This window comes from Haliotis cracherodii, unplaced genomic scaffold, assembly GCF_022045235.1.
Source record: "Haliotis cracherodii isolate W230 unplaced genomic scaffold, xgHalCrac1.p SCAF_4, whole genome shotgun sequence".
Lineage (NCBI taxonomy): Eukaryota > Metazoa > Mollusca > Gastropoda > Lepetellida > Haliotidae > Haliotis > Haliotis cracherodii.
The window spans coordinates 996,488-1,068,576 of record NW_027266297.1 but is presented as its reverse complement, the minus strand read 5'-3'; the positions used below and the strand labels follow the sequence as shown (position 1 = coordinate 1,068,576).

Here is a 72,089-nt window from a genome sequence, read left to right as displayed (position 1 = left end):
TTGCAAGCAAGAGTCGTATGGTGCTCTTTGAAATCTCCATAGAAAGAACATTCTGTGACTCTGCTGTGACTTCAGTGATGTTGGGACATTTGTTTATGATTAACTTTTAATGGCCCCTCGAAGGAAGGATAGACTTTCAAATCGCCTCCTGTCAAATTCCAAACGGAGATGGCAATTACTATCGAACCCTCCAAGGTTTGCAAACAACATGTTGTCATGAATAAAGTTTTTTTAAACACTATTTTGTAATCTTATATTTTACTAACATTATCGTTTGTTTCAGAGAGGAAATTACCTGTTCGCCTACTAATTTCTCGAGAGACTTTGACACGTGTATTAGAAACCAAGCATATAATATATATCGATTTATCGATATGGTATACACTTTTTATGGGTGATCGATCGGCAGCCATTTTTTATCGATCTCTATATAGGCTATAGATGTATTCATACGCACGGTTTTGTTGTGAATAGGCTTAATATATTTAAAAGATGCTTCTGTTTCAAAAAGGGATCCTCTTTTCAACCAATCTGAATCGAGCATTCTTCAATGTCATGGCGGAATGTGGAATAGAAGGTGGATGTGTATGTTAAGGTTTCCCAAATTAGCATCTCTGTCGCAAGAACAGGACCAGCTAACGAGCCAGTAACAATGTTCATTACCAAAACTTACACTATTGTAGCTGTTGGCAGACGTGACATCACCAGTTAATACATAATAATCAACGCGACACAATTCTTTCGATATTTATAAGAGATCTCTGCCCCAAAAGAGTCGATTGTGCTTTCTGACTATATCTTGAGAATGTGTTTTTTAATGACTTTCAAATAGTGATAATACATGGTGTTCGCGAAAAGGTGAGTTTATCCTGCCCTGCCCGTGGAACGTCACAAACACTTGCAAAGCCAGGTCTTTTGTTCACCCAAAAATACACGGGAAAATTACAAATAAGTTGGATATGAAAATAGGAATGAAAATGTTATTAATTGGCATAGGTGTATCATTAACATAAAACAATATTCTGAGTACACTAAAACCGAATATTATACTGCAAAACGACAAAATAAGTGTTGTACATTTGAGAGCATTATTAAAAACAGGTAACTATTCATAAATGTCTATCGTATATATCCTAAAAGCTTCGAGAATAATGCATTTTCCGTGATTTAGTGAGAAAGACATTACAGCTTGATACAGAAGCAAACAAACATCGAGCACTCATTGGGAGCAAGGTCCACGCGACAGGCTCCCTCCTTGACGCACTCATTGAGAGCAAGGTCCATGCGACAGGCTCCCTCCTTGGGGAGATGACGCAATCATTGGGAGCAAGGTCCACGCGACAGGCTCCCTCCTTGACGCACTCATTGAGAGCAAGGTCCATGCGACAGGCTTCGTCCTTGGGGAGATGGCGCAGTCATTGTGAGCAAGGTCCACGCGACAGGCTCCCTCCTTGGGGAGATGGCGCACTCATTGCGAGCAAGGTCCACGCGACAAGCTCCCTCATTGGGAAGATGACACACTCATTGCGAGCAAGGTCCACGGGACAGGCTTCGTCCTTGGGGAGATGGCGCACTCATTGCGAGCAAGGTCCACACGACAAGCTCCCTTCTTGGGAAGATGACGCACTCATTGCGAGCAAGGTCCACGGGACAGGCTTCGTCCTTGGGGAGATGGCGCACTCATTGCGAGCAAGGTGCATGCGACAAGCTCCCTTCTTGGGAAAATGACGCACTCATTGCGAGCAAGGTCCACGCGACAGGCTTCCTCCTTGGGGAGATGACGCATCCATTGCGAGCAAGGTCCACGCGACAGGCTCCCTCCATGGGGAGATGACGCACTCATTGTGAGCAAGGTCCATGCGACAGGCTCCCTTCTTGGGGAGATGACGCACTCATTGCGAGCAAGGTCCACGCGACAGGCTCCCTCCATGGGGAGATGACGCACCCATTGCGAGCAAGGTCCATGCGACAGGCTCCCTTCTTGGGGATATGGCGCACTCATTGCGAGCAAGGTCCACGCGACAGGCTCCGTCCTTGGGGAGATGACGCACTCATTGGGAGCAAGGTCCACGCGACAGGCTCCGTCCTTGGGGAGATGACGCACTCATTGTGAGCAAGATCCACGCGACAGGCTCCCTCACTTGACGCACTCATTGCGAGCAAGGTCCATGCGACAGGCTCCCTCCTTGACGCACTCATTGTGAGCAAGGTCCACGCGACAGGCTCCCTCCTTGACGCACTCATTGTGAGCAAGGTCCACGCGACAGGCTCCCTTCTTGGGGAGATGACGCACTCATTGGGAGCAAGGTCCACGCGACAGGCTCCCTCCTTGACGCACTCATTGGGAGCAAGGTCCACGGGACAGGCTCCCTCCTTGACGCACTCATTGGGTGCAAGGTCCACGCGACTGGCGAGATGAAACTAACGAACAGAAGCCATAAGAAGCGAAGAGTATGTTGGCATACTAAATATCAAGATGAAGACTGGTGAGAGTTTCTTAAGTGCTCGAATTAATAGAAGAGAAAGACAGTACACATACGTGCATACGTGCCACATGTCATTACTGATGTTTTGTTTTGTTTAATGTTTAACGCCGCGCTCAGCAGTATTCCAGTTATATGACAACGGTCTATAAATAATCGAATCTGGACCAGACAATCCAGTGATCGAATAAGATGTCATGAATCAATCAAGTCCGCGAGCCTCTCCACCCGAACTGATGTAATTCATTATACATTAATAATCATAATAGGTACAAAGATATCACCGCAAGAGTGTTCTTTTCGATTGATAGTTGGTCCATTGGACGCATTTTAAATGTCCACGTTGTTCTAAATTTTTGTTTCACAGACGTTTCACCTCGTATATATGGACAAGAAGCCAAAGAATATATTTACAAAAATGCAAGTAAAATGCAACAAAAATATATCAAATAAAACAATAACAAAAATACAGTATACAATCAACATCGAAATATAAATATATTCACTGATTTTGTGCTCAACAAGATCACGGATGCAAAATGTTGACTTTGACCATATGGATTTGGCACTGCCACAAAAGTACATGGTCTGTATAAGCTTGATGGTTGTAAAAATACTCTGTGAAAAGGAGCGTCGTAGTTTATAGATACATAAGTACAGTGGGATCACTGCAGTGCTGAAATATTTCTGTCAAATCAAAATCCTTGGCATTTAAATATCAAACCTAACATTACAGTGAGAATATAAGCTGTATCTATGTTCTAATGAAGAATGTTACAAAGTTAAAGATGTGACATGGTATACAGTCATTCAAAATGATAGTAACAACATAACATTGTAATATTCTTGACCAATTTTGCTATTAATAGCGCCTACTTAGTGCATGCTTTTTAAATGTACCTATGAATAAAACTCACTTTTCATAACCACTGTTCATTGCATTTGTCATAACATAATCAAAATGATGAGAGTGATATACGAGATATACCACATGGACGGTAATGTTTCTTCATGCATTAAAGGTGAAAAGCACATTATACGATCACAAAGTTAAGGGCTGTAATGTGTGACATTGCATTTCATATCATTCTATTTTGTGTTGATGACTTCATTCTCTTTAAAGGAGATGGTTACAAGATGCCCTTTTGTGTCGATCATGACAAGTCAGCTATAATGATCGAAGGGTATATTGTAAAAATATTGTGTGAGGAGAACTGATTTGTTTCATATGCATTTTGTGTCTCCAGATAGGTAGGGACACGGTCAGTAATATTGATGGACAGATTCAGTGTGGGTACGTGTGTCATACGTTGGGAGTAGAGATGGTCTCTCATGAGATGTTGGCGTAACATTATATGTCTCCAGATAGGCAGAGACTAATAGCATTGATCGACAGGTTCCGTGTGGATAGTGCAGGTTGCCATCACATGTTGGCATAAACACTCTGTGTCTCCAGATAGGCAGAGGCCAGGTCATAACACAGGGAGACGTCAGCCTGGAAGATAAAGCCACGGTGTCATGCATTCATAAGTAAACATGTAGGTATATAGTCATGAGATTATTGTCGGGCCTAATGTATTCAGTTTAGGTAGTCGTCATAGAAGTGCATATTAGAAGTGCATCTTATGGTCTGTTATATACAAGGATATATTTCGCGTCTTTGGATTTGACATTGCATTTACCTATATCTTACACCTACATTTGTTGTGAGTTGGGTTCACTGTAGCCTTGGGCAGTATACAGTGACATCGCGGCGTGTGATGTGATGCAGATATGACGTTTACCACTTTAGTGGCGCCCGCAAGCACATGTTTCTGGCATGCCAAATAGGCGAAATCTTACATAACACAAAAAGTACTTCTAAGATATTAGTGATGTTTACTTTGGTTTAGATCTATACAGATTCCTACCTGTGAGAGATCGTTGTTACACAGATGTCCCAACTTTCGGATGTTGTTGTAGATCTCCACCTCGTTGTCGTGTTTCATGCCCTGCACGATGTTACTCAGGATGCAGAACAACGTGGCTGATCGTCGTTCTTTTTCACTGATAGAGAAACAGTTCAATAAACATCCTCAATGTGCCTATAACATATTTTGTACCCGGTAGCAAATATAGATAATTAATACTTTAGATTTAGATTCACGCTGCATGTTATTAAGGAAACATTTGTTGATGATACATTTTTAAATATATTTGACCTGAATATTACTGTTAATGGATGAGAGTTATTTCCCTCGATGTTGAGGTCAACTTGGTCTAGGAGGTCAAACAGACTGGAATTATCATCTTTCCGGAAGGTCTTCAGGAGATACACGTGTACCAGCTTGGAGGAGGCACTGCCCTGCAAACACAAGAGTTTCCTTGTAAAGTATTTGTCAATTTTCGAAACACTATTTTAAAGTAGATCTCGGGGTCTCATGTTCCTTTCTCTTATAAGTAAAGTATGAGCATCCAAAACGGCCTACCTCCATCTGTCTGTCGACCTTCCTGAGGATGATGTCAGAGTTGAGTAAGGTCTCAGTAGAACAACCAACGATCACAGTACTCAGGTCCAGGCTGTCTCCTGGAAGTGGCATGAAGCTGTCCAGACGCTGAAATATCGACATTTCCACACATATATATTCAATTAATTCAAATAACAGTTTCTAAAACGTTCTAGACCGTGTATGTGGTCTAGTGGTAGAGCGTCCACCAGGAGAGCGGAAGGTCCGGGGTTCGATCACCGTCCGCGTCATACCAAAACACGTTAAAAGAAGGTACTTGTTGTTACCCTGTCTGGCGCTCGGTATTAAGGGGCTAAAACAAGGACTAGTTGGCTCACAGTCAGGACACTTTGTCTGAGTGGGTATCATTCTACCCACCTGATGTGAGTCTGGCAGGACAAGGACAGTGGAAGACTCCTGTTCCTCTGTGAGTTTCCAGAACAGAGACGCCGTGGTGACGGAGGGGGCCTCAGTTAACAGGTAGCCATTCACTGACAGGTGGGACTGAAGAAGACAAATACAAGACTCTGTTCATATGAACAAAAACCATTAACATGTTACATGAAATACAGTGAGTACAAATACAGATAACTCATAAATCAATTCCCTAGAGGTAAGTAAATTGAACATAGTTACCAATTTTGGCAAGCTTATGGAACATATAATGCGCATACTGTACCTATGTGTGGCTAACAGGTGAGTCCCTATACTTACAGGCATCATCACAGCTAGGATGTCTGTCCGTCCGTTCACCCAAACCTGACCTTTGATGCGCCCAGCTATCAAACAGAAAGACATGATTGGACAAAGAACAACGGATGTTAAGAACGACTGATGTGTTGATCAATCAATTGTGAATTTAAATTAAGTATGTTGATGAGTCAGTTAAAGGTTCAGGAGCGGCACAGAAGACTTGGTCGTCCAAGGGACCGCAATTCGCTTTACAGTGTTACGTCGATTAGACGTGCCAGAAACCTCTTTGTGGATCCGAATGCCTGATTCCCCGATTTGATTTCTTGGATTGTCAGAGCAATACCCGTGTCCTTGGGTTTCATCAACTTTTATATAAACGTCCAAATATATAACGTCAACGCCAGGGAATAACCAGTCTCGATTACTCCCAAAACATATTCCACTAGGCATAAAGGGCAAAATAGCGGTGAAAATTATGTGACAACAGATGTTTGTTGGTTTGTTTGTTGTTTTACGCCGCACACAGCAATAGTCCACCTATATGAAGGCGGTCTGTAAGTAATCGAGTCCGGACCAGACAATACAGTGATTGATATCATGTAATCCACGTAATTTGGATCGATGACATGCTTCAACCAAGTCAGCGAGCCTGATCCCCCGATCCCGTAAGTCGCCTCTTATGACAAGCATAGTCGCCTTTTACGGCAAGCATGGGTTGCTGAAGACCTATCCTACCCCGAATCTTCACGGGTGTTCTGGGAACATTTGCATAAACAAGACATGCATCACCGGACTCACTCACTTGGGGCACTTGGGCAATATGATTACCCATTTATTTATCACATGACTACTTGAGGGGAATGCTAAAAACATTCACATAATGCTCCGTTCCAATCCAGGTATCGGTGTTCGGGTACATTGCCTTCGAAGCCCAGGGTTCTTACCAGATTTAAATTCTTCGATGCTGACTTTAACTTTCTGTAAAGAAGACAAATGGCACATATGATGTCTGCGATGTACAATATGTATTGCTGAGGTGGATCAATGTGGTGAGTTAACACACTGTATATACTGTGCGACGGCAGATAATTGGAACGAGAAGCACTGCACCTCAGAACAAGATAGAAAGCGGAACAGAAATGTACATATTAGCTAACATTAATTTTGTTTGATAGTGATTCATAAAGCCATAGTCATAATATACTTGGAATCATACAATGGACACTGGTTTTAGTAGATACTTCTTACAATTTTGCAAATGTCATTGTCACAAGCATATTGTGACATACCCATACACATATCCGTTTATCGTATTCATTACATCACATCTTACAACTGGCGTATTACTGAGGATGACATCTGAAACAAGTATTGTGACATCTAATCCCCAATTATTTTTTAATGCATTCCAGCTACGATCAGGATAAAACGTCAAAGATTCACATTCTTCATTTAACTTTCTATATCAGTGTTGGAAGAGAATCAAAGAAACACGAGAAGCACGAACCTGCATCATCTGAGACTGTGTCGTCGTCCCCATCTTGAACACCTTCTTTGCTCGTCTTTGTGTCCTGAACTCGGGTGAGGTTAAGGTCGTGTCACCCATCATCAATGCCTCGTGTAGAGTCGTGTACACGCATGCGTACTGTTCCTACAATGTACAACCATCACGCTTTATTGCTCGATAGATAATGATGAAATATGGAGATATGTATATGACCGGGCAACATAAATTATGTCGCTTGTCACTTACCTTGGTCTGTATCATATTTCTCCGCTGCTGTCGCATCAGATTCACAAACCCGAACACGTCCACCTTCCGGTCAGTCAGAGCCTGGTCCAGCAGGTAGTCCACAGCGATGTACGTCCCTGTCCGACCGACCCCAGCACTGGAAAGGAAAGGACGTGTATTGTGTGAAACGAGAAACTGAAGGAGCTCTGTAAATATTATACAAATAATGCTGTCATTGAGGTAAACTTCTCTTCAATTCACGAATAAAAATAAACTGTACTAGACTGTATTAGACTTAAATTCACGCATAGGCAAGAATCAAAGATATATACATGATTACCTTGAGGTAAACATGATTCCACATTGAGTGCTATAGCACACTTGGTGTCAAACACAAGCACATACCTGCAGTGCACCATCAAAGGCGTATTTTGAGGGTTTGGTGTCTTTCTTATTCTCCAAAGAAACTCCATCAGTGATGTTTCCTCTGGAGTTCCATGATCTGGCCATTTTGTGTAGTGGAAATGGTGAAACATCCTACTCTCGCCAGTCTGTAGAAATACATGCAATTTACATAACATTGGTTCTTAAGAGTTTGACTAAAATGCGTTTCGCCGATTTCCCCTGTATTTTGCTACGATTGTGATTCACTTAATTTGTGTACCTCTTTCAAAGTTGCCTTGAGTTCTCTGATGACCCAGTGAGCTCTGTGACTGATATTGGTGACGGAGATGGTGCAGACATCCGCAACGAGGTCTGAAGTGTCTGACCAATAGGGGACACACTTCACCTGGACAGTGCAATAATATTAGTGTCATGATATGACATAAGAGTGTCTTACTCTGTACTGTATACGAATAGCTGCTAGTCGTGTGGAACTCATGTGAGATAGTTGAAATATGATGGTTTAGTGATGAGGAGGTTGAAAACGAAGACCCATTGTCTTCTTCATAACGGATGATAGAGATTGTACCACCTCTTCTAAACAGTTTAATTAGCTACCCGTGACAACTGCAGATAATTTCCATCACCACCACTAACTCAATTCTATCTGCTCATACCTTCCCTGTCTCTGTCAGGTTTGTGAGCATGACGATCCTTGTCAAGTTCTTCTCGTAGATCATTCTCCAAAAATCCCCGACAGTTTGTTTGTTTGGTGCTGACGAACACAAACATACGATTCTGATTTGCGATATTGATATGTTCACTGTTCATATTGAATAATACACGAGAATATAGATACGTGTCAGGTCAACACTGTAATAATACTGTACACACAATTCTGAAGGTTTTAATATATTATCTGACCTTGTGCTGCAATATAGGCTTGATCCATTGAGTATCCCTGAAATGTTAAAGACATGTCCACTTAGGACTTTGCAAATATATACAAGTTTGTTCTACAAGTTTGTTTGTTGGTTTGTTGTCTAACGTCGCACTCAGCAGTATTCCAGCTATATGTCGGCGGTCTGTAAATTATCGAGTCTGGACCAGACAATCCAGTGATTGACGACATGATATACGATGACATGCATCAACCAAGCCAGCGAGCCTGACCATCCGATCTCGTTAGTCGCCTCTTAAGACATGCACGGATTTTTGAAGACCTATTCTACCTTCACGGGTCTATCTACAAGTCATGATATATTGCAGCTTTAGGAGGCATGCTAAGACAATAGATCTCCTATGAGCCTATAAGCATACTCCATCATGGCTATATATTTTAGAATTGTTTTTGTTTTTGTTTGTTTGGTTTTTTTTTTGTTCTTTGATTGTTGTCTTGTTTGTTGTTCTTTTTTGTGCCAAAGTTATCAGGAGTTATTTGCCATGTTCTATTATCTATAGCAAGAATAAACTAGATACCAATTAGAAGAGGGTATTTCGTTTTTAGTCAATGCAGTATAATTCTCTGCGTTATTCGAGACCCGGTGGCCAGTGCTTGTAGTTTACAGATGACAGAGGTCACATGGTTCAAACCTAAAAACAACATTCTGCACATGTATCATCCATATTTACACAAATATGATTTTAAAAATTCCCAGTATATGTGATCCAAACAGATTGCCAATCATGGGTTGTAACACAACGGATGGTGTTAAGGTGCATTAATGTGTAAGCTAGAACACGGCCGTCCTGCATTTTACTAGCAGCACCAGTTATTATCAGAATCTTCTGCAACCCACGATTGACTGACGGGATCTCTTATTCGGTTAATGCCTATTATCATATCCAAGTTGTGGAGACCGTTCGCTTGACTGTCTCGTCCACACTTAAGTATTTACAGACCGCCGTCATATACGTAAATAAGGAGGTAAATAACAAACTAAACGTATGGGATATGTAGTACATTTGAGTAATATTGCTTTGGTATTCAATAATACATTAGAGAGTAGGTGGTCAGTTACTATGGACCTTCATGTGAAACTACGTGATCAGTAATATTTTGGAATCTTACATTGATATAGCTGGCGTTGATGTAGTCGGATGATTGATCCCCTGGGCGCTTCTCCAGGACAACTCGGTTGTAGTCATCTGTGTTTGAGAATAAGCAGTGTATCATTCAGTCTGAGAATATACTGACTGACTCCTCGTGATCTCATGCAAACCTTCGTAGCTATATGTTCATTTCAGTAGTCCACAATGCAGTGGTAAGATACTCACATGGATAATACTCTCGGAACCTGTTCTTGCCGTTGTTTTCCTCACGTTGGGAATCTTCATATGGGTGTGTGAACCCAGATATCAAAAGCTAGAAAGAATAATAACATTCCCATATTCAGTTTCTTACAAACAAACTTATCCTAAAAATCAACTTTATGCCACGGGCTTTCATTCCATGTTCATGCGTAAATGAACGACACAAAGCGTCTCTCAACAAGACATGTGACATCCTTAGAGACACACTCATTCACTCTCTACATCAATGACATTCATATTCATGTTGTGTTGTGACATGCAACCTGATAGCCAGACTTGATGTTGATAACATGAGTTCGTGGATATTGGAAAATAAAATGAGGCTCCACCTTGAATTCCTGTTCGAATCCTCCTTCACCAGCCTGCAGTTCTCTGATCCTGTCCCCTAGCTTGTCCACAGCAACTTCCGTCACTATGACTGGAGCCTTGATGTTGTAGTAGGAACTGTCAGTCTCCTCCTTTTCCTCCTCCTCCTCTCTCTTCATTCCCTGGGATGCTGCAGAACAACAGGCATTTACTGCAGGCCTGAACAAGCCAAACTTCGGATACAGGTTTGGTTTTTAAAATAACCTACATGAATAAGAGACAGATACCTTCACCTTCGTGAACACTATTTACCTCGGATCTGGTGTCCTGGTTCCATAGCTGATATGTCTTCGTAGATTGAGTGCCCATTATTGATATTGTTGGGTTTGTTTTTTCTTCTGAAGGCAACGAAAAGAAGAGTTGATATGTGGCAAAATAGACTTAATTGTGTGTTGCTTTTAACCAAGTGTTCAAACAGAGGTCATTTGAAAAACGCGAAACATTAAGGTGTGTGGAAATGCCAACAACATGTGTCTTTGTACATTTTCATAACAGCGCACTTACCTGTAAAACATAAGAGCTATAACAGCCAGTACAACTACGACCACTGCCAACACGCCACCAATGATACCACCAATCATAGCTCCGTCGGACTCGCCGGACTGAGGTGATGAAACAGTCACTGAAACAATAGTGACCGTGAGTGGGTAAGGAGTGTACTTCAGCTGTATCATGGCAGCATCAGCTGAATGCTGGAGGAACAATTATTTGATTGAGATATAAATCAAAGAATTCAGACATCTGCAGTTACAAAATGTGTCACACATCTACCGAAGTGGATGTTTGTTCCCTAAAGTCATCGACACTACGACAAAATTGATGTAAATAGGCAGTTACACGTTGAACATTTATGCAACATCACACACATACCACTCATCACTTACTGTGAATACAATCAATTCCCTCCCATCCTAATTGACACCCATCCTGACACCGCCCTGTATCCTGGGGACAGGTGCCCTGCCCTTCATTACACATCCGGGTACTGCAGTTCCGAATACATCCGGCACCGTACTCCACATTTTGTAAACACCCTGTGGTAATATGAGTTCCAAACATTAACGCCAGAGAGTTATCAACCTCGATTAACTGCGAAACAGATTCTACAGGACGTGAAAGGCAAAAGAGTGATGACTAATGTGAGTCACTCACACAAGTTTAACAAGAAAGTGTTTGTTTGTTGCCTAAGGCCGCACCTAGCCATACGCCTGCCATAAGACAGCAGCATGTAAGCAATCCAGTCTGCATCATGAGCAATGAGTAACGTGGCCTGAGTAATATAGTCATAATAGGTCAAACCGATCACATACACAGAAGAATACAAATTACTGTCCAAAATAAATATATATCACTGACCAAAAGCAACATAGAAGTTATAATATTTTTGCTGTCAAGTAACTGGTGTCTCCGGTGAACGAGTTGGACACATGCATGCAAAGGACAGACTCTCTGTCCATGCGTGAAGGAATTGCTTTGGATTGTTTCAGATTGTGTAAAAGTGTGTATATATGTAAATATAAACCAAAACATTGAAAAAAAATATTTGTTTATTCCAAAAACATTATTCGTGATTTTAAGGGTAAGTAGGTTCTGCACTAAAAGCTTCATGTCCAGTGATTTGATATCTCATTATCACTAGACAAATCATGAGCACCAGTTGGAAAATATGGTGTCCAAATAAGATAATATAACATAATCAGTTCTAACCTGCTGTACAGTCAACACCCTTCCATCCGGGGCTGCACCCGCCTTCACACTCTCCAGTCACGTGATGACATCTTGATGGGGAGGTGTCACTACAGTGTCTGGCAGAGCAACTTCTGCTACAATACTCTCCATATGTACTGAGGCATTCTTCAACAGAAATGTATCATAAGAAAGGTGATTTCATATATATCTATAAATATCTAAACAATGTAGAATTTCCAATGTGTCAAAGTATAATGAACTTTGTCCAATGAAATAGACATTAAATGTCTATTATCATTTGAATTTTCCAATCAAACATTCTGAATTTTGCTGAAAATGCTTTTGGCAAAATATACAAAACGCCAAAGAATCAGTGGGATTCGTGCATAGACATGGCCTTACTTGTAGTGCAGTCTGGCTTTTCATATCCTGCCATACATCCACCTAGACATTCGCCGGTAACATGGTTGCAAGTTAAGTTATTGTCCTTACACAGTCGATCAGTACAGACCTTAGAGCAATTCTTTCCATAGGTCTTTCCGTGACATTCTAAAAATGAAGATATATCTATGAAGGTTATGAATGTACCAACATCATGACCAAACAATGATGACAGGAATGAAATGAAATGTGTGTAGCAGGGCGGTACCTTGTCAGCTTATTGACAAGGTTAGCTATACTTGTCAATAGATCATATAACTCCGTTTCACATACTAGTATTCAAATCAAAGGTCGTTGTGAACCAAAAGTATTACACACATCTGGGCCGATAATAATTTGCGAATTTTCGTGATGGGATGTAAACTATGGACCTTCTGATCCGAGATCGGTTGTCTTGTCTACATGATGCTTATGTAATTGCCATTTATGTTTAAAATACATCATCTGTAGAAGGAGGTTTACTAATTATGTTTAAGTTTAACTAACCTGTGTTACAACTGTAATTTCGCCAGCCAGGCAAACATTCACCACTTGGACAGACGCCGCTCACGTAGTTACACACTTCACCTTCACAGTGGCAGTAGTTCTCACAGTCAGCGCCGAAAGTTCCAGGACCACACACTGTCATACATGTATGAGTATGTGACAGATCTAACACAGGTAGCTGCAACTCGGCTTGTTTTTTCAAGATTTAGACGGAAACTGCGTCTCCACAATAACATGTTGCTTTGTCACAACCTCACAACATAGCCACTTGTACAAAACGTTCTGTAATTACCAGTTTTAGGAGTTTCTAAGCAACATTAGCATTCCCCAACTGACTGACAGTGTTTGGGGGTCAGACATTTAGGCAAGAAGTAGCCATACCCATGGGAACCAGTTGTGTTCACATTCATGAGGATTTGTTTCTTTATGCATATGAATTGGCATTTCTGCTTTGAATGGTAAAGTCAAAACAAGGTAATTTGGCCAAGAAGTTTAACTTAAGCTTCAGGTATATCAGTGGTCCGGTATCGTTCGATAACCACCAAATAGCAATTGAAATGAAGTGGACAAGTGAAACCGGCTTGTCTGTTTTATAATTAAAACTGCATAAAGAATTAGTGTGACAAAAAAATCTCCACGAGACTGTAAGGCAAGAGGGATGACTTCATTTTTCCAAAACCCAACTATCCCTTGATGTCAAGCCTTAGTCGACATTTCACAATTTAGGTACAATCGAACATGCTATATCTACCAAGATTTAAGAGTGTGTCGTACGACTCTTGCTCAATGGTTGTTTGATCACGGTTACAACATTCAAGGCCTCAGTAAAACTTTCAAAACGATTTATGGTAGGACATTTTCAAGTTTGGCGCATCAGTGACAAAATGATGTCCGATGCAATTCCTTGTTTTGACTGGTACCATATGTTCCCGTGTTTTGTTTCAGGTAAACAATTGACTTGCCTTTGAATGTGCTTGTTACAGATTTGAGCGGTGGGGCAGACTATGCTCACGATTTCGTAAACACCTGGTATCATCACTACATGTATTTAATAGTGATTCCAAAAGACATGTTAATATGGTCTGAATCGTACAATCGTGCTTTTAGTACAGATACCTTATGAATATGAAAAGGGTTTTGTCGCTTATATTTACATTCGTAATCGCTTCCAGTAACTAAAATTATCTCCGTTAGTGAGGAAACGCGTGCCGCTAAAATTATGGATGTATTACACATTCATTTACACAGCAAAGCAGGAAATCATCATGTTATCGTCCTTGATAACGGTGTTTGAACCTACACCGAAACGTCGCTCTTAATTGTAATAAAGAAGTTGTTCATCCATAAATTCTTATCCTTACTTAGTACTCCAACTTCTAAATGCCTATCAAAGAAGTTATGAATTGTTTGCATTCCATTGTAAAAGAACGAATACATTTATAGCATTTGGTTAAAACAAATACGAACATCTCAAACGTGCCCGGAAATGCATGTAAATACGACATTTTGATTAGAGTAATTACACATGCGGTACAAAGATCAGCTACCAATCCGAAAATGGGTCACAGGTAGTCATTAATCTAACAAATAGCACTAAAGTTACAGATTAAAATACTTATAGTATTTACCAGTTCAAATTAATGGTTCAAAACACATATACTGAACAACGAAAGTTCCTGTTACATTGAATAAGATTTTATACAAAGTTATGTTTTTTTCCAAATCTGAAACAATTTTGGTTTGCGACAGATAAAAGACTCCTGTAATTGTTCAAATGGTTAAATTTGCCACACTGACTTCAGAAAATGCGTGATTTTAATAAAAAATATGAACATGCCAAAATGTGAATTTACAAATCAATAGCGTGTGTGTCGACGTCTGCTTGCGATGCAAGCAACACATCTTCGTCTCATGGAATGGACCAGGCGTCGCACAAATTAAAGTCCTGTGGGATATCTGTCCATATCTGCTGGAGCATGTTTCGAAGTTCCCTGAGTCTCTGTGGAACACGTGGTTGACGTCGAAGGCGCCGATCCATATCATCCCACATGTGCTCGATTGGTGAGAGATCAGGGGAGCGAGCCGGCGAAGGGATATCGATGACATTCACGTTGTTTCTTTGAAGAGTCTCCTGAATAAGTCGAGCAATATGAGGCCGGGCTTTGTCATGTTGAAGGGTAATGCCTGGGCCATGACGACGAAAAAACGGTAGAACAACAGGGCCGATGATCTCGTCGCGGTAGCGCAGTCCATTGAGATTTCCCTCTACCACTATCAAACGGGTCCTCTGACTTGCTGTAATCCCATCCCATACCATAAGGATGCCGCCCCCGAGCCGATCTTCTTCCATGACACAATGATTGACGTAACGTTCACTTCGACGTCGGTACACTCGAATCCGTGGTGAAATCGAGACTCCTCAGTGTCTCAATTGAACTTGTCCCCACTGCATGACAGTCCAGCGTAGACGCTGTCTGCACCACTGTAGACGTGCTTGACGGTGGTTTCCTGTCAAAATGGGACGTCTGGCGGGTCTTCTGGCGACAATCCCTGCACATCTGAGGCGACGACGTACAGATTGTGAAAATATTCGTCGAAGGTCAGGGATGCTTCTTGCAGTCACTGTTGCTGGCTAGAGTCGATTTCGTAGGTGTGTTGTTCGAATCCAGTTGTCTTGTCGATTATTGGTTACGCGTGGCCTGCCACACCGAGGATGGTCTCTGACTGCATTCGTTTGTTGCCAACGTTGCCATAACCACCAAATTGTGTTTCTGTGGACGTTAAATTGTCTTGCAACATCACGTTGACTCGATCCTGCTTCAAGCATACCAATGGCTCGCAGACGCTCATTTTCGGACAGGCGTGGCATTTCCTAATGTTGAATAATTGCGTAGTTTTGTTGTTTTTCTGAGTGATTGTTGTCAGCACGATGCTAAACAATGCATATGCAATCCCGTTACGTACATGTTTTATACCCATTCTTGGGTAGTGAAATGCATGGGGCTTGCATAAAAGTCAACTTTTGCATGAAATGCATGCTTTTCTGTAGCAGTTGCGTTTTTGTGACTTGATTCCATACATGTTCTACAACATTGGAAACCAAACTTTACTTGTTTTGAAAAATACATTAAAATATTGGGGTCACAGGAACATTTGTTGTTGAATATAGTTTTTCAGAAACAAAGTTGACAAAGTTTTATTTTCATCGAACTTGCGCTGTTTGGACTTATCATTTCTTGTGTGTAAGTCTCATTAATAAGTTTCCAATAACCCACCGCCCCACTCGTATGCGGAAGTGTCCTAAGCTGTGTTCTGTAATTATATTCATCAAATTTGAGAAGCTGTTGTAACCACGTGCCCGTGGTGTGACTCTGCAAAGATGTCGGGACATTTGTTGTTTAGTTTTCCTGGCTTTTGGAAGGGAGCAGTGTTTTCTGTTAGACTTTTAAATCCCCTCCTGTCAAATCCTAACGTTCATGGTTGACTAAGATAGTAATGAATATATATCGCAAATTGATTTGTATACAACCTGTTGTCATAAATAAATATTGACAGCACAATATTGAGTTTTAGTTTTAGTTTCATTATCGTTTGTTTCAATGTGAAATACCTGTTCGCCACCTAACATGTCCCTTAGAGTTTCATAAACGTGTAAATGATTTGTTAAGTTTTGTCATCTAACCATTGAAGCAGTCAGGGCTTTCGGCCTATGACGTTGAAATCATCAATTTCAAAAGTACTGTATTTCCTCTATTAGACGCTCGGTCATTATATTAATTTCGCGAGAAACGTTGACGAGGCGTGTTTATAGAGACCTGAATTGCATTTGAGACCCAGCTTCTAAGAGAATATATATAAAAGTGGTTTCAGTAGGAGAAAGGATACCTCTTTCTAACCAATCAGAATCCAGTATTATTCAATGTCATGGTAGAATTTTGTTAGTCTTAGTCATTTTGACATAAGAACCCAACATATTTGTTATGATGTGGTACTTGCTTACCGTTTACGTCCACTTCACAAAAGTCCATTATTGGTTTATAAATATCTTCATTAGACACTGTCGTGTAGAGGAGGATATAACGCCCGCTACCGGAACAAGGTGCTCGTGTGATGTCATCTATGTCATGTCCGTCTCTTGATCCTGTTACGTTGTAGCAGTTGTCACCACTGGGTGTGTCAGTAGAGTTGGTTATGTACACCTGGATGCCATTCCTTCTTGGTCTATCTGAAGTAATGTTTGCAATGTATTATTTCTTCATTCACTTTAATTAAATGGAATAAAACCACAACATGAATAATTGTAATGGTACATATCTGCACAGAGATAATATTAATCTCAACTATATTAACTGACCAGTCAGGAAGCTATACGTGTCATAATGAGTAATGATTAAAGTTATTTTTAAATGTTCGTTTCTGGTGTTCTCTCCATATCACCTGAAAACAATGATTCTGTAATATACATCAAGTGTATATCGCTCAAAACAAATCACTGATTTAAGAACTGACAGAAACATGTTAAAGACATAGGTGATCGCATTGCTTGCGAGTGATACGTTTTAACAACAATACATGAGTACACCTAAATTAGCTTCAGAGTTTGTCACTCACGATCAGTTCTGAAGTAGATGTTGACCACAAGTATAAAAACAGTCTCTTTGAGATCCACCCTCCACCAGTTGGGGTTGCTTTCAGAAGTTTCTATACAATAGCCAAAGCCGTGTGTCCTGTAGTCTCCATCTGTGGCTCGGGATGAATTGTACACATCTCCACTTGAAGCTGTTATCTTATGTTGAGAAACATTTTCTACAAAAAGCAATTGGAACATTTAAGGTCACAATATAACTAAATGTGTGCAGGCCGTAAATATTTTGGTTTTGCATTTCGAGTGAGTGAGTTGGGTTTAACGCCGCTTTTAACAGTATTACAGTTATATCACGGCGTGTCAGCTTAATGTGGGAGGAAAGACCGAAGTGATGCAGGTCTCAGACGTTTACCACTTCGGTGAAACCCACGAGCACGGGTATGGTTATGACGTCGACAAACCTAGAAACATAATCGGGGCGAACCGGGATTCGAACCCACAATCATAGGTTTCTGGCGTGGCCAAGGGACGCAACTCTGCACAGCGAATCGCGGCGCCTTAGACGACTGGGCCACCCGTGCCCCCTTTTGCATTTCGAAGTTCTAAAGCCAAACATAAAAACACTCATAGTAGCAACAACATGTATAATCACAGATAAGCAGGGCGCGGACCCAATGAGCGATGTACTATCAATATCTCAATAATATTAATTTATGTTTATTCTTTTGAAAATATCATCAAAATATTTAACCTTTAAGATTGAGGATTTTTTGTTGTTGTAAATTAATCATGGTTTTGATTATTTTACCAGAAATGCGCTATGGATAATGGTAACTGTTTGTTAAATAATATATAAGTATTTCATTTCTAAGACTCTCACCATAAATATGTTCATATTCATCAAATAAATAATTGCATTCCATGTCGAAATGCATTGAATTAGTGTTGTACTCATATCTGAATATGAATAATAACGTAATGATAACATACGTCTCTGACATGTCGGCCCTGACCACCCTTCGAAACAGTCAGACGACTGGCAGCCGTAAGTATGGTCACATTTCTTTGGGGGACAGTGACACTCATAACCACATCTGTACCCGTATGTACTGTTAGGACAGCTGCCTGTAACAGAAGTATTATATCAGAGATAGACACTGGTTGCCTACCTGTAAGTGGTAACACTGAATCCTACCTGAAGTAACAACACTGAATTCAACCTGCAATTGACACAAGTAAGTCCTACCAGGAAGTGCTGACACCTACCTAGAAGTGACACAACCGATTCCTACTTGGAAGTTACAACATTGAATCCGACCTGGAATGAACAACAATGTATCCTACCTGGAAATAACAACACTGAATACTATCAGGAAGTAACAACACTGAATCCTACCAGGTAGTAACAACACTGAATCCTACGTGGGAGTAAAAACACTGAATCCTACTTGGAAGTGACAGAACTGAATCATACCTGTGAGTAACAACACTGAAACTTATCTGGAAGTAACAACACCCAATCCTACGAGGAAGTAACAACATTGAATCTTATCTGGAAGTGACAATGCTTATTCCCACCAGGATGTGACACAACTGAATCATACCAGGAAGTAACAACACTGAATCCTACCAGCAAGTAACATAACTGAATCATATCTGGAAGTGACACAGCTGAATCATACTTGGAAGTAACAACACTGAATCCAACCAGGAAGTAACAATACTGAATCCTATCTGGAAGTAGCAACACCCAATCCTATCAGGAAGTAACAACACTGAATCCTACCAGGAAGTAACAACACTGAATCCTATGTGGAAGTAACAACAGCCAGCCTTACCAGGAAGTAACAACACTGAATCATATCTGGAAGTGACACAACTGAATCCTACCAGGAAGTAACAACACTGAATCCTATCTGAAAGTGATAACACTGAATCCTACCACGAAGTAACAACACCAAACACAGCTGCCTGTAACATAAGTATTACGTCAGAGATAGACAGTGACACTGGTTGCCTACCTGGAAGTAACAACACCGATTCCAACCTGGGAGTAACAACACTGAATCTTATCTGGAAGTGACACAACTCAAATCATATCTGGAAGTAAAAACACTGAATCTAATCTGGAAGTAGCAACACTGAAATCTACTTGGAAGTAACAACACCCAACCTTACCAGGAAGTAACAACACTGAATCCTACTTGGAAGTAACAACATCCAGCCTTACCAGGAAGTAACAACACTGAATCATATCTGGAAGTGACACAACTGAATCTTAGCTAGAAGTGACAACACTGAATCCTTTCTGGAAGTAGCAACATCAAATCCTTCCAGGAAGTAACAACACTGAATCCTATCTGAAAGTGATAACACTGAATGCCACCACGAAGTCACAACACTGAATCCTATCCGGAAGTGACACAACTGAATCCTATCTGGAAGTGACACAACTGTATCCTACTTAGAAGTAACAACATCCAATCCTACAAGGACGTAACAACACTGAATCCTATCTAGTAGTGACACAACTGAATCCTACCAGCAAGTAACAATACTAAATCTGACCAGGAAGTACCAACACTGAATCCTGTAACTAATGTTATATTTGGGATAACACTTTCTTAGTAAAGTGAAGACTGAATCCTATTTGGAAGTAACAATACTGAATCCGACCAGGAAGTAACAACACTGAATCCTATCTGGAAGTAACAACAGCCAGCCTTACCAGGAAGTAACAACACTGAATCATATCTGGAAGTGACACAACTGAATCCTACCAGGAAGTAACAACACTGAATCCTATCTGAAAGTGATAACACTGAATCCTACCACGAAGTAACAACACCAAACACAGCTGCCTGTAACATAAGTATTACGTCAGAGATAGACAGTGACACTGGTTGCCTACCTGGAAGTAACAACACCGATTCCAACCTGGGAGTAACAACACTGAATCTTATCTGGAAGTGACACAACTCAAATCATATCTGGAAGTAAAAACACTGAATCTAATCTGGAAGTAGCAACACTGAAATCTACTTGGAAGTAACAACACCCAACCTTACCAGGAAGTAACAACACTGAATCCTACTTGGAAGTAACAACATCCAGCCTTACCAGGAAGTAACAACACTGAATCATATCTGGAAGTGACACAACTGAATCTTAGCTAGAAGTGACAACACTGAATCCTTTCTGGAAGTAGCAACATCAAATCCTTCCAGGAAATAACAACACTGAATCCTATCTGAAAGTGATAACACTGAATGCCACCACGAAGTCACAACACTGAATCCTATCCGGAAGTGACACAACTGAATCCTATCTGGAAGTGACACAACTGTATCCTACTTAGAAGTAACAACATCCAATCCTACAAGGACGTAACAACACTGAATCCTATCTAGTAGTGACACAACTGAATCCTACCAGCAAGTAACAATACTAAATCTGACCAGGAAGTACCAACACTGAATCCTGTAACTAATGTTATATTTGGGATAACACTTTCTTAGTAAAGTGAAGACTGAATCCTATTTGGAAGTAACAATACTGAATCCGACCAGGAAGTAACAACACTGAATCCTATCTGGAAGTAACAACAGCCAGCCTTACCAGGAAGTAACAACACTGAATCATATCTGGAAGTGACACAACTGAATCCTACCAGGAAGTAACAACACTGAATCCTATCTGAAAGTGATAACACTGAATCCTACCACGAAGTAACAACACCAAACACAGCTGCCTGTAACATAAGTATTACGTCAGAGATAGACAGTGACACTGGTTGCCTACCTGGAAGTAACAACACCGATTCCAACCTGGGAGTAACAACACTGAATCTTATCTGGAAGTGACACAACTCAAATCATATCTGGAAGTAAAAACACTGAATCTAATCTGGAAGTAGCAACACTGAAATCTACTTGGAAGTAACAACACCCAACCTTACCAGGAAGTAACAACACTGAATCCTACTTGGAAGTAACAACATCCAGCCTTACCAGGAAGTAACAACACTGAATCATATCTGGAAGTGACACAACTGAATCTTAGCTAGAAGTGACAACACTGAATCCTTTCTGGAAGTAGCAACATCAAATCCTTCCAGGAAATAACAACACTGAATCCTATCTGAAAGTGATAACACTGAATGCCACCACGAAGTCACAACACTGAATCCTATCCGGAAGTGACACAACTGAATCCTATCTGGAAGTGACACAACTGTATCCTACTTAGAAGTAACAACATCCAATCCTACAAGGACGTAACAACACTGAATCCTATCTAGTAGTGACACAACTGAATCCTACCAGCAAGTAACAATACTAAATCTGACCAGGAAGTACCAACACTGAATCCTGTAACTAATGTTATATTTGGGATAACACTTTCTTAGTAAAGTGAAGACTGAATCCTATTTGGAAGTAACAATACTGAATCCGACCAGGAAGTAACAACACTGAATCCTATCTGGAAGTAACAACAGCCAGCCTTACCAGGAAGTAACAACACTGAATCATATCTGGAAGTGACACAACTGAATCCTACCAGGAAGTAACAACACTGAATCCTATCTGAAAGTGATAACACTGAATCCTACCACGAAGTAACAACACCAAACACAGCTGCCTGTAACATAAGTATTACGTCAGAGATAGACAGTGACACTGGTTGCCTACCTGGAAGTAACAACACCGATTCCAACCTGGGAGTAACAACACTGAATCTTATCTGGAAGTGACACAACTCAAATCATATCTGGAAGTAAAAACACTGAATCTAATCTGGAAGTAGCAACACTGAAATCTACTTGGAAGTAACAACACCCAACCTTACCAGGAAGTAACAACACTGAATCCTACTTGGAAGTAACAACATCCAGCCTTACCAGGAAGTAACAACACTGAATCATATCTGGAAGTGACACAACTGAATCTTAGCTAGAAGTGACAACACTGAATCCTTTCTGGAAGTAGCAACATCAAATCCTTCCAGGAAGTAACAACACTGAATCCTATCTGAAAGTGATAACACTGAATGCCACCACGAAGTCACAACACTGAATCCTATCCGGAAGTGACACAACTGAATCCTATCTGGAAGTGACACAACTGTATCCTACTTAGAAGTAACAACATCCAATCCTACAAGGACGTAACAACACTGAATCCTATCTAGTAGTGACACAACTGAATCCTACCAGCAAGTAACAATACTAAATCTGACCAGGAAGTACCAACACTGAATCCTGTAACTAATGTTATATTTGGGATAACACTTTCTTAGTAAAGTGAAGACTGAATCCTATTTGGAAGTAACAATACTGAATCCGACCAGGAAGTAACAACACTGAATCCTATCTGGAAGTAACAACACTGAATCTTCCCTGGGAGTAACAACACTGAATCCTACCTGGAAGTGACACAACTGATTCCTACCTGGAAGTGACACAACTGTATCCTACCTGGAAGTGACACAACTGAATCCTAAAAAAGAAGTCACAGCACTGAAACCAACCATGAAGTGACAACACCCATTCCTACCAGGTAGTGTCAACACTGAGTCCTACAAAAATGCGATAGCACTGAATGCAACCAGGAAGTAACAACACTGAATCCTATCTGGAAGTAGCAACACCCAATCCTATCAGGAAGTAACAACACTGAATCCTACCCGGAAGTAACAACACTGAATCCTATGTGGAAGTAACAACAGCCAGCCTTATCAGGAAGTAACAACACTGAATCATATCTGGAAGTGACACAACTGAATCCTACCAGGAAGTAACAACACTGAATCCTATCTGAAAGTGATAACACTGAATCCTACCACGAAGTAACAACACCAAACACAGCTACCTGTAACATAAGTATTACGTCAGAGATAGACAGTGACACTGGTTGCCTACCTGGAAGTAACAACACCGATTCCAACCTGGGAGTAACAACACTGAATCTTATCTGGAAGTGACACAACTCAAATCATATCTGGAAGTAAAAACACTGAATCTAATCTGGAAGTAGCAACACTGAAATCTACTTGGAAGTAACAACACCCAACCTTACCAGGAAGTAACAACACTGAATCCTACTTGGAAGTAACAACATCCAGCCTTACCAGGAAGTAACAACACTGAATCATATCTGGAAGTGACACAACTGAATCTTAGCTAGAAGTGACAACACTGAATCCTTTCTGGAAGTAGCAACATCAAATCCTACCAGGAAGTAACAACACTGAATCCTATCTGAAAGTGATAACACTGAATGCTACCACGAAGTAACAACACTGAATCCTATCCGGAAGTGACACAACTGAATCCTATCTGGAAGTGACACAACTGTATCCTACTTAGAAGTAACAACATCCAATCCTACAAGGACGTAACAACACTGAATCTTATCTAGTAGTGACACAACTGAATCCTACCAGCAAGTAACAATACTAAATCTGACCAGGAAGTACCAACACTGAATCCTGTAACTAATGTTATATTTGGGATAACACTTTCTTAGTAAAGTACAGACTGAATCCTATTTGGAAGTAACAATACTGAATCCGACCAGGAAGTAACAACACTGAATCCTATCTGGAAGTAACAACACTGAATCCTCCCTGGGAGTAACAACACTGAATCCTACCTGGAAGTGACACAACTGATTCCTACCTGGAAGTGACACAACTGAATCCTACCTGGAAATGACACAACTGAATCCTAAAAAAGAAGTCACAGCACTGAAACCAACCATGAAGTGACAACACCCATTCCTACCAGGTAGTGTCAACACTGAATCCTACAAAAATGCCATAGCACTGAATCCAACCAGGAAGTAACAACACTGAATCCTATCTGGAAGTAGCAACACCCAATCCTATCAGGAAGTAACAACACTGAATCCTACCAGGAAGTAACAACACTGAATCCTACCAGGAAGTAACAACAGCCAGCCTTACCAGGAAGTAACAACACTGAATCATATCTGGAAGTGACACAACTGAATTCTACCAGGAAGTAACAACACTGAATCCTATCTGAAAGTGATAACACTGAATCCTACCACGAAGTAACAACACCAAACACAGCTACCTGTAACATAAGTATTACGTCAGAGATAGACAGTGACACTGGTTGCCTACCTGGAAGTAACAACACTGATTCCAACCTGGGAGTAACAACACTGAATCTTATCTGGAAGTGACACAACTCAAATCATATCTGGAAGTAAAAACACTGAATCTAATCTGGAAGTAGCAACACTGAAATCTACTTGGAAGTAACAACACCCAACCTTACCAGGAAGTAACAACACTGAATCCTACTTGGAAGTAACAACATCCAGCCTTACCAGGAAGTAACAACACTGAATCATATCTGGAAGTGACACAACTGAATCTTAGCTAGAAGTGACAACACTGAATCCTTTCTGGAAGTAGCAACATCAAATCCTACCAGGAAGTAACAACACTGAATCCTATCTGAAAGTGATAACACTGAATGCTACCACGAAGTAACAACACTGAATCCTATCCGGAAGTGACACAACTGAATCCTATCTGGAAGTGACACAACTGTATCCTACTTAGAAGTAACAACATCCAATCCTACAAGGACGTAACAACACTGAATCCTATCTAGTAGTGACACAACTGAATCCTACCAGCAAGTAACAATACTAAATCTGACCAGGAAGTACCAACACTGAATCCTGTAACTAATGTTATATTTGGGATAACACTTTCTTAGTAAAGTACAGACTGAATCCTATTTGGAAGTAACAATACTGAATCCGACCAGGAAGTAAATACACTGAATCCAATCTGAAAGTGATAACACTGAATGCTACCACGAAGTAACAACACTGAATCCTATCCGGAAGTGACACAACTGAATCCTATCTGGAAGTGACACAACTGTATCCTACTTAGAAGTAACAACATCCAATCCTACAAGGACGTAACAACACTGAATCCTATCTAGTAGTGACACAACTGAATCCTACCAGCAAGTAACAATACTAAATCTGACCAGGAAGTACCAACACTGAATCCTGTAACTAATGTTATATTTGGGATAACACTTTCTTAGTAAAGTACAGACTGAATCCTATTTGGAAGTAACAATACTGAATCCGACCAGGAAGTAACAACACTGAATCCTATCTGGAAGTAACAACACTGAATCTTCCCTGGGAGTAACAACACTGAATCCTACCTGGAAGTGACACAACTGATTCCTACCTGGAAGTGACACAACTGTATCCTACCTGGAAGTGACACAACTGAATCCTAAAAAAGAAGTCACAGCACTGAAACCAACCATGAAGTGACAACACCCATTCCTACCAGGTAGTGTCAACACCGAATCCTACAAAAATGCCATAGCACTGAATCCAACCAGGAAGTAACAACACTGAATCCTATCTGGAAGTAGCAACACCCAATCCTATCAGGAAGTAACAACACTGAATCCTACCCGGAAGTAACAACACTGAATCCTATGTGGAAGTAACAACAGCCAGCCTTATCAGGAAGTAACAACACTGAATCATATCTGGAAGTGACACAACTGAATCCTACCAGGAAGTAACAACACTGAATCCTATCTGAAAGTGATAACACTGAATCCTACCACGAAGTAACAACACCAAACACAGCTGCCTATAACATAAGTATTACGTCAGAGATAGACAGTGACACTGGTTGCCTACCTGGAAGTAACAACACCGATTCCAACCTGGGAGTAACAACACTGAATCTTATCTGGAAGTAGCAACACTGAAATCTACTTGGAAGTAACAACACCCAACCTTACCAGGAAGTAACAACACTGAATCCTACTTGGAAGTAACAACATCCAGCCTTACCAGGAAGTAACAACACTGAATCATATCTGGAAGTGACACAACTGAATCTTAGCTAGAAGTGACAACACTGAATCCTTTCTGGAAGTAGCAACATCAAATCCTACCAGGAAGTAACAACACTGAATCCTATCTGAAAGTGATAACACTGAATGCTACCACGAAGTAACAACACTGAATCCTATCCGGAAGTGACACAACTGAATCCTATCTGGAAGTGACACAACTGTATCCTACTTAGAAGTAACAACATCCAATCCTACAAGGACGTAACAACACTGAATCCTATCTAGTAGTGACACAACTGAATCCTACCAGCAAGTAACAATACTAAATCTGACCAGGAAGTACCAACACTGAATCCTGTAACTAATGTTATATTTGGGATAACACTTTCTTAGTAAAGTACAGACTGAATCCTATTTGGATGTAACAATACTGAATCCAACCAGGAAGTAACAACACTGAATCCTATCTGGAAGTAACAACACTGAATCCTCCCTGGGAGTAACAACACTGAATCCTACCTGGAAGTGACACAACTGATTCCTACCTGGAAGTGACACAACTGAATCCTACCTGGAAATGACACAACTGAATCCTAAAAAAGAAGTCACAGCACTGAAACCAACCATGAAGTGACAACACCCATTCCTACCAGGTAGTGTCAACACTGAATCCTACAAAAATGCGATAGCACTGAATCCAACCAGGAAGTAACAACACTGAATCCTATCTGGAAGTAGCAACACCCAATCCTATCAGGAAGTAACAACACTGAATCCTACCAGGAAGTAACAACACTGAATCCTATGTGGAAGTAACAACAGCCAGCCTTACCAGGAAGTAACAACACTGAATCATATCTGGAAGTGACACAACTGAATCCTACCAGGAAGTAACAACACTGAATCCTATCTGAAAGTGATAACACTGAATCCTACCACGAAGTAACAACACCAAACACAGCTGCCTGTAACATATGTATTACGTCAGAGATAGACCGTGACACTGGTTGCCTACCTGGAAGTAACAATACTGAATCCTCCCTGGGAGTAACAACACTGAATCCTACCTGGAAGTGACACAACTGATTCCTACCTGGAAGTGACACAACTGAATCCTACCTGGAAGTGACACAACTGAATCCTAAAAAAGAAGTCACAGCACTGAAACCAACCATGAAGTGACAACACCCATTCCTACCAGGTAGTGTCAACACTGAATCCTACAAAAATGCGATAGCACTGAATCCAACCAGAAAGTGACAACATTGAATCCTATTAGGAAGTTACAAAACTGGATCCTACCAAGAAGTGACATCACTGAATCCTACCAGGAAATGACAACTCCGAATCCTACCAGGAAGTGAAAAAAACCTGAATCCTACCAGGAAGTGACAAAACTAAATACTACCAGGAAGTGACATCATTGAATCTTGCAAAGACGAGAGAACAGAATCCAACCAGAAATCCGTGACACTGAATCGAACCAGGAAGTGACAGTGCTGAATTCTACCAGGAAGTGACAATTCTTAATCCTACAAGGAAGTGACAAAACTGAATCCTATGAGGAAGTAAAGATGCTGAATCTGGTAGTGACAGCACTGAATTCTACAAGGAAGTGACAATTCTTAATTTTGCAAGGAAGTGACAAACCTAAATCCTACCTGGCAGTGTCAATTCCGAATCTCACCAGGAACACTAATGCCTACTAGGAAATGGCAATACTGAATCCCACAAGGATTTGACCGCACTGAATCCAACAAGGAAGTGACAACACTGAATCCTGCAGGGACATGACAACACTGAATTCTGCAGGGACATGACAACACTGAATCCTACAGGGACATGACAACACTGAATTCTGCAGGGACATGACAACACTGAATTCTGCAGGGACATGACAGCACTGAATCCTGCAGGGACATGACAGCACCAGGAAGTGATAAACTGAAACACTGAATCCTGAGGACATTGCTTTAAATCATAACATAAGATTACTTGTTGCTGAAAATTGTTTTAAAATTGTGCTTGGCTGTTACATTTTACATTTAGCTTCTATTTTCAGGGCCCATAGCCCCTTATACAATATGGGATGTTATCGTCATGTTACCGTCATGTTTTCTCTTGTCTCTGTCCTTGTCCACATGCAAGAATATGTGTTTTTCACAAAGCTATGTAAACCGATGTTTGCTCGAAGCTCAAACGCAGGTCAACTTCTACCTATGCTTGGCCATAGACATACCAGGTATTATATACTCTTCAAAAAAAGGAATGCAATACGGATATTTTGGGCCATAACAGCAAAATAAGTGGACCAAGAGGTGCACAATGAAGAGGTTTATTGTGTTATTTAGTGAGAAATTTGTCGGATCAAAATGAACACAACAAGGACATGCAAACCATTAGTCCGGAAACACGTACGATTTGGAATAATGCATCCAGTGCATTAACGAAAGGGCCACAGAGATGCACGTACTACACGTGCAACAGAACTATGAACGGTATTAAAGTGCAAGGTATTTGATTGCCTGGCATCTGTGTCAACCGAACAGTGACAGTTCAACAACATGCAAAGATTAACAGAAGTGCAAAGAAACAACGTCAAAGGCCGCTTGCAGGCAGGGCTATCCCGATCAGCTGTAGCCGGGGTTTTCAATGTAGCGCCAAGCACCATCACAAGGCTATGGGATTGGTTTCAACAGATCGCATACAGCTCGTATCACAAGAGCCTGTCTACACAACAACAACGTTGATGTTCTCCCCTGGCCCTCCAGATCCCCGTATTTGAATAGATGACCTGTGACCCGATGGAGGACCTGTTGGATGAATTGGATAGACGGCTACGCCGACGTCTTCTTTCAGTGGCATTTAGAAGTTGGTGTGATGAAGTAAGACGTGTTATATGGATGAACAACTTCTATATTACAATTAGTGCAACTAAGAGATGACTAGGGAGGAGATGTCAGGCTGCTATCGATTCATACGGGGGACATACACGTTATTGATGGTAGCTGATCTTCACTTTAGACTTTTCCTATGTAAGGATAACTGAGATGACTACAAGTGATCTCTCCACAACATTTTGGCTCAATACCTTCTACGGTTCCTCGTATAAATGTATTTTTCTACATCACACAAATCTGGCTTTGCGTTTTTGTTTTGAAGAGTATACTACTATTAATTATTGTCACTATATTGAGCTTATATTGTGAGAATTGTCAGTAGAGGATATACTTATCATCACAAAGACTGCATTATACCACTTACTGTTTCTGTGCATTGCACTCTTTTCATAACGTACTATTTTCCATAGGTATTCCTTAACAAGTGCTGTGCAAAGATTGTATATCAACTAGATAAGTCGAGGTGCGTCCTGTTCAAGAGTCTAAGAACATGCATACATGTCCGTTACTCAGTTGATTCCAAAGCTCCATAAACATCTGTACGAAGAGACACGTATTGTAGGGACCAGCAAATGTACCACCGAATACGTCTCGGAGATCAAACATAATCATTAATACAATCAAGAAAGGATTTTCTTCATATACACCGAAAGTATTTGAGACAAGTAGATAAAGATTTAATGCCGGTGGATTCACAAAACACTCAAAAACATTGCTGAAATTTGGCATCTCAGAAACGAACAAAACTAAATTTTGTCAAAACAATCCTGAGTGACGTGGTAACCATAGATACAGTTACATATCTATCCACAGACGTTCAGGACAATTTGTCAAAAACAACAAATGATATTAAAAGTTTACTGAGAAAACAATATGTGAAATGTTGGACTTCCTCATTGATAAGATCTATGTTAAATTTTGGGGTAAGATATTTATGAGCATCAAGTATGATCCCCTTCTTGCATCTTTTTATGCATCTGAATCGGATTTTCTTGTCGGATTATCAAAAATCTACATTAATGGGAATTCGGCCAAGAAGGTACATCGATTATCTGATATCCTTAATTCTACCATGAATTTGGAATTTACTCGATTCTGATTGGTCAATCAGAGGCTTTTAAATCACAATAAACCCCCTCTGATTGAAACAGCTGGTTTGACGGCCGCATCACCGCGGAAGCTAATATCCATAGAATAGTACTATTTTCTGTCATTGTCAGTAGGCATATTTAAATAATTATATCTACAATTACAGGTTACAAAATGCATAGATGCGGTTACTACAATATTCAAAGGAAGTGTGGCAGTACATTTCGTGCAGAAAAACACGACAGAAATCAACAATGGGAATATATTTGGGGTTTGGAGACAACAGAGAGCTTGGAATATTGGCGCTTTTCTATATACGACTGTGACGTCATATTTTGTGTCTCACAATGACCGATATGACGTCATAATGGTGACGTGCGATGTAGAGCGAGATCCTTGCAAAGCTTGCTTTGTTTTCTTTAGGGATTCCCACCTCATGTTAGATTACCAAGTTGCCGTGCTTTTTATGCTTTTAATGCCTGTCATATGTTCGAGTGAAGTATTTCCGTGTAAACAAACTGCTTGAGTATATACAGCACCATATTTTGTTGGGTGATTCCGTAATTCAGATCGATAACCCACTAAAACACTAAACTCAACCCATGCCGCTTCATTCAGTATATTTGCTAACACCAAAGTGTTCGCGTTTTATTTAGTCATGGTAGAATGGAGATAAACATATTGTGTTTTCAATGTAGAGGTAGGTTACCTGTAGATTTAACCGCGCTAAATTTAACATTTGAAACATCAGACTGCGCTTTCGGTTCCAAATTCAATTTACCGGGGTTAAATCTACAGGTAACCTAGCTTTACATTGAAAACACAGTATGTTTATCACCGAAATAACGGTCATGTGGCCACTAATTTACCCGTCAAAACCACAAATAAAGGAGACCAGTTAGACCGCCTCGTCTTGTTCCTATTTAGAAATGCGCATAAAGATTCAGAGTGACAGAAAGCTATCCACAAGAGGGATATTTTAACTGTTCAATAGTCAAAAGTCTGTCCTTCCATTGGTTCATTCGTTCGTTCATTCGCTGTGTGAGTGAGTGAGTGTCACAGGCAGCAGTTTCTGAGCAATACCGTGGTCTTAAAGTTTTGAAACGTAGTCGACGCTTACGACAGGCTCATTTGGTGACTGGGATCCAAGTGTACCCTATTTCTCGAAACGTGAACCCTTACACACAACAAAATGATACATCACACATTCAACGAGCATGAAATAGAAGTCAAGACTACAAGATTCTATCACAGGACAGTATGTTGTTTAGCTGATGACTATTACATAAGTTCCACCTACCTGATGACTGCCAGAGGAGCGTGAGAAATACAACCACAGCCCCAAACTCCATAGTGTTACAGTCCTACCAGGAAGTGAGTTACTACAGTGCGTCAACTACTCTACTGGATCACACTGTCATGCTGTCGTAGGCAATACCTATGACCCTCATTGCATTACCACACAGCATTGTGTTATTGATCTCCTATATGTTAACAACAGGTGCGCTCCCTGACGAGAAACAAACGCAATGTAATATTACTGTGTTGTCACCTTGGCCACATGCTTTACAAATCAGCAACATGCCAACTGAATGTTATATGTATGCGTACACTCGTCTGCCCTTGTGTTGATCAGTCAATAAGGCTCATTGTTATCATGTTTAAATAACAGTTAATCTTCATTGACGTAAATGCGGGGCTGTGAATTTTGATGGAGACTTTCTATTTGTTCAGTTGCATCAGCAAAACCAACTATATTTTAATAAAAACTATGAGTCTAAATGTTATTTTACAGAAAATAGCTTGCAGCAATGTATTTTCAACAGTCAGAAGCACACATATTTTTTTTCAAGAATTTGCTGGACAATCTAAAAGTTTCCATAAAGTCCCAGCCCTTGACAACCGTAAACTGTTATAAAACAAAATGCAGATATGAGATAAATATGTGTAGATACATATGGGATAAACGTCTGTTTGTGTGTTGTTCGATGGGTCGCAGTTGTCAATGACACTTAATACCCGAAATATACGACCTGTATATGGGTAATTAAACATACAAACTACATCACTTCCTCCATAAAAGTAGATGTGTAATGAACTGAAGTAGTTTACTTCAGCAGTGAGCGGTGAGGTTGGTGCTGTGGAAAAAAAAAGTTGACAGATGAAGTCATGTGTCACGCTCTTATCAAGATCTACTTTAGGCAACCGAGGACTGATATATGGGCACGCTGAAGTGCATTTTAAATCATGTGATACAGAACAATGAGTTTGTTTCAATATATAACAAGGACCTTATACCACACACCTTCCAACTGGAATACATTATCATAAACTTAATTGTCGAAAGTATTTCAATAATTCAAAGTTCTCACGGCAAACATATAAATAATATTCCATCAGGTAAATTGAGCAGTAGGTGACACACTATAGTAACTCACTTCCTGGTAGGACTGTAGCACTATGGAGGTAGGGGTTGTGGCTGTATTTCCTCAAATTACGTCACTGAGTAATTGACACGATACTAACTCACTTCCTGGTTAGGGCTGTAACACTGTGTAGGTAGGGGTGGTAGCTGTATTTCTGTCAGTCTGCAGGTACGTGGAGCTTATGTAATTGTCATGAGTTACTTTCCCTTTGTATTGCGCAATATCCCAGCTGCTCCAGCATTTGGTGTTTGTATTTCACAAATTTAAGAAACACCCGAGCATGCTCTTTCTACCGTCATGTCAAGGTTACAACATTCAAGGTGTTGATAAAGCTTTCAAAACGTTTTATGGTGGACATGTTGAGGACATTTCCAAATTTGACGCATCAGTGGCAAACATTATGTCTGATGCAATTCCCTATTTTGTCTTGTACCAAATGTTCCCGTGCTTTTTCAGGTGAACAGTTGACTTGCCTTTGCATGTGTTTTGATGGGTGCACCGGGTGGGAAAGGTTATGCTCACCTTTTGGCAAACACATGGTATCATTACTATTTGACAGTGATTCATAAACACATGCTCATGATATAGTCGTAATCGTACAACTGACTGTGCTTGATGCAGAGATTCTTATTGGACATGGAAATGCCGTTGTCGCTTTATTTATATGTTTTAATATTTTTGGTTAGCAAAAAATGATAATAGATAATACAAAAGCAGTGTTTGTGAATCATATCTAATCTAAGCCGAACAAAAAATACATATACATGTTCAAATGTGTTTTGTGTCAATTGTTGTAGCGAATTAATGAAAAGAAGATTCCCACACGTAACAATAGTGATGATACCAGGTACCCACACGCAACAACAGTGATGATACCAAATACCCAACACGTAACAATAGTGATGATACCAGGTACCCACACGCAACAACAGTGATGATACCAAATACCCAACACGTAACAATAGTGATGATACCAGGTACCCACACACAACAACAGTGATGATACCAGGTTCCCACACGTAACAATAGTGTTGATACCAGTTTCCCACACGTAACAATAGTGATGATACCAGGTACACACAAGCAACAATAGTGATGATACCAGGTACCCACACAAAACAACAGTGATGATACCAGGTGCCCACACATAACAACAGTGATGATACCAGGTTCCCACAAACAACAATAGTGATCATACCTGGTTCCCACAAGTAACAATAGTGATGGTACCTGGTTCCCACAAGTAACAATAGTGATGATACCAGATACCCACACGTAACAATAGTGATGATTCCAGGTTCACACACGTAGCAATAGTGATGATACCAGGTACCCATATGAAACAATAGTGATGATACCAGGTACCCACACAAAACAACAGTGATGATACCAGGTACCCACACAAAACAACAGTGTTGATGCCAGGTTCCCACACGTAACAAGAGTGTTGATACCAGGTACCCACACAAAACAACAGTGATGATACTAGGTACCCACACAAAACAACAGTGATGATACTAGGTACCCACACAAAACAACAGTGTTGATACCAGGTACCCACACATAACAACAGTGATGATACCAGTTTCCCACACGTAACAATAGTGATGATACCAGGTCCCCACACGTAACAATAGTTATGATACCAGGTACCCACACAAAACAACAGTGATGATACCAGGTGCCCACACATAACAACAGTGATGATACCAGGTTCCCACATGTAACAATAGTGATGATACCAGGTACCCACACATAACAACAGTGATGATACCAGGTTCCCACACGTAACAATAGTGTTGATACCAGGTCCCCACACGTAACAATAGTGATGATACCAGGTACCCACACAAAACAACAGTGATGATACCAGGTACACACACATAACAACAGTGATGATACCAGGTTCCCACACGTAACAATAGTGTTGATACCAGTTTCCCACAAGTAACAATAGTGATGATACCAGGTACACACAAGCAACAATAGTGATGATACCAGGTACCCACACAAAACAACAGTGATGATACCAGGTGCCCACACATAACAACAGTGATGATACCAGGTTCCCACAAACAACAATAGTGATCATACCTGGTTCCCACAAGTAACAATAGTGATGGTACCTGGTTCCCACAAGTAACAATAGTGATGATACCAAATACCCACACGTAACAATAGTGATGATTCCAGGTTCACACACGTAGCAATAGTGATGATACCAGGTACCCATATGAAACAATAGTGATGATACCAGGTACCAACACGTAAAAACAGTGATGATACCAGGTCCCCATACGTAGCAATAGTGATGATACCAGATACCCAACACGTAACAATAGTGATGATTCCAGGTTCACACACGTAGCACAGGTTCACACAGGCACCCACAAGTAACAATAGTGATGATACCAGGTTCCCACAAGCAACAATAGTGATCATACCTGGTTCCCACAAGTAACAAAAATGATTATACCAGGTACCCACAAGTAACAATAGTGATAGTACCTGGTTCCCACAAGTAACAATAGTGATGATACCAGATACCCACACGTAACAATAGTGATGATACCAGTTTCCCACACGTAACAATAGTGATGATACAAGGTACCCACACAAAACAACAGTGATGATACCAGTTTCCCACACGTAACAATAGTGATGATACCAGGTACCCACACAAAACAACAGTGATGATACCAGGTACCCACACAAAACAACAGTGATGATACCAGGTGCCCACACGTAACAACAGTGATGATACCAGGTTCCCACACGTAACAACAGTGATGATACCTGGTTCCCACACATAACAACAGTGATGATACCTGGTTCCCACACGTTACAATAGTGATGATACCAGGTACCCACACGCAACAATAGTGATGATACCAGATACCCAACACGTAACAATAGTGATGATACCAGGTACCAACATGAAACTATAGTGATGATACCAGTTACACAACACGTACCAATTATGATGATTCCAGGTTCCCACACGTAGCAATAGTGATGATACCAGGTACCCATATGTAACAATAGTGATGATACCAGGTACCCACATTTAACAATAGTGATAATACAAGGTCCCCACATGTAACAATAGTGATGATACCTGGTTCCCACACGTAGCAATAGTGATAATTCCAGGTTCCCACACGTAGCAATAGTGATGATACCAGGTACACACACACAACGATAGTGATGATACCAGATACCCAACACGTAACAATGGTGATGATACCAGATACCCACACGCAACAATAGTGATGATACAAGGTACCCATACGTAACAATGGTGATGTTATCAGGTACCAACACGTAACAATAGTGATGATACCAGGTCCCCAGACGTAGCAATAGTGATGATACCAGGTACCCACATGTAACAATAGTGATGATACCTGTTTCCCACAAGTAACAAATGTGATGATATATACCGGGTTCCTACAAGTAACAATAGTGATGATACCAGGTACCCACACGTAACAATAGTGATGGTACCTGGTTCCCACAGGTAACAATAGTGATGATACCTGCTTCCCACAAGTGACAATAGTGATGATACCAGGGACCCACAAGTAACAATAGTGATGATACCAGGTACCCACACGTAACAATAGTGATGATACCAGGTCCCCACACGTAACAACAGTGATGATACCAGGTTCCCACAAGTAACAATAGTGATGATACCATGTGCCCACGCGTAGCAATAGTGTTGATACCAGGTTCCAACACGTAACTAAAGTGATGATACCAGGTGCCCACACGTAACAATAGCGATGATACCAGATACCCAAACGTAACAATAGTGTTGATACCAGGTTCCCACACGTAACAATAGTGATGATACCAGGTGCCAACACGTAACAATAGTGATGATACCATGTACCCACACGTAACAATAGTGATGATACCAGGTACCCACACGTAACAATAGTGATGATACCAGATTCCTACGCGTAAAAACAGTGTTGATACCAGGTTCCCACACGTAACAACAGTGTTGATACCAGGTGCCTACACGTAACAACAGTCATGATTCCAGGTTCCCACACGTAATAATAGTGTTGATACCAGGTACCCACACGTAACAATAGTGATGATACCAGGTCCCACACGTAACAATAGTGTTGATACTAGGTCCCCACAGGTAACAATATTGATGATACCTGGTACCCACACGTTACAACAGTGATGATACCAGGTACCCACAAGAAACAATAGTGATGTTAGCAGGTTCCAACAAGTAACAATAGTGTTGATACCAGATACCTACAAGTTAACAATACACACACGTTTATGGTAAATCTGAAATCAATATCAACATGATGTATTATTTGCATAAATCGTGAAGGAAAGCTACATGTGTAGTCAGCTCATTTGACACTAGTTCAAGAGCCAAGTGTAACTGCACATCTGTGCATGGTGTGCAAAGAGAAACATCCATCCAGGATTCGCCGTGTGCATGGAAAACCCCAAAACTTTGTCATAGCAATCAGATGAAGGCATTCGTCTGAGAACAAGAAAGTTGTGTTGAAATATGATATCCAGGCTGTGCACACAGTGCTCAACAGACTTACTTGAAAGTCTTCAAGAGTAATGGCGTTGTAAGATTATTCATCATGTAGTGCCTCAAAATAAACCTGCTCATAAAGCGCTCGCATATTCAAGGGTAAATGAAATTTAGAGAATATGCTCCTCATCAGAAAGACTGCATTATAGCATTTACTGTTTCTATGCATTGCACTTTTTTCATAACGTTATATTTCCCAATAGTATTCCTTAATAAGTGCTGTGCAAAGACTGTATATCGACTAAATAAGTTGAGGGGCGTCCTGTTTCAGAACTATTAATAACTCTTGGCTTGACTCTAAAAACCTGAATACATGTCTATTCTATTTGTGATTCCAAAGCTTCATAAACATCCGTACGAAGAGACACATATTGCAGGGACCAGCAAATGTACCACCAAATCCGTCTCAGATATCAACCATAATATTTAATACAATCAAGGAAGGGATATTTTTTTATATTCACCGAAGGTGTTTGACATAAGTAGATATATATTTAAAACCAGGTGAATTCTCAAAAAAATCAAAACAAATATCTGAAATGTGCCATTTCGGAACTGAACAAAGCTAAATTTTGTCAGTCCTTGGTGACGTGATGACCATAGAAACAGTCTATCTTCAGACGTTCAGGACAATTGGTCAAAAACAACAATTGATATTTGAAGCACACTGCGAAAAATATATGTGAAATGTTGGAATTACTCATTGATAAGGTCTATGTACAATTTTGGGGTAAGATATTTATAGGCATCAAGTGTGCTTCCCTTCTTGCTGATCTTGGTTTTTTATCCATCTGAATCGGATTTCCTTGTCGGATTGTCAAAATCTATTTATATGGGAATTTGGCCAAAAAGATATATCGATTTTCTTATATCGTAAAATAACGGTCATGTGGCCACTGATTTACCTGCCAGAACCACAAATAAAGGAGATCAGTCTGACCGCCTCGTCTTGTTCCTATTTAGATATGTGCATAAAGATTCAGAGTGACCGAAAGCTATCCACACGAGGGATGATTTCAACTGTCCAATAGTCAAAAGTCTGTTCATCCATTCGTTACTTCAGTGAGTGGGTGACTGACTGAGTCAGTGAGTGAGTGACTGTCTCAGTCAGCAATGTCTGAGCAATATATGTCACAGTGGGCTTAAAATTTTAAGACGTAGTCTACGCTTGAGAAAGGCCCATAGGAAACTTGGGTCAAAGTGTAGCATATTTCTCGAAAGATGAACTCTTACACACAACAAAATGATACATCACACATTCAACGAACATGCAACAGAAGTCAAGGGTTCAAGTTTCTATCACAGGACAGTATGTTGTTTAGCTGACTATTACAAACGTACCACCTACCTGAACAATGCCAGAGAAGCATGAGAAATACAGCCACAACCCTTAACTCCATAGTGTTACAGTCCTACCAGGAAGTGAGTTACTATACTGGATCACACTGTCATACTGTCGTAGGCAATACCTGTGCCCCTCATTGCATTACCGCATAGCATTGTGTTATTGATCTCCTATATGTTCACAACAGGTGAGCTCCCTGACGAGCGACACACGCAATGTAATATCATTGTGTTGTCACCTAGGCCACTTGCTATAGAAAATATACCCTTTACAAATCAGCAACATGTCCACTATATGTTGTATGTATGTACATGTATGTGTTCATCGGCCAATAAGGCTCCATGTTATGATGTTTAAACAACAGTTAATCTTCATCGACGTAAATCCGGGGCTGAGATTTTGTATGGAGACTTTGTATTTTTTCATCAGCAAAACAAGATATGTTTTTGTAATTAAAAAATTTTGACCTACAGTCTGCAACGATGTTTTTCAAGTCAGGGGCTCTGATTTTCTGTGACAATCTATTTTTTTCCTTAAAATCGAAGTTTTGTTCGAATGGTGGCATTTGTCAATGACATTTACAACACGTAATAAAAGTCCTTAATATGCGTAATAAAACATGCAGGTTACATCACTTCCTCAATAAAAGTAAATGTAAAAGCAGTGTACGTCAGCAGTGAGTGGTGAGGTTGGTGCTGTGTGCAGTCAACTTGAAACTATGCCAAACACTCATGAGGAAAGTTGTTACAAATGAAGCCACGTGCCACGCTCGTATCAAGATCTAGTTCAGGATCTAACTCAGGACTGATATATTGGCACGCTCAAGAGCAGTTTAAATCATGTCATAGAGAACAAGTAGTCGCTTTGTTTCCAGCTAGGAAAAACATGTGTTAAAATAAACAAGGACATTATACGACACACCAAAATGTTACATTGTATTCCTCCAACTGGAATACATTATTATAAATATAACTGTTGAAAGTATTTCAATAATTATGAAGAAAGTTCGCCTAGCAAGCTTGAGCCAAATAATCCGGCGTTAATCCAAACTCTAGCCTGTTTAGATAACGTAGCACTAAGACAGCCTCGAGAATAGGCCGCCAGGTGCCCTTTTTTAAATTTGAGAATGTTTCTTAACAGCTACCATTTCACTTGTGTGTCTTATCGGGTCTCGCTATTGTACAAGAAAAGAGGTCAGCGTTACGTCATGTATACATTCAACCAAGAACGTGCAGCCTTGCAATAACGTTAGCAATAAAGCAACGCCTAAACTTCTACTATTGGTACATCTGAAATATAAATGACCTTGGTGTATATTCACTCACTCACTCTGCATACAGACTTGTGTTACTCAAGACAATAGTGACGTTTGAAAAATAAATGAAAATTGTATTCCATGTGATAACGCAATTATGACATTTGCGGCATTCTTGGTGGTGTTTGGGTGTTTTGTTAAATATCAACTGTCAGGCAAAAGAAAGTATGATGTGGAAGATGCATGCGCAGAAGTGAAAAACACCTTTTATCGGGTACATGTAGAAACGGACGTTTAGAAATGGTATAAATGCACGTGTCAGAGGCGTACACAAAGTACGTGATCTTGACCACCAGTTGACGGACTTGGCACGGCTCCCAAGGGAGTTCAGTGTATGTTCAAATCCCGGATTGGACTCAACCCAATAAAGTATGATAATCTGTAATTTACTAAGAAAGTGTTATCCCCAATATAACGTTTGTTAAATTTAACCACTTTCTAAATGGCATTGTGTGTTCACAGCTATCGGCCATGGGAGCCGTGCCAATTTTCACTTGTCATAGTGATACACAAACTACGTGAACTAGACCACCAGTTGTCGGACTTTCATTTTCATTTCATTTCATCGGTGGCTGAGTGGGTTAGATCGCTGACTTTGTGTGCTGGCGATACGATGCATCACGCATGTAGTGTGGGTTCGAATCCCGGATAGGACTCAACCCAATAAAGTACCAGAATCTGAATTCTACTTAGAAAGCGTTATCCCAAATAAAATATTTGTTATATTTGCTGGTTATTGAACGATATTTGATTATCAATATACGCGAAGCTCTTGTTAAACTTCTTGGTCAAATTACCGTGTTTTTACTTTGACAGTTCGAGCAGAACTTCCTGTGAAATGCATAAAGAAACAGATCCGCAAGAAGAGGAGCTCAAGTGGCGCTCATGGGGATGGCTACTTCTTGCCCAAATGCCTTACCCCTTAACATAGATGTTATCAATTAGGAAGTCCAGCATTGCACATATTGTTTTCTCAGTAAACTTATGTTGGCATTTTCATTCATTTTTGACAAATTGTCCCGAATGTCTAAAGAAAGATACGTTACTGGACCTGTGGTCCTCACGTTTTGAAACAAAAGGTCCCCAAACGCTTTTCTTTTAGTTCGCCATGTAGGATAGTGGTGTACAAGTTGAAATATCAAATTTTTAAAAGAAATAAACTTGGTTCTTTCTGAAATTGCAAAAAGACAAGCAAATCCTTTGTGTTTTTGAGATGTCACATGGTATTTATTCCACTTGTCTCAAAAAATGTCTTTGAATAAGTCTTTCCTTGATTGTGTTCAGGAGTATCGTTACTTGATAGTCTTTGTTACAGAGATTTGGTAGTGCATTTGCTGGACCTGGCAATACATCCCCGGAACGATTGTTATGGAGGATTGGAATCCAGTACAAAAGAGGAACGGACATGTCTTCTGTCAAGTAGAATGTTGATAGTACTGATGCATGGTTTTGGCAGAGATTTTCTTTCTCAGTTAACAGTAAGCATTATTTGATATGCCAATTTATACCAAGTTCTTTGATCAAATAATTAATGCTTACATATCAATGTTATGTTATTTGAGGCCTTGTCAATGGGAACAGCTACAAACGTTTTTATGTAGGGCAGCCATACTTTGGATGACAGCTGGCTGGGACAGAATGGGTTTGTTCCAATTCTGTTTCCTCTTTTTCAGTTTGTGCATTCCACCAATGACAACACCATGTACTGACTTAACCGACCCTGAAAGACATTAAACAGGTTCCTCTTCTCTTTTGGCCCATTCTTTGGGTTATGCATTGACAGTATCCATAATGATTTTAAAGTTGTGATCCAAATGTTAGGAGTTGCTCCCGATATTTTTGTCCATATTTGAACATCTAACGAAGGTTGTTATTATCAACAATTGAGAAGTCACCTGTGATTATATGAAATACATGTTAGTACCAGTATGATGAGTCTTGGCAGCCACAATTTTTGGAATTTACATCCTGAACTACCAAGTTCACATTCTGCAACATGTTCCTATAATTGGGGTCTGTGGGGTAGCCTAGTGGTTAAAACGTTCATTCTTCACGCCGAAGACCCGGGTTCGATACTCGACATGGGTACCTTGTGTGAAGCCCATTTCTGGTGTACCCCGCCGTGATATTGTTGGAATATTGCTAAAAGCGGTGTAAAACTCACTCACTCACTCACTCACTCACTCACTCACTCACTCACTCCTATAATGAACAACCTGCATGAAATGGTGTCCATGTCGGAAAATTTAATTGTTGGTGGTAAAGACGTTGCCCAATATTTAATACCTATGACATAATATTTTGTATATCTGCCACCGTCACCACAAGCAAGATCATTTGGCAAGCAATAACATATATTTAAAACATATTTACAGCAAATTGTCAGCTCTAAATTTAACATTTGAAACCAAAAGCTACGCGTTTGGTTCCAAATTCAATTTAGCGGGGTTACATCTACAGGAGGCCTAGCTCTACAATGAAAATTGATAGCCAAATTGACAATAAAAAGTTCAAATTATTTGCATAGTTCAACAAATTGTCTTCCAAAATTGTTAATAATAGTGTCCCGGTTTGTTCGTACAGGTGGGATATATTCAACAGGGCAGTAAATGTCATCAACCGGTAGATGGTCAATGGAGTCATCTTCAAAGTCATTCAAGTTACCAGTTCTTGCATTCAGGTCACCACACAGTATCAGAACACCGTCTGTATGCTCTTCTTTAAAAATAGCTAGTCGTGGCTCAATACTTTCATTACCATAGCGATGGCTCCTGGAGGAACACAAACAAAGAGCAGTATGACATTTTCTTTCCGGCAAAGCGTAATATGTGATGAAACAAATAGTGTCTGGCCACTTCAAATGAATCTGTGAAAATACCTTACACAGGTCATGTGCAATATATACGCAAGACCTCCAGCTCATGCAACAGAACTATCTGCCTGCTCTACCTGGATACCACCAGTACTTGTGAGGTTGGTCTGTATGGTAGACACATAGATTTGCCAAACGCTACTCAATTACACATTGAAGATATCTCAACACATCGTGTAATGAAACATTTCTGGCATATGTAGCATGTATATACTAGCCACATAAAGAAACTGTGCACGGAGAAAATATATTCTGGACTGAAATACAACACAGCAAGAACAAAATGATGCAGACGCTGTAGCAGCTGAATGATCGGACCATTAGAAAATGTCAACGGGACCTGAACAACATCTGTTACGGTGACGTCAGAAGATCAAAATGGAGTAGGGGGTCAAACGACAAAGTCACAAAGTCAATAACGGGTATGACCACCCTGTGCGTGAATCACAGCAGTGCATCGGCGACGCATGGAGTCCACCAAATGGGCATGGAAGACCTGGGGAATGGCCTGCCATATCCTCCTCAAATCCTGTGCCAAGTCACGGACGTTATCTGGAGGATGTGGAAGACGACGCAGACGGCGCTCCATTTCATCCCACACATGCTCTATTGGGGAAGGATCTGGAGAATTTGCAGTCACATGACATTGTTATGGTAAAGGAAATCCATTGCGACCCTAGCCGTGTGAGGACGAGCGCTGTCCTGTTGAAATGTCAATCCTGGGCCATGACGTTGCAGGAAAGGAATGACCACAGGCCTCAGAATCTGATCTCTGTAGCCAACACCGGTGAGATTGCCCTGAACAACCACCAAAGGGGTTCGGTGCCGTGCTGTTATCCCACCCCAAATCATCACAGAGCCGCCTCCAAAACGATTCCTCTCCACAATACAGTTGCGTGCATAACGTTCTCCCAAACGCCGGTAGACACGTTGAACCTCGATTCATCTGTAAAGACAACATTTCTCCACCATATTCGAGGTTGGCGAACATGATTTCGACACCATCTTAGACGGTTGACGTGATGACGGTGTGTCAGGATGGGACGTATGGCAGGGCGTCGTGGTCGAATCCCGTACTGACGTAAACGATTCCTGACAGTGTTGGGATGGATACAGCCCAGGAATTGTCTGGGACGTCGTTACTGCCGTTTGGAACCTGTGTCGGAGATGTGTAACTCGAATCCATCTGTCCTGTCTTGGCGTCGTAACTCGGGGACGTCCTGAACGTGGGTGGTCGGCAATGTCATTTGTGTTCTGATAACGCCTCACCAATGCCGATATCGTGTTACGATGGCACTGGAAATGTGTTGCCACCTGTTGTTGCCTCATTCCCGCTCGGATCATTCCAATGGCTGGTTCACGCTGTGCAGCTGTCAATCTTGGCATGATTTGCTTGTGATATGCTTGTGTCTGTGCCTGAGAAGTTTTGAAGTTTTGAATGGCCACAGATCATGAGCGTTTGAATGACTCCAATAATTGCTGTGTCATATATGGACGGTGTGCCCTTATATCTATATTTTCTCCATGCACAGTTTCTTTATGTGGCTAGTTTATATTAGAATGATTTGCTTCAATAAAATCATATCATTAAATCTGAATAATTAAGGAAGGTAGTGTCAAATCTATCCTTTTCATGATCAGTTCAAGGATCAAAATATAAGCAAGAATTAATTTCAGAAAATGCATGCATATTCCATGTTAATAGACATGTGCTGTGCATGGTGATTATGCAAATGCGATGTTGTGTTTGGTATCGTTTATATTTCCCATGTATGTCTGGAATTAATGTCATAGATCTATAAACGTAACACACCGTAGCAGTTTCAAGCTGGGTATTCTCTTTCTTACCTACAATTAAATTCAGTGAAAACAACTCCAGACATTATTCCTCACAACCTTTCAAATTTTGAACAGCTGTAACTCAAAGGAAATGTGTCCCAAACAGTAAAAAATGGCCTTTTCACGACACATCAGATTGTGTAAAATAGCTCGTTGTTATCAAAAACAGACTGACAGAATAAACTCTGTGTGTCTGAACCAAGCTGGTCTACATTTCTTAGTTTCTGGATTTCATCAAGGGTATTAGATCACCGCGATTAACTTCTTCAGACATTTGTTTGTGAATTTGATAATTTTGCCAATTCAGCTTAATCCTTTAATGTGCAGGCATAGATATTATTTTAAATGTTTCCTATCAAGGCAATCCTGTTAATTACCAGCTTTAGCTCTCACTTTGATAAATTACGTCCCCTTGTCCACCTGCATGGCTGAATCAGTCAAGCGTGAAAATTCGGCTCACCCATGCAAGCACCGACATTAGAGTTACAATTCAAGTTTTAATTACACAACAATGTATGTACATAAAAAACAACATTATAATCTCACAAACATCTTTGCCGAGCAGTCGGATCAGGTAAAAGAATTTGGAAAACAAAATTCTTTCCAGAGTTGAATTGATCATGATTATTTTACACAATCTAGATAATTTTCTTAATGTTCCTAATCTTTGGCTATTCAAACGCAAATTCATTTTAAACATTTCCATTTGACATTTTAGAAAGATGAGAAAGATTTTTTTAAGTTACCCAAAAAACATTTGGAAAACGCTTTCTTTGTGATGTAACGTGTTTGAGAAAGCAAAATGAATGGTTTCTGATATAGAAAGGTTTTATTTCAAATTCCCGTAGGGTCTGTCCGAGCGTGACCACACTCATGCTGTTAAAGAGGTGATAAGTACTAAACCCCCGGTTGCTATAGGGACATATGTGTTCCTCCTCCTCAATCCTCACTTCGAAGTCGTATAAAATGTAACATACAGCACGCACACAAATACACTTAACAGTTTTGAGTTCTTTGGAAATTCTCTGTTCTGTGATAACTTAGTCATTTTAGATGAACCAATTTTTTGGGGGAAACGACCTCTGAACATTATGTACATCGTAAATATCGCCATCTTGGACATATAACTAATCACCATTTACCGCGTTATTTCGTGTATGTTTTGAAGTCTAAATATCGGATATGTACTCGGAGAATTGAATTACAGAAATAGCCCCTTAGTTATCAGGGGTATCTTTTTTCTAGCCAAATCACCAATCATCAGTCTGAAATGTTGACAATAACCCTAGAATCCCTGAATTCCTGGATGTGACTGCAAACTGTATTCTGGTAATCAACTGTGGACAGTAACGTCTCACAGTTTTCTGTGTGGATCATGTTCAGCTTGGTGTAGTCATGAGCAGGCAGTATATCATGTGTAGGAGTTCTACGGGAGGGGCAGGGCTTGTCTCAGGGGTGTTACATTTCTGTTTTGGTGTCTTCTTGGTCATCCTGAATTGTCATGTCGAGCACCATCGCAGCAGCTCAGGCCTTTGGTGTATACATTTCACAACTTGTGAAATACAATCGAGCATGCTCTTTCTACCAAGATGGCAAAGAGCGTCATGTAACTCATGCTCAGAAGTTGTTTGCTCAAGGTTACAACATTCAAGACATCAATAACGCTTTCCAAAAGTTCCAAAGAAGACATGTGGAGGACATTTCCAAATTTTACGCATCAGTGACAACAATGATGTCCGATGCAATTCCCTATTTTAACTTGAACCAAATATCCCCGTGTTGTTTCAGGTGTAGAGTTAACTTGCCTCTGCATGTGTTTCTGTCAGTTGCCACTGAGGCAGGACACGCTGACCTTTTCGCGAATATTTGGTAGGATCTCATGATCATGATATTGTCCGAATCGTACAATCGACTCTGCTTTTGCAGATATTTCTTATGAATATAGAAAGGGTTTGGTAGCGTTTATTTACACATGACAAATTGATTTAAAAATATCTTAACACACAATACCAAAATATACTGTTTATGATGCTAATAAGAAGTTACAAAAATGTTGGAATTCGTGGACTTAGTGTTTTTACAGAACAGAGACAAAATTATATTTTCATCTCATGTACCATATTATTATCGTAAAACACTAACTACATACAATAACTACATACAATATATATTATGCAGAGCTGGTTTCATTGTTTTTGTAGTTGAACCTTCAAAGTCTATGCAAATATTGTTTTACCTTGATAAAGGCCAGACACTGTGCATCAATGTTATTTATTACGTAAACAAATCATACCTATATGAGATTCAAATGTCACCAAGCTTGGGCATATACTTTGTTTAGTGTGGATTAGATGTTGGGTGTAAACTTCAGGTTTCCATATTCGCAGGAACAGTACCAGCTCCAAACAAAATTGACGTTATTCTCATATATCAATTTTTATATAAAACTTTTTGACTGATATAAACTGCTTCCAGACATGACATCAACAGACTTAAGTCGCAATGTCAGTCAAAAAATAACAAGATATTAGGATGTAAAAAGTAGGAACGCAAGCTTTATTCATCATTAATAGAAAGCAAGATTCTTATCTGAGTATAGTATATTGAAGGAAGTGAAGAGTATGTCGGCTCGCTAAATTTCAAGACGAAGGTTGGTACTTCAATGTTCGTAGTCCTGGAGCCAAATGGAGAAGAGGAAGACACCTTGTCAAGTAAAGATAAATGCCAAATGTCAAAATCCACGATTAATCTATTTGATGGCGAACTGATATAATTCAAATGTGTTAGAGAATAGTTATCATGATATGTACCAAGATATCACAGCACTGACTAACAGACTGTCCATAGGACGCATTTTCAATGTCCACATGGATTCAATTGTCGTTTGTAAGTAACCATTGTATTATATGTAGTTTCACTGAGAGATCAACTTCAATGTACACGTATAAGTAGCCAGAATACATAGATAAAAAAAGTAATAAAATATAAATTAGTACACACATATATATCAAATAGTAGAAAATGACTCGCATAAAGAATATAATCAGTATCAAAATATAGATATATGCATTGATTTTGTGCTCCACAAGATCGCAGAGGCAAAATTCTGACATTGAAGATGATCATGGAAGCGCCAGGTCTGAGTAAGATATGTTAAAAGCGACGTTGTAGATACAAATACAAAAGTTCGGTGCTTGAGTATTTCTATAAAATGGGAATCTTTTGCTTTTCGATTTATTTCAACTGGACTCAGATATCAAACTTCAGATTATTGTGAGAACATAAGATGAATTCATATTCTAATGAAGAATGATTCTAGTTTTTGCAAAGTTAAAGATATGGTATACACATATTCAAGATGAAAGTAACAATATTGCAATATTAAAGATGTATGTCAATATTCAAATGAAAATAACAATATGACTTATGTCATGGGAATAATATTAAAATATATTGAAATATACACATGCACAAAAGTTAAGTGCCACCACATGCATAGTCTCTTGATTTCACGTGTGGGAATCAGAAATACGAAATATGATGATGTATGACTGAATTAGGCTTCCATAGTTTCATGAACCTAAATGTGTCCAGATACCACAAGGCAAGTGTGCTTTACGTGTTGCTGCAGTTCCCCTATCCTATAAATAGTGAAATTCAAGTTTCAGACACGTGGTTGCATCTTGCTCCTGTGTGAGATTCCCCTTCCAAAAGAGGTTGAAAATCAGCCATGGTGAGGAGAAAGTTACCCAACGCTGAAAGATGGCAAGTGATAGGCATGAAAAATGCTGGCTTGTCATGCAGGGCCATGACAAGACAGATGGGTCGTTACACAGTGTTATCACTCGTTTGATTGTCAAACATGGTCAAACCAATGATGTCAATGGCAGGCATAGGTCTAGTAGGCCAAAAAAGACCTCCAATTGCAACAGAGAGGATAGACGTCTTTTCAGGATAGTCAGACGAAATCAATTTGCCACTTCAACAGCTTTAAGACTGCAGTGGATTACCCATCAGAGAATCTTGACGATGACCGTAAGGCGTCGCCTCAGAGCGGCTGGTTATAACGCCAGAAGACCAGTAAAACGTCCTTAACTGACTGAGAGGCACATATGGTGTTGTGCCCATGGTCGATGGAACTTGGCCAACTGGAGAAGGATCCATTGGTCTGACGATTGTCGAATGCTGCTACGAACTGTTGATGGTCGAATACCTGTTTGGAGGCAACGTAACACTCGTTTTGCACCTGCGAACATCCAGAAGACCTTAGCATGTGGCGGTGGGTGTGTCATGATATGGGGTTGTGTTTCCTTCGGCTGCAAATCTCTGATGGTGACAATTCGTGGAAACCTGAATGGCCAACAATACCAAGATGAGGTTCTTCGTCCAGTGGTAGTCCCTTATCCTCTAACCATCCTCTTCAGACAAGACCTGCTTACATGGACGACAATGCCAGACCACATAGATCTCGGGCAGTTTTGGCATATTTGGGTCAAGAAGCTATTACTACTCTTCCTTGGTCTGCCTGTAGTCCGGATCTTAATCCGATTGAGCATCTCTGGGACATTCTTGCCCGCAAAATCAGACATCGTGATCTCCCAGTTCAAAATCTCGCTCTCTTCATGAAGAATGGATCCGTTTGCCTCAGAGAAGCATTCAACGACTTGTAATGAGTATGAGGTGTAGGGTTGAAGCTGTGGTCAATGTCCGTGGATCATACACACGTTACTGACGTTTCTGTCTTTCAATAGACTCTGCACTCCCTAGGGTGTCTATGTGACACCTGGTATGGTCTGCTGATATCATGACAGTTACATGAAAAAAAAATTGTTTTCAATGTTTTCTAATCCTTCAATTTCTGGTCTTCGGTAAAAATCCGTTCTGCTCATACTCTTTTGGAACACAAGATAAACTTGCTTTGGGACAGGTTTTGCATCACATGAGTTTTACATATACGGCTTATAACAATCGTAATAATTATCTCATTATAATAGTCATCATTAAGTGCCAAAAGTAACAACTCACGAATATGGTGGGTGGCGCTTAACTTTTGTGCATGTGTATATAATAGTGCCTGCTTTAAAGTAGCATTATGAAATATCCCTCGATATAGAATTCATTTTTCATAACCACTGCTTGACGAACTATGTCGATTGCATGTGTTGTAACCAAACAATAAGGATGACAGTGATAAACGACATTCCAGTCGGGCGGGGAATCACAAGTATTTTCTTATTGGATATACAAAATATATAACTTTCAAATAAAAGTGATATACATGTGGTACAGTCAAGAATGTAAAGACAAATTTAACGTGACATTCCATTTCATGTTTTTATGTTGTACCATTATGCATTATCTTATTTGTATTAAAAAGAAGGTCTTTGTGTGTCAGTATTAATGGAAGGGTTTATTGTATATATATACGTGACCAGGAGAACTGATTTATTGCATTTGCATTCTGTGTCTCCAGATAGGAAGAGGCTAACAGTATTGATGGAGAGGTTTGCAGTGGATGTACGTGGGTAGTAGTGCTGGTCTGCCATCACGTGTTGGCGTAAACATTCTGTGTCTCCAGATAGGCAGAAGACAGGTCATAGCACAGGGAGACGTCAGCCTGGGACGTAAGGTCATTCATTCATAAGCAAACATGTAGGTATATTGTCATGAGATTATTGTCAGGCCTGTTATAAGTCAAACCCGTTCGTCATAGAAGTGCACCTTAATGTCTGTTACATACAAGGATATATTTTGCGTCTTTGGATTTGAAATGGCGTTTACATATACGAGTATCTTTCAAACAAAGATGTTCTGAGTTTGTTCAGTACCACTTTGAACAGTATACAGTTACATCAAGGCGTGTGGGCTTGATGCGGGAGGAAAGCCTGAAGTGATGAAGATCTTTTATGTTTACCACTTTGGTGAAACACACAAAAACATGTTTTCTTAACATTAATCTTAACCTATTAGTAATGCGGAACCATTCTGATTCCTACCTGTGAGAGATCGTTGTCACACAGATGACCCAACTTTCAGATGTTGTTGTAGATCTCCACCTCGTTGTCGTGTTTCATGCCCTGCACGATGTTACTCAGGATGCAGAACAACGTGGCTATTCGTCGTTCATTTTATCTGGTAGAAAAAGAGTTCTATAAAAATGTAGCGCTTCTAGATATGCCTATAACGTATTTTTGAGCAAATTTAGGGAATTAATACTTTAGATATAGATTAACACTGCATGTAATTTGGCAAATAATTGTTAAAAATATAAATTTAAATTATTCAACCTGAATATAACTGTTATTGGCTGAGAGTTATTTCCCTCTATGTTGCTGTCAACTTGCTCCAGGAGGTCAAAGAGACTGGAATTATCATCTTTCCGGAAGGTCTTCAGGAGATACACATGTACCAGCTGGGAAGAGGCACTGCCCTGCAAACACAAGGTTGTCTTCATACATTGTCTGTCATTTATGGGAAACAGTGTGTTAAAGTAGCTCTGAGTATCTCATGTTCCTTTCGCTGACATGCAACATAGAACTGTACAAAACGGCCTACCTCCATCTGTCTGTCGACTTTCCTGAGGATGAGACCAGAGTTGAGTGGGGTCTCAGTAGAACAAACCACGATCACAGTACTCAGGTCCAGGCTGTCTCCTGGAAGTGGCATGAAGCTGTCCAGACGCTGAAATATCGACATTTGCATACACACAAACAAATATATATAAAGTACAGTAAAGTTCTAACTCTCAGGCACAATATATATCGCATGAGTTTATCATTGATGCATTGAAGTTGGTTATTACCAATAACATGTTTTATTTTGATGGATCTTATTATTCACAAAATAAAGGAGTAGCCATGGGTACTAAGGTAGCCCCTACTTATGCAACCCTTGTGTTGAGATTTTAAGAGAATATGTTTTATGATAAGGTGAGAGATACTCTTGGTGAATCTTTGAAAGAACAAATTGAACATTCATAGAGAAGGTTTTTAGACGACTATTTCATCATATTAAAAAGTGAAAAAAAAGTCAACTAACAGGTGTTCATGAAATTTTAAATTTACTTAATGCGTCACTCAATTTCACTATGGAAAAAAGCGAGTCCAGATATTAACCTTTCTCGATATTAGAATCAATTTAATATCTGGGAGATAGTGATACGCACCAATATTTGGATTTTGGATCATGTCACCCGTATCATACAAAACGTAATATCCCTTACTGTCTCACAAGACGTACTTGTACCATTGTTTCCGGGAATGATGTTAAAACTACCCGCCTTGCTGAACAACCAAAAAATCTTAGAAAGATTTTGACAAGTTCTAAATTTGATTCTGTTGTCATCACTCCACAGGTTTCAAAGTGCGGTGACAAACGTTGCCTAACTCGCAGCAATATAATTGAAGGCTGTTCAGTCCAAATTACAAAGGACACTAAATTTACTGTAAAACAAAATATGACTTGTGATACTAGAAATGTTATTTACTTGATTGTTTGTAGTGGATGCAAGAAAAGACAGAACTTAAATTAAAAAGAAGAATGAATCTTCACCGTTCACAAATAAAGCAGCCAAACAACCGCACGATTCCACTTGGTGAACATTTAGAAGCATGTGGAAGCGACAACTTTTTAGTTTTCCCACTATATAAGCTAAATTTTGATCATGAACTTACATTGTTTCAAAAAGAGCAACATTTATTCATAAATACGCGACTAAGTTAAATGTGAAGGCGTAAGTAATTTGTCCATTGTCACCTTGGTATTGTGACGACATAGTTCTCCTGAATGTTATGACGTCAAGTAACTATATGTCCGTTACCATCAAGTCCTGTTGAGACTTGTACGAGGTACGAGTTGAAAGCGCTTGCCAATTAAAACTGTGTTCAATCTTACTCCATTTATTTTATTAGTACTAAATACTGAGTCAAATTAAAAACTTCACACTTTTAAAAGTAATCCCATATATGATATACAAAGGACAAATGTATCAGAGAAGGTAATTTTTAATCATTAATGTCCAAAGAAGGATTTTATTTAACGGTGGTAACCATAATTTGTTCCAAGCACCTACGGTATTCGGTAATAACATCAACAGTTTAAATCATAAGTCCCAAGCACGAGAATCTGATGGCACACAAGTTCAGTAGCGTGTATGGCAACCATGTGGGTTGCCAACTGCCGCACAACGCCTCCGCATGGACCTTGTGATGCTTGTGAACACATGATTGGGAATATGATGCCATTGTTGCTGCAAAATGGTGCAAAGATCTTGCAAATTCTGTGGTTGGTTCTGGAGAGTTAAGCGACTTCTGCCAAGGGCATCCCAGACGTGTTCGATGGGATTGAGGTCGGGAGACCTTGACCGCCAGTCCATGACGTTGACTCCCGCATTCTGAAGGAAATTCCTTGTCAAAATTGCTGTCTTGGGTCTGGCATTGTCGTGTTGGAAGATCAAACCGGGTCCATGTGCTGGCATAAAAGGCAGAAGTTCTGGTCCGAGTACCTGGTCGCGGTAAGCAGCATCGTTGAGGTTACCACTGATGACAAGAAGCCTGGAACGTGCACTGCCACAGAAAGCACCCCACACCATGACACTTCCTCCTCGAAATCTGTCAACTTCCTGTACACAACACTGGGCGTAACGTTCATGACGGCGCCTCCACACCCTCGCCCTACCATCAGCAAAACGAAGATTAAATCGGGATTCATCACTGAAGACGACTTGATTCCAATTGCTCTGAGTCCATCGTAAGTGTAGATGTGCCCACTATTGATGTTGACATCTGTGTAATTAAGTCAGAATCGTCCCGCAGTATGGCCGTCGTGCTTGAATGTGAGCAGTTCTCATACGGTTTCGAACAGTTTGCGCACTCAGTCTACCCCTAAACAGTTCATTTCTAGTTGATGTAGCCATCAAAAATCGGTTACGGAGGTGGCGTAAGACAATCTGACGATCCTCTGCATGTGACGTCACACGTGGTCAACCTGGCCGAGGCCGATCAGTGGTGGTACCCGTGTGCTGTAGACGCGTCTGTAAATCATAAACATTCCGTCGACTACAACCCATCGTCCTTGCGACTTCAGCTACGGACGTTCCCGTCTGCTACATGCCGATGGCACGTTCACGTTGCACATTTGAAAGGCGTGGCATGGCAAATGGCCGTAAAGACTTTTGTTGTCTTGTGTTTTTCTTTTTTTTTGTTAATTACTGCTAACAAGTATGGCTGAAAACACGTGCGGTATTATGGCCACGTGACCAGTTGCACGTGAAAAAAAAAACTTTTGCCACTATAGTGCTGTGCACATGATATTGATCGATACACCTGCACAAAAACGGGTGTTATCTGAAGACAATACGTGGCCATTACTGTTTAAATACACAATAAGGGCCCACAATGATAACTGGTCAAAATGTTAAAATATATATATATATATACTGAACCAAATTAAAAACTTCACAATCCTAAAATTTTAACATTTTGACCAGTTATCATTGTGGGCCCTTATTGTGTATTTAAACAGTAATATATATATTCAATTAATTCAAACAGTGGTTTCTAAAACGATCTCAAAATAATTTATCCCAGCTACCTGATGCGAGTCTGGCAGGACAATGACAGTGGTAGACTCCTGTTCCTCTGTGAGTTTCCAGAACAGAGAAGCCGTAGTGACGGAGGGGGCCTCAGTTAACAGGTAGCCATTCACAGACAGGTGGGACTGAAGAAGACAAATACAAGACTCTGTCCAGGTGAAGAACAACCATATGTTACAACCCTAACCCTAAATGCAGTCAGTACTTATTCTGATCATAAGTTATCAAGAGGTAAATAAATTGGATAAGGCTATCGACGTTGGTACGGCTATGGAAAATATCATGTTCCTATGGTACCTGTGCATGGTTCAGAATTGAGTCCATATACTTACAGGCAACATCACAGCTAGGATGTCTGTCCGTCCGTTCGCCCAAACACGGCCCTTGATGCGACCAGCTATCAAACAGAAAGATATGATTGGGCGAAGGGTGTGATTTTCTAACAATGCTTGTTGCCTACAGAACGGTGTGAATATGACATTGATTTGTGGGGATGAGTCAAAAGTTCAGGAGGGGCACAGTTGGCTCAATCGACAATTCGCTGTGCTTTCTAGGCTTGGTGGAGACCTCATCGTGGGTCCAAATGCCTGATTCACTTTGAATAGGTTGCTTGGATAGTCAGCACCATACACATGTCATGGGTTTCACCGATCTCAGTCACATGAGCAACTGAGTTGTTGATATCCATTAATAAAGCGCATGACTCATGGAGGAGAATGCTAAAACCCCTTGATATATTATGCTCTGAGCCCAGGGAAAATGTTCTTACCAGATTTAAGTTCTTCGATGCTGACTTTAACTTTCTGTAAAGAAGACAAATGGCACATGTGATGTCTACGATGTACTACATGTATTGCTGTGGTGGATCAATGTTACAACACTGTGTATATTGTGCGACGGCAGATAATTGGAACGAGACAATCTCAGTAGGCAGAACAGAAGCATGCACTTACCTTTAACTTTGTTTCATAAACCCATGCTTATGATATAATCGGAATCGTACAATGGACTTTTAGTAGAGACTTCTTAAGATTATGGAAATATTTTTGTCGCGTTTATGTAGAGTTACCACCATATATGCAAGGATCAATATGTATCCTGACAAGGTAACACATATCAACAGCAAGAACATGTCTGTTTAAGGGATGTAGTTGTTCTGCTATTAACACTAAGGCTGACATTTGACACAAGTGTTGTAGCATCTAATACCGTATTCATACGGGAAAGCGCGAGAAGCAAGCACCTGCATCATCTGAGACACTGTCGCCGTCCCCATCTTGAACACCTTCTTTGCTCGTCTTTGTGTCCTGAATTCGGGTGAGGTCAAGGTCGTGTCACCCATCATCAATGCCTCGTGTAGAGTCGTGTACACGCATGCGTACTGTTCCTACAATGTACAACCATCATGCTTTATTGCTTGATGGAAAATTATGAAAAATAGAGATATGTATATGACCGGGCAACATAAATTATGTCGCCTGTCACAAACCTTGGTCTGTATCATATTTCTCCGCTGCTGTCGCATCAGATTCACAAACCCGAACACGTCCACCTTCCGGTCAGTCAGGGCCTGGTCCAGCAGGTAGTCCACAGCGATGTACGTCCCTGTCCGACCTACTCCAGCACTGGAAAAAAGAGAGTGCATTGTGTGAAACGAAAACTGAAAGAGCTCTGTAACTATTATACAAATAATGCTGTCATTGAGATAAACTTCTCTTCAATTTAGGGATAAAAATAAACTGTACTAAACTGTATTAGACTTATATTTACGCATAGGCAAATATCAAAGAAAAAAAGATGATTACCTTGAGGTAAACATGATTCCACATTAAGTGCTATAGCACACTTGGTGTCAAACACAAGCACATACCTGCAGTGCACCATCAAAGGCGTATTGTGAGGGTTTGGCATCTTTCTTATTTTCCAAAGAAACTCTATCAGTGCTGTTTCCTCCGGAGTTCCATGATCTGGCCATTTTGTGTAGTGGAAATGGTGAAACAGCCTACTCTCGCCGTTCTGTAGAAATAGATGCAATTTTACAAATCTTGAGAACATATATATTTATAATGTAATGTTTCTTTCTTTTTCTTTTTCTTTTTCTTATCTGAAAGCATCTTAAATGTTTTGCAACGACTCCGCCGTATTTCGATGTAATTCGCTTTCTTTCTATATATGTACCTCTTTCAAAATGGCCTTGAGTTCCCTGATGACCCAGTGAGCTCTGTGACTGATGTTGGTGACGGAGATGGTGAAGACATCCACAACGAGGTCAGACGTGTCTGACCAATAGGGGACACACTTCACCTGGTTTTGAAAAGTACATTATTAATATTCGTGGTATGATGATAAAAACGACTAAACCCTTTCCATATTCATGAGCAATATCTGCTAAACGCAGAGTCGATTGTACGATTCCAACTACAACTTGAGCATGTGTTTATGTACATTATCAAATAGTGATGATACCAGGTGTTCACGAAAGGAGTAAAAATATAGAACATGGTCACACATCTGTATCAATATGTACCAAGATGGAACATGGTCACACATATAAACCTACATGTACCTAGATAGAACATAGTCACACATATGTACCTACATGTACCTAGATAGAACATGGTAACACATCTGTACCTACATATACCTAGATAGAACATAGTCACACATATGTACCTACATGTACCTAGATAGAACATCGTAACACATCTGTACCTACATATACCTAGATAGAACATAGTCACACATATGTACCTACATGTACCTAGATAGAACATCGTAACACATCTGTACCTACATATACCTAGATGGAACATGGTAACACATCTGTACCTACATATACCTCGATAGAACATGGTAAGACATCTGTACCTACATATACCTAGATAGAACATGGTAACACATCTGTACCTACATATACCTAGATAGAACATGGTAACACATCTGTACCTACATATACCTAGATGGAACATGGTCACACATCTGTACCTACGTGTACCTAGATAGAACATGGTAAGACATCTTTACCTACATGTACCTAGATAGAACATGGTAACACATCTGTACCTTCATGTACCTAGATAGAACAAGGTCACACATCTCTATTTATATGTACCTAGATGGAACATAGTCACACATATGTACCTACATGTACCTAGATAGAACATGGTAACACATCTGTACCTACATATACCTAGATAGAACATGGTAACACATCTGTACCTACATATACCTAGATAGAACATGTCACACATCTGTACCTACATGTACCTAGATAGAACATGGTAACACATATGTACCTACATATACCTAGATGGAACATGGTAACACATCTGTACCTACATATACCTAGATAGAACATGGTCACACCTATGTACCTACATATACCTAGATGGAACATGGTAACACATATGTACCTACATGTACCTAGATAGAACATTGTAACACATCTGTACCTACATATACCTTGATAGAACATGGTCACACATCTGTACCTACATATACCTAGATAGAACATGGTAACACATCTGTACCTACATATACCTAGTTGGAACATGGTCACACATCTGTACCTACATATACCTAGATAGAACATGGTCACACATCTGTACCTACATATACCTATATAGAAACACATCTGTACCTACATGACCCTAGATAGAACATGGTCACACATCTGTACCTTCATGTACCTAGATAGAACATGGTCACACATATGTATCTATATGTACCTAGATAGAACATGGTCACACATCTGTACTTACATGTACCTAAAAGGAACATGGTCACACATCTGTATCTATATGTACCTAGATAAAACATTGTCACACATCTGTATCTACATGTACCTAGATAGAACATGGTCACACATTGTACCTACATGTACCTAGATAGAAAATGGTCATGGGTATACCTTTCCTGTCTCTGTCAGGTTTGTGAGCATGACGATCCTTGTCAAGTCCTTCCCGTAGATCATTCTCCAGAAGTCCCCCACTGTTTTCTTGTTCGGTGCTGGCGAACACAGATTTTCTATTCTGATTTGTTGATGTTAGCATAAATCATACTGTTTAATACACAAGAATATAGATTCGTGTTAGGTCAACACTGTAATTCTACTGTACAAAACAATTCTGAAGGTATTAATATATAATCTGACCTTGTGCTGCAATATAGGCTTGATCCATTGAGTACCCCTGAAATATGAAAGACCACTTAGGACTTTGCATATATCTACAAGTCATAATATCGTGCAACTGCAGCGTGCATATTTCACAATACCTGCATGTTAAGATACTGGATCTGCTATAAGCCATCGACACACTCTCTCGTGGCTAAAGACTTTTTACGACGTTTCTTTTTCGTTTGTTTTAGAATATCCAACAAACAGAATGAGATGATACAGTGTGTCAGCTGTATCGTCGGGTGTCAACTTTATGTGGGAGAAAATCCATGACTAATCAGTGACCGACAGGATCATAGGATTCTGCAAGCGGTAGGGGTGAAACACCAAACAAGAAACTCCGATGTCTTAGAAGACTGGTCCACCCTTGCCCCTAAACCAACAAAGATCAGGTGGTCAGTCTCGCTGAGTCGGTTGATGCATGTCATCATATCCCAATTGCGAAAAAACAAACATCATGTCAATTACTGGATCGTCTGACTTAATTAAGCAAAATTATTTACAGACCGCCGCCATATACGTTGAATTTTGATGATTGCGGCAGTAATTAACAAATAAAACTTACTTGATATGTAGTGCATTAAAGTATTATAATTTTGGTATTCAAAAAATACATTAGAAAGTAAGTGGTCAACTACCATGGAAACTACATGATTAGTAGTGAGTGAGTTGGGTTTAGCGCCGCTTTTAACAGTAGTCCAGTTATATCACGACGTGTCAGCTTAATGTGGGAGGAAAGCCACGAGCACTGATATAGTGCTGACAAACCTAGAAAAAAAATCGGGGTGAACCAGGATTCGAACCCTCAATCATAGGTTTCTGGCGTGCCCAGCAAATCGTGGTGCCTTAGACAACTTTGTCACCCATGCCCCTACATGATTAATAACAGTTTAGGAATCTTACATTGATATAGCTGGCGTTGATGTAGTCGGATGACTGGTCCCCTGGAAGCTTCTCCAGGACAACTCGGTTGTAGTCGTCTGTTGTTGGGAATAAAAGTAGAGGGTCATCCACTCAGAGAATATACTGACTCTCCATGATCTCATGGACATGTGAGCTATATGTTCATTTTGGACTTCTTGTTATCATTGTAATAGTCTACAATCAGTTATAAGATACTCACATGGGTAATACTCTCGGAATCTGTTCTTGCCATTGTTCTCCTCACGTTGAAAATCTTCATACGGGTGTGTGAACCCGGATATTAACCGCTAGAAAGAATAATTCTATTCAAATGTTCAGTTCCTTATAACAAATTTGTCCTGACCGAAGTCAACTAACCTTAAGCTGTCGGCGCGCAATTGGTGATATTTTCAACAAAACATACTTAATCAGTAGAACAGAACATGTTCATATATATATATATATATATACTAGTCTACTACTTCCTGCTTAGGACAGGAGACCATTGTCCCAATGGAGTGGCCAGCCCGGTCCGAAGACCTCAACCCTATCAAACACATGGGGAACGAGCTGCAGATCCTGTCCTGTGCTTCTGGCAACTCTACAGAAACTATATTTTTTTGACAATGAAGTAGTTTTTGTAATGATTTACGTTTCCTTTTCGGTTGGATACTTTCATTTTTGACAGCCGATCTGAATGATTATTGGCCACAAATTGTTTGACACCGGATTTTGATCATTAAACATGATTTCACTCAGTATTGTCTTTGGCTCATTCAACAGATGCACATAATTTGACGTCTTACCTTTTAAAGTGGCTATCCTTTGTAAACTTTGAGTAGTATATATCTTTGTTTGGGCTGTGACATATGATGTGTATTTTGCTATGGATACCAAATCGATACAGCGGTTTCAACATACATCACCCGACTTGGTGCTGAGACAATGATTTGTAAATAATGGAAACATAAAATGAGGCGCTACCCCGTATTCCCGTTCGAATCCTCCTTCACCAGCTTGCAGTTCTCTGATCCTGTCCCCTATCTTGTCCACAGCCACTTCCGTCACTATTACTGGAGCCTTGATGTTGTAGTATGAGCTTCTGTCAGCCTCCTCCTCCATCTCCTCCATCTCAGTCTCCTCCTCCTCATCTCTGTTTGCTCGCTGGGATGCTGCAGAACAACATGCGTTCCCTGTAGGGCTGAACAAGTCTATATTTGTGTACAGGCTTTCTTGTTTTCATTATCTAGGAACAAGATCAATAACTGCCTTAAGGAGAACCGGAGACTACGTTCAGAAGACTATTTCAGGATGCCCTCACCTATTCACGAACACCTGGTATCATCACTGTTTCATGGTGATATCATAAACACATGCTTATGATATAGTCGGAATCAGACAATGGACTCAGGTTTATAGCAGAGATTCCTTATGATTCAGGAAAGGGTTTTGTCACTTTTATTAACCTTGCACCCTGTGTCTGTCTGGTTCCATAGCTGATATGTCTTCGTGGATGGAGTGCTCCTTGTTGATATTGCTGGCGTTGTTTTTTCTCCTTAATGTAAACATAAGAAGTAGCAGAATGTGTTCACACAGATTTAATGACAGTATTTTTTTTTTAGTTTGGACATAGATCATTCAATAACTAAATTGCTGAATGATTTGTATAAACTATGTTATTATTTATTGATATTATATCTAAGAATAAGGTGAGTGGAACAGTTATACTTATGATACAATAAACATGATATTCTGACTTAAAGAGGAAAAAGGCCAAGCATATATACATGTGTCCATTTTCATAAAAGCGCACCTACCTGTAAAACATTACACCTATCACACCCAGGACAACCACGACCACTGCTAACATGCCACCAACGATACCACCAATCATAGCTCCGTTTGAGTCGTCGGATTGAGGAGCTGAAACAGTCACTGAAATCATAATGACCCTGAGTGGGTGAGTAAGTTCAGTTGTATCATGGCAGTGTCAGATTATTGTGGAAGGAAAAATATAACCTTAATGCTGATGTAACAATTTGTTGATTGAAATTAGATGAATATAGTGCATGAATGCATGTTGAATATGATTACTGTTATCTTGCACAGTGGATATGTCAAAAGTAAGTGTTTACATGTGAAGGTAGGTTTACTAAACCTAGGCAATACACTCATATCATGGCGTGAAGTACAGATGTAAAAACAACATACTTTGTTCAAAGGGTAACCGATAATACACTGACTGGTTGTTCATTGTTATCTAACTCAATGTATGTTTTTAAGAACCGTGGACATTATAAAAATAGTTGTCACGTTGTTTTTTCAGCTAACTTGGCACCTATGTGAAACAATTGAAACAAACTAAGTGATCAGTTAAGAAACAAACACGGGTTATAATATTCGATACATTTAAATAACGTTTAAAAACGATATATTTAAATATTTTAATCATATTTCATATATATTCCAAATATTGTTTCCAAATAATTATTATTAAAGTATTTGATTCTCACATAGACATTTGACATCGAATAAGTATTTTTGTACAGCTGCAGACGCAATTGATGTTGTTCCTTTATGTAGATATTCCCGGATACATTATAACTTTGGTAGGTTGTAATAATGATATTTGCATTTTGTTTTCATTCATTCGCTGCAGTTCAGAACAGAATCATTCTTGTTCCTTTCCGTTTGGTTTGGAAGTTTTTCGATTCGCGATAGACGTTGTTTCCACAAGTATTTTCTTTTGTAAGCGTGTATATGTTACAGTCAATGTGTAAAATATGATTCACTCAGGCAATTTATTAAATATCTAAATATTTCAGTCATTTTACAAATTTACTAAATAATCCATTCATTTATTTAACCGACTGACTAAAAATGATAAAGACGATCAAAAGAGCTTAAACACATAACAATATATTAATTATGCTAAGAAAAGAAGCCAAACAATACAGAACTGTACTTGGTGATGATATTGAACATAAACAAATATTTGGAATTCGTTATCATATTAATAAAGATGGACATATTTTTCAGTTAATTTGTAAAATAAACTGAATATTTAGGCGTTTAATAAATTTCCTTAGTGAAATCTGTTTACATTTTGAATGTAAACATATACACACGGTAAAATAAGCAATGTTCAGATGAAATATTTACTTTGTGTTGCAAGTCAAAATAGTGTACACAAAGATCGCACAATTACAAAGCAAGTGACTTACCAAAACTGCATCACCATTACCGATTCTCCCCACAAATATACCTACATTTCCAAAACTGTATTTCATTTTTGTTGATCAATGTGACCATACGTCTTTCTACTTTCAATAAAAATGCGCTTACGAATGGCGAGCACAGGTCGCGAACAAGTCTAGATTTCTGCTATATCATCCGGGTACTCACTGGGAAAATACAGTAATGCACAGGTAACAACTACTCCCGCGGAATTGCTTTAGATCAGTGCTCCTTTGTACGTTGAAATACTATATATTGTGACTGCCAAAATGATGTATCAAGGATCAAGTAGAAGATACATTGACCGTAGCGCTGGGAGTTTATTCAACAGACACGTGAAAATAACACTGCTGTATGTTATTATTTATTTTAGATGACGCAGTCAAAGCTCAATTCTCCTGGCGGCCATTATCGAACGGCCAGCTAAAACACAACCCCGCGCTTACGTCTACAGGTCTCTTCCTGTAGTACGGTAATTAGTATTCTCTCCCTCAAGTGTATCCTCAATGATATAACCCACCCACATTAATTACATGCTGCTCTTTTCCAGCCTCACGGCTATGGAGCTGAGATAAAGAGTCCAAGTCATCATAAAGTAATTAGGGTCTGATAAAAACAATGCGCCGCCAAACCTCATACATATTATCACTGAAAGTCATCCCATTAGTGAGACATCCCATTAGTGAGACACCCATTGTAAGACAGTGGAGTAGGTGGGATTAATTAGCTAACACAGCCAGTCTACCCACTTAACAATGGTCACAGCCCATGATTAGCGGATTAATTAATAAGAGTAGGCCAGTAATTCTGTTTGAATATTCTCAGGAAATAACTTAGTTAGGAGCTAGTAGGAGCTTACTAAACAAGTTGAGATGCATGTTTTGATAAAACTTACTTATTACACATATAAATTCCCCCTAGTCTGTGAACATTTCACCTCGCCCGACTAGAACAAGATATTAAGACAGGACAACTAAATAAACAATATACCACAGGCATCTTTTTAGACTTCTCTAAAGCATTCGACATGGTATGGCACGATGGGCTAATACAAAAACTTAAAAAAATAGGACTCAAAGGTCAGATAATAAACTACATCCAGGATTTCTTAAACAATCGTAAAATAACCGTGGGTATAGACCAAACTCTATCGGACCAATGTCCCCTAGAAAATGGCACTCCACAGGGCAGTATCCTCAGCCCCACCCTCTTCAATATAATGATAAATGATCTATTCGAGGGTCTATCCCCTAAAGTAAACACATCAAAATTCGCGGATGATGGAGCCATCTGGATCCGCACTAAAAGCATGAAAATGGCCAAAAATCTACTCCAAAAATCTCTTAATAAAATACAACAATGGGCTGACAAATGGGGCTTCTCCCTTAACTCAGAAAAAACAACAGGAATAGTATTCAAACATAAAAACATGAAACCCGCCTCCCCAATCCTCCAGCTAAACAATCAAACAATCAAATTTCAAAAACAAACCAAATTCTTAGGACTTATTTTCGATGAACATCTCACCTGGGATGCTCACATCCAAAACCTAATAACTAAATGCAGTAAAGACCTAAACACCCTAAGATGCCTAACTGGCTCTAACTGGGGAGCCTCCAAAGATACTCTCCTCTCTCTCTACATATCCCTAATTAGATCAAAACTAGACTACGGCTGCGCCATATACAACACCCTAAACAACTCTCTATCTAAAAAACTTGACTCAATACAATATCAGGCTCTCAAACTCATTACACGCACCCAACATGGCACCTCCTACACCTCACTTCAGGCCTTAACAGGAGAAATGCCACTAAGTCTACGCAGGGAACAGCTAAGCTTAAATTTCTGGTCCGCGTCCCAATCAAACCCTCTCATCCAAAACTTAATAAACCAAAACATCAGCCCTAAAAACCAAGCTCTAGCTCGTAAACACCCCTTACTTACCCCAATATCCCAAAGCATAACAAACTACCTCAATGAACACCAAATTAAAAATCTTAAACAAAACTGCAAACAATCAAATATCTTCACCCCTAAACTTAAAATACCCAAAATAGACACAACACTAGCTAGCCAAATAAATAAACAAACCGACCCAAACATAGCTAAAACTACCACACTAGCATACATACACAAAAATTGGCCAAATTGGTGTCACATTTACACGGACGGATCCTCAGATCCGACCTCCAAACACACGGGTTTCGGAGTCCATACCACACAACCAACTAAAACCACACAATCCTTCCGACTCCCAAATAACCAATCAATATTCACGGCAGAACTAATGGGCATGGCCTCAGCCCTCCACAATCAAGAATCCAAAAACAACCAAAACATCCTAATACTTACTGACTCCCTAAGTGGACTACAAGCCCTTCAAAACAAAAATACCAAAAACCGACCTAAATTAATAAATCAAATACTTAAAAGCTCCAACGACCTAACAAAAGCAGGCAAACAAATAACCTTCTTGTGGATACCCGCCCACGTAGGAATATACGGTAATGAAAACGCCGATAAAGCAGCTAAACTATCACTCAAAATCCCAGAAATAAGCTTAAACTTACCCATCTCAAAATCAGAAATTAAAAGTGTAAACAAACAAAAAATCACAAAAAAATGGCATAACCTATATCTAAACTCAAATAGCCAAATCAAAAGAGTGCTCAGCAAACCACTAACCAAACCAAAAATTCTCCATCCATCAAAAACAATCGACAGAGTAATCACTTAACTCCAAACAGGACACACCAACCTAAATAACCACCTAAAAATTAAAAAAAAACCACTACAGGTATAACTGCCCACACTGCAAACAACCTGAACCCCCAGAACACGCACTCATCCACTGCACACACTACCTAACACATCGAACCGCATTACAAACAACCCTCAATCTAAACAAGGCTCTCACTTTAGAAGCAATACTAAACCCACAAAATAAACTAGAAAACTTCAAGGCCTTAGGCGTATTCTTAATAAAAACGGAACTAATAAAACGCATCTAAAACCATAATAACCTACCAAATCAAAATCACATAAACAAACAATCATCCACCATACCCAGCTCCCTTAGTTCTCCTCCCCAACCCCATCGGCATCTATTCCAAATCTCAAAATTCCCAAATTCTATATAAGCAACCCCTAAAGCCCCCTCTTGGGTTGTACAGACCACCCTCGCCCCTTTCGGAAACACATTAAATGGCCTGGCCGGGCCCGTGTGCGAAATACGCATCAGTCGGAAAGCGCACGTTAAATCTCCAAAGTAAGTAAGTAAGTAAGTGAACATTTCATGCACAACCATGGCAGGTTTGCAGCAGGTTGAGTTCATTACCAGTCAAAGAGGTACTCTCCAGGTCCTCTTTGCTCAGTTGAAGGTCCACATCCAACAACTACTGAGCCAACCATTCAACCCAGAGACATTCCAGGTGGACTTTGAAGTTGCTGCCATCAGAGTTTCAAGGTTCAGACATTAAGGGGTGTTTTTTCCACTTTACCCAGGCGATTTGGCGGAAAACACAGGAGCTTGGTCTTGCTGTTTTATACAGAGATAACCAACTTGTGGAACAGTGGATCCGACGAGCTGCAGCCTTGCCTCTGCCGCCTCTGCAACAGGTTCAGGATGCATGGATTGACTCCATGAACCAGTCTCCCGATGTACCCAATGCTGAAGAATTCAACGACTACATAGTCACAAACTGGGTGGATTATGAAGCCAGATTCCCTCTTTTGCTGTGGAGCCATCACCAGACATTCGGCCCAAGGACCAACAACAACCTGGAGGGTTTCCACAGTCGCCTCAATTCATCACTGAATCATCGTCATCCTAATCTCTACAGGTTCATGGAGATCATCAAGAAGATTGAGAAATCTGAGAAGACCAAGCTATCTCAGTTAGACCTAGGTGCAGCTCCACCAGCAAGAAAGTGTGTGTACAAGGAGATTGACAATCGACTTTCCACACTGAAGGATCAGCTATCCCAGGGTGTCAAGACACCACTCCAGTTCTTGGATGCTGTTGGCAAACTTCTGAAGATGGACTAAGGTTGTGTCGTGTGACAACCTCGATGTGAACTGTGATGTGAACTGTGATATTAATTTTAACTGGATTTTAATGGATTTTAAGGGATGGATGAATTAAAATGTTGAATTAAATAAAGTAAAAGAGGGTATCAAACATCTTGAGTCATTTCTTTTGTCTATAATAAGACAAGTCCATTTTCATGATAGGGGTTAATTACCTGATTAACATGTGCAACCAGGTATGACCTTGTTGTTTTAAGGTGTCTCACAACTGGGCTGTCTTACTAATGGGAGGAGACCATATAACCCACCCTCATTAATTACATGCTGTTCTTTTCCAGCCTCACGGCTATGGAGCTGAGTTAAAGAGTCCAAGTCATCATAAAGTAATTAGGGTCCAATAAAAACAATGCGCCGCCAAACCTCATACATATTATCACTGAAAGTCGTACTACAGACGGTTAATGTCAAATCACAATAAAAGCATTTCAATTGCAATAACATGTTCCAGGACCATGTATTCTCTTAACACCATCGGATTTAGAAGCAATGGTCGTATAAAACAAGACAGATCTATTTAAATACATCAGTATTCATGTTATTCCCACAAAATCACATAAAGAAAGGAGACATTAGCAAATACATGTGTATTATCATTTTTCGTTAGGATTACAAAATGTTCTCTCCTTGTTACCACCTCCAGGTTCAGCTTAGACGGGTCCTCCTTTGGTCAAAAGTTTGTTCCCCCTCTAATGAGTGTGTCACGCGTTGCACACGAGTGGCGGACGGGGTGCACACCCGTGTGCAACGCGTTGCACACGGGTATCACACGCGTGACCAACCCGATGCACACTGGTTGCGTAACGCGTTGCCCATGCGTGTAAGGGGAATGAACTTCTAGGCAGTAGTGTACCATCAGGACAGCAGTCTGTAACTGAAGTATTGTATCAGAGACAGACAGTGACACTTGTAGCTGTATGTACCATCAGGACAAATGTCTGTAATTGAAGTATTGTATCAGAGATAGACAGTGACACTTGTAGCTGTATGTACCACCAGGACAACTCTCTGTAACTGAAGTATTGAATCAGAGATAGACAGTGACACTTGTACCTGTATGTACCACCAGGACAACTGTCTGTAACTGAAGTATTGTATCAGAGATAGACAGTGACACTTGTAGCTGTATGTACCATCAGGAAAACTGTCTGTAACTGAAGTATTGTATCACAGATAGACAGTGACACTTGTAGCTGTATGTACCATCAGGATAACTGTCTGTAACTGAAGTATTGTATTAGAGATAGACAGTGACACTGATAGCAGTATGTACCGTTAGGGCAGCTGTCTGTAACTGAAGTATTGTATCAGAGATAGACAGTGACACTGATAGCTGTATGTACAATCAGGACAGCTGTCTGTAACTGAAATATTGAATCAGAGATAGACAGTGAAACCGGTAGCTGTATGAACCATCAGGACAGCTGTCTTCAACTGAAGTATTCTATTAGAGAGAGACAGTGACACTGATAGCTGTATGAACCATCAGGACAGTTGCCTGTAAATAAAGTATTGTATCAAAGATAGACAGTGACACTGATAGCTGTATGTACTATCAGGACAGCTGTCTGTAACTGAAATATTGAATCAGAGATAGACAGTGAAACCGGTAGCTGTATGAACCATCAGGACAGCTGTCTTCAACTGAAGTATTCTATTAGAGAGAGACAGTTACACTGATAGCTGTATGAACCATCAGGACAGTTGCCTGTAACTAAAGTATTGTATCAAAGATAGACAGTGACACTGATAGCTGTGTGTACCATCAGGACAGCTGTCTGTAACTGAAGTAATGAATCAGAGAGAGACAGTGACACTTGTAGCTGTATGAACCATCAGGACAGCTGTCTTCAACTGAAGTATTGTATAAGAGAGAGACAGTAACACTGGTAGCTGTATGAACCATCAGGACAGCTGTCTTCAACTGAAGTATTCTATTAAAGAGAGACAGTTACACTGATAGCTGTATGAACCATCATGGCAGTTGCCTGTAACTAAAGTATTGTATCAAAGATAGACAGTGACACTGATAGCTGTATGAACCATCAGGACAGCTGTCTGTAACTGAAGTATTGTATCAAAGATAAACAGTGACACTGGCAGCTGTATGAACCATCAGGACAGCTGTCTTCAACTGAAGTATTCTATTAGAGATAGACAGTGACACTGATACCTGTATGTGCCGTTAGGGCAGCTACCTGTAACATACGTATTGAATCAGAGATAGACAGATACACTGGTATTTGTATGTACCATCATGCCAGCTGTCTGTAACTGAAGTATTGTTTCTAAGATAGACAGTGACACGTGTAGCTGTATCTACCATCAGGACAGCTGCCTGTAACTGAAGTATTGTATCAGAGATAGACAGTGACACTTGTAGCCGTATGTACCATCAGGACAGCTGCCTTTAAAAGAATTATTTTATCAAAGATAGACAGTGTCACTGCTACCCGTATGTACCCTCAGGACAGCTGTCTGTAACTGAAGTATTGTATCAGAGATAGACAGTGACACTTGTAGCCGTATGTACTATCAGGACAGCTGCCTGTAAAAGAATTATTATATCAAAGATAGACAGTGACACTGGTAGCCGTGTGTACCATCAGGACAGCTGTCTGTAACTGAAGTATTGTATCAGAGATAGACAGTGACACTTGTAGCTGTATGTACCATCAGGACAGCTCTCTGTAACTGAAGTATTGTATCAGAGATAGACAGTGACAGTGACTGATAGCTGTATGTACCGTTAAGGCAGCTGCCTGTAACAGACGTATTGTATCAGAGATAGACAGTGACACGTGTAGCTGTATCTACGATCAGGACAGCTGTCTGTAACTGAAGTATTGTATTAGAGATAGACAATGAGACTGGTAGTTGTATGTACCACCAGGACAGCTGTCTGTAACAGAAGTATTACGTCAGAGATAGACAGTGACACTGGTAGTTGTATGCACACTCAGGACAGCTGTCTGTAACTGAAGTATTGTATCAGAGATAGACAATGAGACTGGTAGTTGTATGTACCACTAGGACAGCTGTCTGTAACAGAAGTAATTACGTCAGAGATAGACAGTGACACTGGTACTTGTGTGTATCACCAGGACAGCTGTCTGTAACAGAAGTATCATATCAGAGACAGACAGTGACACTGCTGGTAGCCGTGTGTACCCTTAGGAGAGCTACCGCTAACAGAAGTATTATAACATCTGAACAGCTGCCTGTCACAGAAGCATTATGTCAGGTAAAGTCAGTTACACTGGTAACCGAATGGAAGATCGGAACAGCTGTCTCTAACAGAGGTATTATATCAGAGATATACATGCGACACGGGTAGCTGTGAGTTCCACCAGGACAGCTGTCTGTAACAGAAGTATTATGTCACAAATAGACAGTGACACTGGTAGCCGTATGTACTATTAAGACAGCTGCCTGTAACAGAAGTATTATATCACAGATAGACAGTGACACTGGTAGTTGTATGTACCATCAGGACAGCTGCCTATAACATAAGTATTACGTCAGAGATAGACAGTGACACTGGTAGCTGTATGTACCATCAGGACAGCTGCCTGTAACAAAAGTATTACGTCAGAGATAGACAGTGACACTGGTTGCCTACCAGGAAATGACAACTCTGAATCCTACCTGGAAGAAGCAACACCCAATCCCACCAGGAAGTAACAACACTGAATCCTACCAGGAAGTAGCAACACCCAATCCTATCAGGAAGTAACAACATTGAATCCTATCTGAGAGTGACAACACTGATTCCTACCAGGAAGAAGCAACACCCAATCCTACCAGGAAGTAACAACACCCAATCCTACATGGAAGTAACAACACCCAATCCTATCAGGAAGTAACAACATTGAATCCTATCTGAGAGTGACAACACTCAATCCTACCAGGAAGTGACAACACTGATTCCTACCTGAGAGTCACAACACTGAACCCTACCAGGAAGTGACAACACTGAATCCTACCTGAAAGTAACAACACCCAATCCTACCAGGAAGTGACAACACTGATTCCTACCTGAGAGTCACAACACTGAATCCTACCAGGAAGTGACAACACTGAATCCTACCTGAAAGTAACAACACCCAATCCTACCAGGAAGTGACAACACTGAATCCTACCTAGAAGTGACACAACCTGACGCCTGCCAAAGAAGCGTGAGAAATACAGCCACAGCCCCCAACTCCATAGTGTTACAGTCCTACCAGGAAGTGAGTTACTATACTGTGTCAACTACCCTTCTGGATCACACTGCCATACTGCCGTAGGCAGTACCTATGACCCTCATTGCGTTACCGCATAGCATTGTGTTATTGATCTCTCCTATATGTTCACAACAAGTGCGCTCCCTGACGAGCGACACTCGCAATGTAATATCACTGTGTTGTCACCTAGGCCACTTGCTATGGAAAATATACCCTTTACAAACCAGCAACATGTCAACTGAATGTTATATGTATGTACATGTATGTGTTCATCTGTCAATAAGGCTCAATGTTATCATGTTTAAATAACAGTTAATCTTCATCGACGTAAATGCGGGGCTGTGCTTTTGGAGTTTCTATTTTTTCAGCTACATTAGCAAAACAAGATATTTTTTTATATATTAAACTATTGACTTACAGCCTGCGACGATGTTTTCCAACAGTCAGAGGCACAATTACTCAATAATATTCTGTGCCAATCTATTTTTTTCTGTAATTTCGAAGCGTTTTTCGATGGGGGGCAGTTGTCAATGACACTTCAAACACGTAATAAACGTCCTTAATAGAAAACACGAGGGCTACATCACTTCCTCAATAAAAGTAAATACAGCAGTATTGGTGTTGTGTGCAGTCCACTTGAAACTATGCCAAACACTCGTAAGGAAAGTTGTTACAAATGAATTCACATGCAACGCTCGGATCAATATCTATTTTAGGGAACTCAGGACTGATATCAAGTGCAGTTCAAATCATGTGATACAAAGCAAGTAGTAGCTTTGTTTCAAGCTATGAAACATGTCGTGTTAAAATAAACAAGGACCTTATACGACACATCAAAATGTTACATTGTATTCCTCCAACTAAAATACATTATTATAAATATAACTGTTGAAAGTATTTCAATAATTATGAAGAATGTTCGCCTAGCAAGCTTGAGCCAAATAATCCAGCGTTAATC

At 40.1% G+C, this 72,089-nt stretch overlaps 1 protein-coding gene and 1 pseudogene across 1 annotated transcript; both read right to left on the bottom strand.

Moving 5' to 3' along the window:
* Positions 1-1,801: 1,801 nt before the first annotated feature.
* Positions 1,802-31,880, bottom strand: LOC139478350 (receptor-type tyrosine-protein phosphatase epsilon-like). The gene is given in 35 exon segments (XM_071260787.1): positions 1,802-3,978; positions 4,394-4,529; positions 4,685-4,827; positions 4,952-5,077; positions 5,348-5,473; positions 5,684-5,748; positions 6,607-6,640; positions 7,170-7,313; positions 7,416-7,551; positions 7,800-7,945; positions 8,059-8,184; positions 8,456-8,553; positions 8,703-8,739; positions 9,850-9,926; positions 10,056-10,143; positions 10,421-10,587; positions 10,710-10,795; positions 10,962-11,079; positions 11,324-11,491; positions 12,165-12,311; positions 12,549-12,695; positions 13,074-13,208; positions 17,074-17,298; positions 17,685-17,879; positions 18,649-18,783; positions 19,680-19,731; positions 19,863-19,914; positions 20,570-20,621; positions 21,460-21,511; positions 21,643-21,694; positions 22,350-22,401; positions 23,579-23,630; positions 23,762-23,813; positions 24,808-24,859; positions 31,829-31,880. Coding segments are annotated over 35 exon segments (3,597 nt in total). The 3' UTR covers positions 1,802-3,906.
* An 18,081-nt stretch (positions 31,881-49,961) lies between these two features.
* On the bottom strand, positions 49,962-71,115 carry LOC139478349 (receptor-type tyrosine-protein phosphatase mu-like; annotated as a pseudogene).
* Between the last annotated feature and the right edge of the window lie 974 nt (positions 71,116-72,089).